Raw genomic sequence first — 71,397 nt, 5'->3', positions numbered from 1 at the left:
GACCCCTCTCCTCAGCTCACCTCCAAGACCTAATAGCTTGAGACAGATAACTTAGTATTCTTTTTTTTTTTTAATGCGTGTACCGTCAAATTGGATCTGACTGGTACAGGAGGCGACTGTTCCTCCTTCTTCAGCAGAGCATCTGGTGGATTTGAACCGTGCACTTCTGGGATTGCAGTACAGTTTCCTGCCACTAAGCCACCAGAGCTCGCCACAACTTAGTATTCTTGTTTAGTTATTTTTAAGGAAGGATTTCTGAAACTGAGCTTGCTGAGTCAAAAGAATGTACATAATAAGACTTTTGAGGAATGATCAGCAAAAAACACATCATGCTGTATCCTATTTAGCAACAAAATAAAGAATTATTGATGCATCAGTAGCATGGATGCATTACAAAATAATTATGCAGGCCTTGAACCTTAATCCAAAATTATTCCCTGAAATTTTAAACCCAGCCATGTTGTTATTGTTGTTAGATGTTGCCAAGTGGGTTCTGAGTCAGTGACCGCAGGTTCAACAGAACCGAACACCACCCGATCCTGTGCCATCCTCACAATTTCTGTCACATGTGAGCATGTTGTTAAAGCGACACTATCCCTCTGTCTCTCTTTGAGAGTCGTTTCCACTGGTATGATGTCTTTCTCCAGGGTCTAACTCTTTCTGATAACAGGTCCACCCCTTTGATTTCTTGCCTAGTTGCTTCCATGGGTCTTGGCTATGGCTTTAAGGAAAAGAAAACCCTAGACAATGAAGTGCTCGCTGCAGAAGATCAAGGACTGGAGCCTTCAATATGGATTGAAGCTCAACAACAAGAAAACAAAAGGTCTCACCACTGGGCCGATTGACAGCATTATGATAGATGATGAAGAGATTGAGATTGTTAACAGCTCCACAATCAACACTCTTGGTACCAGCAGCCAGGAAATCAAGAGACAAATTGTATAGGGAAAATCAACTGTGAGGGACCTCTCCAGAGTACTGAAGAGCAACGATGTCAGTTTGGAGACTAAGATGTGCCTGATCTGGGCCATAGTCTTCGCAATTGTTTGCTATGCATCAGAGAGCTGGACAATGACTAGGGATGATTGAGAATTGATGCCTTTGAGCTGCGGTGCTGGAAAAGATTGTTGAATATACCATGGACTGCCGGGAGAACAAACAGGTTGGTCCTAGAGAGGGTGAAGCTAGGCTAATCCTTGGAGGCTAGGATCCTGAAGCTTTGTCTGACTTACTTTGGGCATGTTGCAAGGAGAGACCAGTCTTTGAAGAGGAACATCATCCTTGGAAGGATAGAGGGATGGAGAAAAAGAGGGAGACCATCAATGGTGGATTGATACAGTGACTGGGGTAATGAGAATAGGTGTGTCAGACACAGTAAAGTTGGCACAAGATTGAGTAGATTTCAGCGCTTTTGTACATAGGGTCACTATGAGTTGCAAGTGACTCAAAGACACATAACAACAAAGACAATTTCACTCTTTTCTCTTTTTCTTATGTCGTTGTTTATGAGTCCAGTTGTGAAGCAAACAATTGTTATGTATCGTCGATTCAGAACTGACTAGGTCTTAGCTGACCCTCCAGTGGGTTTTCAGAAGCAGTTAATCACATGGAAGGAGAGTGGCTGTCTTGCTCTAACAAAGCAGCTAGCAGGTGTGAACCTTATGCTTTTGGGTTGACAGTGCAATCCCTTACCGCTAGGCCAACAGAACTCCCTAGTGCCTTGAAGCCGACAGTTTCTCTTAATTACTAAGCAATGCCTGTCTTTAGTATATGTTCTCTTGAAAAACTGTCAAAAGGATCAAATTGAAGGATTATAGATTAGCTAGCAAACTAAGGGGGGGCAATGAGATTATATTCATGGAGAACTCACTAATTAAGAAAAAAGTTAGCTATTTGCATATAACCTGAAAAATGTAATCAATGTCATTGAATTGTAACTATATGAACTGTTGAATTGATGTGTACATGCTATTATATTCTTACTAACAACACCAAAGAAAATAAAATATTGAAACAAAAAATAACTATAGGGTGAGAGAAAAAAGCTGAAGAAAGATTTTCTATTTTATCTCTTAATTCATATGAAACTATGGAAAACGTAAAACAGACCAGTGGTTGCTTGAGGAAAAGAAGACAAGGAGTAGGGTAGGAAAGACAGATTTAGAAGGGCATGCAGAAGGAGCTCTGGTGGCCTAGTGGCAAGAAGCTGTGCTGCAATCCCAAAGGTGAGTGGTTCGAATCCACCAGATCCTACGTTGGAGAAGGAGGGGCAATCTCTTCCTGTGCCAGTTGGATCTGATTTGATGGTACACAACAAGAAAACAAAATAACAACAACAATAAACAAGAAGGCATGAAGAAAAAAAACTCACAATGTAAGTGAATGAAATATAATGTAAATGAAAGACTGTATGGAACACAAAGTGTATGAGTTTTTTTCTTTTAAAAAAGGGCATGAAGGTGAGGTAGATTTTTATTGTCTTATTTGAAGTATGGTTTTATGACTATATAGAGATTATACACACACACACACACACATATATTTCCCTGGTGGTATAATGGATAACATTAAAAGTTGGCAGCTTGGTTTCCCCAGCTGCTGTGAGGGAAATGCACAGGCAAGCACCTCTCACAAAGACTTACAGCCTCAGAAACCCAGTGGAGGGTCAACCTGGTAGGGGTGTGTGTGTGTGTGTGTGTGTGTGTGTGTGTGCAATCCTAAATGTCATACCCTGACCATAAGGAAGGGACTGATGCCCAAAATAAAATAAAACTGGCATGGCCCAGCCAGGAGGAGCACACTGGGTAGGCCGGGCCTGTTGTAATCCTGTCAGAAGCTGTGCATCCATAAGCCTCAGCCTTGGTGGCATTGCCTTGTGGATGCCAGTCACCTTGTATAGCTGAAGCTTGGTGAGTGGTTTGTCAGCATTATTGCCAATGTATGTTAAGACTGAGTCAGCCTCTAGCAAAGCAAGGAGCCAAGCCCAGATACCACCAGTGAGTCAGTCAGGCCCAGCCTGGGCACAGGAAGGAGGCCCTTTAAGTAACCACTCCAATTAGAATGGCACAACGCCCATCTTAAGGATGGGAAGATTGGCTGAAGTCCAAGAAGGAGAGAGATCCAGCATGCAGCATTCCTGTCCACCGACCTCTGCCTCCTCTCTGTTTCCTCCCAGAAGAGTATAGAATGGTTCCCAAAGGGTTAGTTCTAGTACAGAGCTTGTACACTGATTAAGTCAGCCCATTGGTATTTCATTTGGCTCACAAAGAGTTCTAAAATATTTTACAGTCCACAGACTAAATTGTCATTGGGTTGTACAAAATAATTAAGCACTTTACTGAGAGGTTGGTGGTTCAAACTCACCCAAAGGTGCCCTAAGAGAACAGCCTGGAGATCTGCTTTTGAAATATCAGGCCTGCTTTCTACAAAGAGACACCAAAAATGAAGAAGGAAGCCCATGCCCCTCCCAAAACTGAGGCCAAAACAAAGGTATTAAAATCAAGAAGGCAGTCTTGGAGGGCATCTACAGCCACACACAAAAAGAAGATCCGCACATCACCCACCTTCTAGTGGCCTAAGACATTGAGACTCTGAAGGCAGCCCCCAGGAGAAACAAGTTTGACCACTATGCCATCATCAAGTTTCCCCTGACCACTGAGTCAGCCATGAGGAAGACAGAAGATAACAACTCACTTGTATTCATTGTGGATGTCAAGGCCAATAAGTACCAAACCAAACAAGATGTAAAGAAGCTCAATGATATTGATGTGGCCAAGATCAACACCTTGATTAAGTTTGATGGAGAGAAGACCTGTGTTCAATTTGCTCCTGACTATGACACTTTGGATGTTGCCAACAAAATTGGAATAATTTAAACTGAGTCCAGCTAGCAAATTCTAAATATAATTTTTCTCACAAAAAATAAAAAAGAAAGGAAAGTCACAGAGCACAACTTGACTTAGTAACACATGGAATCACCATCATACAGGATCAATTTCATGGAAACTGGTATGGGTTGTTTTTTAAACTTTTAATGTTTAAATTGGTAGATTTCCCATAAAAACCCAGATTCCTGACTTCTTTTGTGATAGAGGGAAGTGCTGGCAGGAAGGCCCTACATTCCTGAATGTCAGGACTCCCTGGAGGTGATTCACTCTTCATCTGGTGGCTGCCTGCAGATGCAGATACAGGACGGAGTATGACCCAGGGATCAGAGGACGCCTGTGAGAATCTGCTGGTTCCCACGTGGGCCCCTCTGCCTTCACACGCTGATTACCCTGTGAGGCCAGGTTGTGCAGGACTCTCAGGCTCCCTGTCACCTGCACATCATTTATACTGTTGTTAGAAATGGTTCCGTCTCACGGTGTTTTGTTCACACTGCCTATCCTGTGCCATCCTCATAATCATGGCTTTGTTTGAGCCCATTGTTGCAGCCACTGGTTCTCTTTGTCTAGGGATTGTCCCTGGTCCAAAGTACAGGAGACAAAGTTTTACCCTCCTCACTTCTAAGGAACATTCTGACTATCTTACTTCGAAGACAGATTTGTCCTTCCTTTTGGCAGTCTGTAGTATGTAGTCAAATATTTATCACCAACACCAAAATTCAAAGGCATCAAATCTTTGATCTCCCTTATTCATTGTCCATCTTTCACATACACATGAAATGGTTAAAAATATCCTGGTTTGTGTCAGGTATACAACACACAACATTTCTCTTATACAATTTATCTCATCAGCTTGCACAGGTAGGAAAACAGTAGCCCAACAGGACTTGAAACTTGCCCAAGGTCACACAGCTCTCTGATGTGGCAGGGTGACTCAGGGTGGGGCTCTTGCTGTTCCTCACACGGGTCTAAAGTCCACGCCTCAGCTCTGGAAGGCTGTTCACACAGAGGGTCATGGGAGATTGACTCACCAAGTGGAAGGCGGCAACAGGGCCAGGCATGGCTGGGTTAGGCTCCCAAATGTGCCGCTTACAAAAGACTGTGCCATCAGGGGGATCTTAGCTTTAGTTTCCACGCCTCTTCCCTGGATGTGCTCACCGAGTTGTGCCAAGAAATCTGGAGGACAACCACCTGGCCAAGTGACTGGAAGAGAGCTATATCTGTGTTCCCATTCCAAAGAAGGGTGATCCGAGTGAGTGTGGAAATTGTTGAACAATATAATTGATATCATATGCAAGCAAGAGTCTGCTGAAAATTAACCAAAAACGACTGGAACAGCACATCAACAGAGACCTGCTAGAAGTACAGGCTGGGTTTAGAAGAGGCCATGGCACTAGGGATATTATTGTTAATGTGAGATGGATCTTGGCTGAAAGCAGAGTACCAGAGGAATGTTCGTCTGTGTTTCATTGACTATGCAAAGGCGTTTGACAGTGTGGGTCACAACAAACTGTGGCTAACTCAGAAGAGTGGGAATCCCAGAACACTTGATAATACTTACACAAAACCTATAGTTGGACCAGGAGGCAGTCATCAGAACACTGCATGGTTCAAAATTGGGAAGGGTGTACTTCCTATTTCCATATCTTTTCAATCTATATGCAGAACAGATTATCCAGGAGGTTGGGCTCTTGGAGGAGAAATGTATCATCAGGATTGGTGGAAGACTTATCAACAATCTGCATTATGAAGATGACACAAACCTACTTGCTGAGACTGAGGACCTGAAGTTCTTGCTGCAGAAGGTCAAGGACTGCAGCCTTCAATATGGATTGAAGCTCAACATCAAGAAAGCAAAGATTCTCACCACTGGGCTGATTGAAGCTGTTAACAATCTCAATCTCTTCATCTTCTATCATGATGCTCAACATAAAGAAAACAAAGATTCTCACCACTGGGCCAATTGGCAGAATCAGTATGGATGGTGAAGAGATTGAGATAGTTAACAGTTTCGGTTTGCTTGGCTCCACAATCTACACTCTTGGTAACAGCAGCCAGGAAATCAAAAGACGAATTGCATTGGGAAAGTCGGCTGTGAGGGACCTCTCAGAGTACTGAAGAGCAACAACGTCAGGCTGGAGACTAAGGTGCGCCTCATCCGAGCTATAGTCTTCGCAATTATGTGCTATGCATCAGAGAGTTGGATGGTGAATTGGGTTGATAGAAAGAGAATTGATGCCTTTGAGCTGTGGTGCTGGAGAACAGTGTTGAATATCCCGTGAACTGCTAGGAGAACAAACAGGTGTGTCCTGGAGAAGGTGAAGCTGGAATGCTCTTTGGAGTCAAGGATTCTGAAGCTTCATCTGACATACTTCGGGCATGTTGCAAGGAGGGACTGGTCCTTGGAGACGGACATCATGTTTGCCAGAGTGGAGGGGCGGCGAAGGAGAGGACGACCTTCAATGAGACGGATCGATTCTGTGACTGGAGCGGTGGGAATAAGTGCTTTTGAGATGGCTAGGTTGGCACAGGATAGAACAGCGTTTAGAGCTCTTGTACACAGGGTTGCTATGAGTCGCAAATGACTTGATGGCACATAACAACATCACAATGTTGCCTTATGGCCCAGTAGTGAGGAAATTTTTCCCATAACTATATTAGTTGCTTTATTATGTTTGTTGACTGTTACAAGTTTATATAGAACTTTGTCATTTGTTCTCAGATATGTGGTGGCAAGTGGTGAGGATTTTTGTTTTCTTAACATTGAGATGTAATCCATGTTAAAGATTGCAGTCCTCTATCCTCTGTAGCAAGCCTTCAGCTCCTTCTTGATTTCAGTTAGGTTGTGTCATCTTCATAATGCTGGTTGTTGATGAGTATTCCTCCAATCCTGAAGCCACACTCTTCTTCATAAAATCCAATTTCTATAATGATTCAACAGCATACAGAGTGAATAAGTATGACAAAAGTATACAGCTCTGACACACACCTTTCTCTATTTCAGACCATTCAGAGTCCCCTTGCTCTACTTGGACAATAGTTTCTTGATCTAGGTATAGATTTCACATAAAATGAGTGAAAGGAATGTCAATATTTAATAGGATCAATACAATGTTGTCCTGTACTGGGGAGTCGGAACTGACCCATAGCTGACCCTCTGGCAGGTTTTCAGAGGCAGTTAACCTCATGGGAAGAGATTGTCCATCCTACCAAGGAGCAACTCGTGGCCCCAAACTGTGTACCTTTGGGATTGCAGCGTAGCCCCTTGCCATTAGGCCACCAGAGCTCCCTTATCAACACAATCTCAGGGATAAACAGAAAAGACAAGGAGAGATCCATAACAGTCAACAATAATAAATACCTGCAATATAATCAGCAAATAGATATATAGGCAGTAGGAAAAGGGACAGATATGGACGACTGAAAAGGAAAATGCCCAAGACCATACACTTAAAAAACCTAAATTCAAACTCACTACCGTAGAGTCAGTCTGACTCCTATCAACCCTCCATCTAGTTTCTAAAGGTGGAAACAGTGGAGAGCCAGAGAAAGAGAGGAAGACTCTCAACCTGATGGATTGACACAATGGCTGTAACCATGGGTCCAAGCATGTCAGAGATTGTGAGGATGACACAAATCAGATCTGGTGTTAATAGGGTGGTGAAGACCAAGACTCTCACCACTGGGCCACTTGGCAGCACCATGATGTATGGAGAAGAGAATGAGGTTGTTAACAATTACCGTTTGCTCGGCTCCACATCAACACTCAGGCATCAGCAGTCAGGAAATAAAAAAATGAATTGCATTGGGGAAGTCTCCTGTCAGGGATCTCTCCAAAGTGCTAAAGAGCAATGATGCCAGTCTAGATACTAAGGTGTGCCTGATCCAGGTCATGATCTTCACAATTATTTGCTACATCAGGGAGCAATGACTAAGAATAACAGAAGAATCTATGCCTTTGAGTTGTGGTGCTGGAAAAAGAGTATTAAACATACCATGGACTATCAGGAGAACACATAGGTCTGTCTTGTTGTTGTTGTTGTTGTGTGCCATTGAGTCACCTGCAACTGATAGTGACCCTATGTACAACAGCTCCTAAGCCAGTCTCTCTGACTCTGACATGTCTACCTCCATTGCCTAAGTTATTGTATGAATCCATCTCATCCAGAGTTTTCTTCTCTTGTGCTGTCCCTCCACCTTTCCAAGCATGAAGTCCTTCTCCAGGGACCAATCTCTCCTGCCCACGTTCCCAAAGTATGTGAGACAGAGCTTCAAAATCCTAGCCTCCAAGGAGAAACTTGTTTTCATCCTCTAGAAGATGGACCTATTTGTTTTCTTGGTAGTCCATGGTATGTTCAAGACTCCTCCAGTACGACAACTGAAAGGCAACAATTCATCTTCTATTATCCTTAGTCATTGTCCAGCTCTCTGAATCATAGCAAGTAATTGTGAAGACCATGGCCTGGATCAGACGTACCTTAATTTCTAGACTGACATTGTTGCTTCTCAGTATTCTGGAAAGGTCCCTGACAGCAGAATTATTTTTTTCTTATATCATTGAGTTGGATCTGCCTGGCACAGGATATTGCCCCTCCTTCTCCAGTGGAGCATCTGGTGGATTTGAACTGCGTGCCTTTGGAATTGCAGTGCAGCTTCTTGCCACTAGGCCACCAGAGCTCCACTCTGACTGTAGATTTTACCAATGAAATTCATCTTTTCATTTTCTGACTGCTGGTGCCAGGAGTGTTTATTATGGAACCAAGCAAGCTGTAATTGTTAACAACCTCAATCTCTTCTCCATCTATCATTGTGCTGCCAATTGGCCCAGTGGTAAGAACATTTGTCTTCTTGGTTTTTTGTTTTTGTTTTTGTTTTTTTTTATCTTCTTGATGTTGAACTTCAATCCATATTGAAGACTATAGTCCTTGACCTTCTGCAGCAAGTGATTCAGGTCCTCCTCAGTTTCAGCAAGCAAGGTTGTATCATCTGAGTAACGTAGGCTGTTGTTGAGTCTTCCTCCAATCCTGATGCCACACTCCTCCTCATAAAGCCCAGCCTCCCAAATGATCTGTTCTACATATAGATTGAAAAGGTGTGAAGACAGCACGCCTCCCTGATGTACTTTTTTCCTGATTTTGAACCGGGCAGTGTTTTCTTGCTCTATTCTGAGGACTGCTTCCTGGTCCAAGTATAGGTTTTTTATGTTGTTGTTACTTGCTGTCAAGTAGCCTGGGACTTATAGTGATCCTATATACAACAGCCCTAAACCCTGCTCTATCCTGTGCCAATCTCACTGTCTCTAACACACTTAGCCCCATTACCCTAGTCACTGAGTCACTCCATCTCATCGAGGGTCTTCCTCTCTTGCACTGTCTCTCCACACTCCCAAGCATGACATCCGTCTCCAACAATTGATCCCTCCTTGCAAAATGTCCAAAGTGTGTCAGGTGAAGCTTCAGAATCCTTGCCTCCAAGCAGCAGCCTGGTTTCACTCTCTCTAGGATGAGCCTGTTTGTTCTCTTAGTAGTCCATGGTATATTCAACACTCTTCTCCAACACCACAGCTCAAAAGCATCAATTCTCCTTTTATCATCTCATGTCTTTGTCCAGTTGTCTGATGCATAACAAGTGATTGCAAAGACTATGCCTGTATCAGGTGCACCTTAGTTTCCAGACTGATATCATTGCTCTTCAGTACTTTGGAGAGATCTCTGACACTGCTGACACTTTCCCAATGCAATACATCTTTAAATTTCCTAGCTGCTGGTGCCAAGAGTGTTGATTGTGGAGCCAAGAAAATGAAAACTGTTAACTATCTTAATTTCTTCACCACCTATCATGATGCTGCCAGTCAGCCCATAAGCACAATCAAATGTTCTGGGATTCCCATTCTATTCAAGTTAGCCACAATTTGTTGTGATCCACACAGCCAAATGCTTTGCATAGTCAATGAAACACAGATAGACATTCTGGTATTCTTTGCTTTCTGCCAAGATTCATTTGACATTGATGATAATGTCTCTAGTGCCACAACTTCTTCTAAACCCAGCTTATATTTCTGGTAATTCTCTGTCAATGTACTGTTCCCGTTGTTTTGGGGTAATCTTCAGCATGATTTTGCTTGCGTGTGATTTTAGCAATATTGTTTGATAATTTCCACACTCTGTCAGGTCACCTTTTCTTGGAATTGGAACAAATATGGATCTCTTGCAGAAGTTCTTGTCAGGGAGATTCCCAGTTGATCTGCACAGACAAGGCCTTCCTGGACTCTGGGATTCTTTGCAGTGTGCAAAAAATTTCCAGCATGAAAGGGATCCATGCAATTCCTGTTCTGCCAAAGATTTTTCTGAGTCAAAAGCTATAGGAAATGGAAAGTATCCTCAATAGGTTCCCTCAAAATTTGGGGAACCGAGAATATGAGGCTGAATTCTCCACTGCACCTTGATTGGTAAACTTTCAGGGAGTCATTATTTCCCTCAAAATTGGGGGAAGAGTCTGTCTTGATGAGTCCATTTATGATAAAAGCAGCATCAAAAGATGGCTACCATAAAGTCCTTCCCTCTCTATGAATGCCAGGCCCTCATCTAGAGGTGGAGCCTCTCCCTCCATCTCCTTGAATCTGGCCTGACCTGAATTTGCAAGATCATCAACTTTATTCAACTCATTGCTGTCAAGTCAATTTGGAACCAACTCAAAGTTGAATCTCCAGGGGTTTTTCACAGGCTATAAATCAAACAACAAAGACTACCCATTTTTCTGCCTTAAAGTAGCTGATGGATTTGATTCCACCCGCCTTTGGGTTGGCAGTGCAACTCCTTACCACTAGGTCACCAAAAAGGACCTGGCAATTGATTCCCATAAGCATTACAAGCTGGGGAAAGTGTTTCATGCTCTTTAACTATCCTATGGCTCTGGTCAGGAAAACCTAAGTCCTTAAAATGACATCTTTGTTTTTTAATACTTTGAAGAAGTCTTCTGCAACAGACTTATCCGATGCAATACATCTTTACTTTTTATTACCATCTTTCTTTATTTCTTGATGGCTTCCATGGGCATTGATTTGGACCCAAGTAAAATTAAATTCTTGACAACTTGCTTTAGTGCCATTTATCAGGTCCCAACTCATAGCAGCCCTACATGCATCAGAACAAAACAACCCAGTCCTGTGCCATTCTCACAGTGTGTACTGTGCTTGGACTCATTGGGGTTTTTTGGCGGGTTTTTTTTTTGTACGAGAGAAAAATTTGAGTTTAGAATTAGCCAGCTAGACTCAGTTTAGATGATTCCAATTTTGTTGGCAACATCCAAAGCATCATAGTCAGGAGCAAGTTGAACATGGACCTTCCTCTTTCTATCAGGCCTACTGAAGGTGTTGACCTTGGCACATCAGTGTCGTAGAGCTTCTTTACATCTTGAGTTTGATTTGGTACTTGTTGGCCTTGACATCCACAATGAACACAAGTGTGTTGTTATCTCTGTCTTCTTCATGGCTGACTCAGTGGTCAGGGGAAACTTGATGATGCCTTAGTGTTTCTCCAGGAGGCACTCTTCTGGTGTTATTTGGGCTGCCTTTGGAATCTCAGCATCTTAGGCCACCAGAAGGTGGGGGACATGTGGATCTTCTTTTTATATGTGGCTGTGGGTGCCCTTCAGGACTGCCTTCTTGGTCTTTAACACTTTTGTTTTGGCTTCAGTTTTGGGAGGGGCAAGGTCTTCCTTCTTCATTTTTGGTGTCATATCATTGTTGTTGTTTTTTTAATACTGATTTATTTACAAAGTTTGAATACATTGTTTTTCACACAAGATCTTTCTCATTTCCTTCATCCACCCACACATCAAATTGTGCGACCCTATGATTAACACCTCCCCTCTGCTTCCACCCTCCCCCCACTTGGATCTTCATACTCATTCTACAATAATGGTTTTATACAGTATTTGCCCTTATGGGACTGAGTTAGTTCACTCAGCAAAATGCTCTCCAGTCCCTCTCAAGTTAGGTAGTAAGTTACAAAACTATTGCTCTTGCGTGTCACATAGTATTCCATTGTGTGAATGTACCACAACTTTTCAATCCATTTGTTTGTGGTTGGACATCTGGGTTGTTTCCATGTTCTTGCGGTGGTGAATAACGCTGTTATGAACATTAGTGTACAAGGGCTCATTGGTGAAGCTATAACATCAACTAAAAATTTTGTTGCCATTTCGAGCCCTGACTGGATTCATAGCTGACCCTCCAGTAGGTTTCTGATGTAAATCACATGGAAGATTGCCCATCTTTCTCCTGCAGTACCTCTGGTGGATTCAAACTGCCAGAGGCGTGCAGCCTTTGGGTTAGCAGGGCAACTCCCTATGGACTAGGCCACCAGACACATATTTCTTGTGTCAACTAGTGGAGTTTAACTCTTCCAATCTAACCTGCTAGTCTTCAGGAAGCATCAAAATCACTCAAAGAGCTTATATACAATGTGTATTCTTAGAGCTCTCTGAAGTCTATTCTAGATTTTGGGTGAGGCTTGGGGCTGGGTGGATTTAATAAACAACCCAGGTAATTCACACTCAGTGTTTGAAATACTGCTTTCAACTAGGGAGATCCATCATCAGCTACTGCCAAGTCAGGTCTAACTCATGACAGCTTCATGTAGTCATGACTGCTCCATGGGATTGTCAATAGCTGGTATTTTTTAGAAATAGACTGCCAGGTCTTTCTTCTGAGGTACCTGTGGATGGACTCTTAACTACCAGTCTTTCAGTTAACAGCAAAACATGCTAACCATTTGTGTGCCTCCCAGGGACTTCAAACCAGAGATTGGTAAACTTTTTCTATAAATTGTCAGACAGTAAATATTTTCAGTTTCCATGGCAGATGTAAGGAAAGACTTAACATTATTGTTAGTTCAAAAGTTGTCATAGACAGTAAGTAAACAACTGGGTGTGGCTGTTCTAACAAAGTTTTATTCACAAAAATAAGCAGTGTGATGGATTCAGCCTGCAGGCCATAGCCTGTAGCCCTTAATTCTTGTTAGCCCACATCTCTTCTGTATAATAAAGACACACACACATGTGCATAAAAAAGTGACAGCTCTTTAATTTAAAATGATGTCCTGGAAGGAACTAGTGGGTTCATATGCTCCAGGCATCCTCTTCTATTAGAACAGGCACAATATTGGCTCAGATTTTTCAACCCCGAAGAAAAAACAAATCAAGCTGCAAATCAGCAGGAAGTTCCTGCAGCTACCATGCTAGGACCATCAGGCTCCACAGGGAGCAAAGGACCCAGCTGCCAGGGCTGTCACTTTAAAGCCACACTGAGAAGTGTTGTTCTTGCCGCTGAAAGCTCTCACCAGGCCAGACTCAGCTCCACCTCTGACACTACGTGTCTGCCTCCACAGAGAAGCTGTGGGCACGGTGGTCACCTCCCAAACCATCCTGGAGGGCGTGTCCACACAGTGAAGGTGGGAGTCTCAATGCACATGTCTAGACATGCGGTGTCTCACGCTTGTTTACCTGCCATCTAGAGCCTCGAGTTGTACTCATCAGTCATGTATGGCCAAGGCACTGGCAGTAAAATGGCAAATTTGGGAAACAATCTGGGGAGACACAAGGCCTCCATGCTAAATGGCGGTTCTGAAAAGGAAACAAGCAAAGGCCATCTGGATAAAATCCTTAACAGATGTCATTAGTTTCATCTCAGAGGAGAAAATGGAAAGATGGAATGGAAAATGCTACTTTCCTCCATATTTCAGGTCTTTCTGCTTTTGCCCAAGCAAAGGGTGAAGGAGAGTGAAGAAGGGACCTCACCTCTCAGGTTCACTTCAGCTTCCCCACCTCTTCTCTACAGGGTCAGTCCAGACTTTGGATTAATTTTTGCCATGAGGTGAAGCATATTATGTCAAGGGAGAAGAGTCCAGAATGGGATTCTGAACAGACTTTTTTTTTTTACACTGTATTTTGGGAACACAGAGAGTCTGTGAGAGGAAAGGAAGGAGGGTGTGGCCTCCTAAAAGGTGCTCATGGACAGAGCAGATACTACTGCTTTGCAGCAAACCTGGACCCACTGCAGCAGAACAAGCTTCCACTACTCAGTTCTCTAGATTAGACTGCACTCCAAAGTCTGATACTTGACCTGAGTCAAAAGATATTAGGACAAGCCACCAAAGGTCTGCCCAGGACTCTGGAAGGCCAGATGACAGCCAAGCCCACCCCTCTGCACTGAGCATCCCTGAGCCTGGCTAGCTACTCCAGGTGAGTTTCTGAGCCATTGCTGGTGGCAATCTGGATGTATTGCAGGACAACCCAGGGCACTAACAAAGATCTTGTTGTGACCAGTGGTGGAGGATGAGAACAGAGCAGTAACAAAAGTCCCCTGAGAACTGAGGCATGGTTAGGAGAGTGGCCATTTTCTCCAGCACACTGCCTCTCAGAGAGATAGATATTAATTCACTACTCCAGCACCACTGACGAGATCTTACTTAAAATGATGGCACCTGGGGGAGAAGGCTCAGTGAAAGCCTCTACAGCTGTCTTCAACCAAGTCTGGGTCCTGTCACAGGCTCGTGGCAACACACATCCCTTCATCAGGGCCTGGACTTCCAGCCAACTAACTTGCCAGGGTCTTTAGCAATGATGCTCAAGTGTTGGAGGGGTTGAAGAGTTTGGGTCCTAGGAGCCCAACAGTTCCTCTTCCCCATCTTCCACATGTCACAGAAACACTCTAGGCCTCTAAATTTCTATTAGAGTGAGCTGTCCCTGTAGCTGCCTTTAGCCCAAGGCCAATCACAGATCTCACTTACAGAGCCTAGAGGTTTCATTCAGTCACAGCAGAGGGTTGACTTAACCCTTGAGCTCATTGGATGATGCCATCTGGCTGCCCATTCTGGGCCACCTGTCCAGGGTCAGAGGCTGGCATGGGGTTTGGTGTGTTGCTCTGCAGGTAGCGGCGGAAATCTTTGATCATGGGCCGAAGGACCTGTATGAGCACGCTCAGGGCTGCCTGGGTGCCCTCCATGGCCTGGGCCTGACGCTCCTGGGCACAGGCTTGCACCTCCTGAGAGCGGCGGATCATCTGCAGAAGGTCATTCTGCTGCTCCAGGTGCTGGGCAATCTCCTTCACGTGAAGATTGGTAACCCGCTGCTCCTGGATCAGCTTGGCCGAGTTGAGGGCAATGCGGCTCTTGAGTGCCTGTGGCTTGACTGATGTGTCTGCATGCTGGGTCATCATCTCCACAGGCGCCTCCGCTGGCAGGGGCTGAGCGGTCTCAGTTGTGCAGTACTCCACCACTCCCTCCTCCAAGGTGTGGTAGGTAGTCTCTGTGGGGACTGCAGGGGAGAAGGAGTACAGGCAGAGGAAGGTCATTTCCTAGAAGGAATGAAGCAGGCTGCATGGGGTGCCATTAAGCTCTGCCCTAGACAGAGACAAAGGGGAATTCAGGCTTCCCCTCACTTTACAGCTATTCATGTGTAAATCTAGAATCTAAGGGATTTAGACTTAGAATCTTAAACAGCTTGGTAACCAAAGCTCAGTTCTGTGTCTGGCAAAAGCAAATACACTAACAGTGATGTTGTAATGTGCCATAGAGCCTGAACTGAATTATCACTGGCTCTCCAGTGAATTTTCAGAGGTTATATATCACACTGGAGTAGACTGCCCATCTTTCTACCAAGAAGCAGCTGTTGTATTTGAACTATGTGCTTTTGGACTGGCAGTGTAACTCCTTGCCCATTAGGCCATCAGAGCTACCTCACTAATGATAGAAATTATGTGAGAACATTTACTATGTGACAAGCAATGGGCTAAGCCATTTACACCCAACTCAAAGATGTTTAATAATGATTCCAAAAGGTAGGTACTGTCACTCCATTTTCAGAAAGGAGCAAACAGATTCAGAAGCATGACAGTGACTTGCATAAAATCACACAGCTAATTCAGCAGTGCCAAGATGTGAACCCAAGTCTCTCTGATATTAGTCTAATGTGCTCCTTACCACACCACTGATCTGCTTCAAGCTAAACAAGGCACCTTAGAGGCAAGCCAAGGACACGCTCTATATAGTGCCAGACAGACAGATCTCCATATAAACTGCGGCCAGACTTCCCTTGCCACCTTCAATGCTTTCTTGGCCTCTATATTCCCTGCAAACAGAAAAGGAATAGCAGCAAAAGAGCCCAAGACGTGCTTCACTGTCTCCTTGATCACCTTGATCAACAGGTAACATGAAAGTCCTCCTGTTGCAGAAAAAGTGATTTGGAAGATGATTTAGGCCATTTCTCAATACACCTGAGAAACAACACCTTTCTATGAGAAACTGTGGGGGTGACAACTCTCATAGACATCCAATTTTCCCAAACCCCACAGAGAATCAATGATTGATATAGTTCATAGACTCATAGTCTCAAATGGATAGTCAAAGGTCACACATATAAATGGTGCTCTGGAATTTAAAAAATTCCACCAGATGAAGTTCTGCTGTTCACAGCAGAGAATGTTTGAAAGGATTCTAGGTGCACGGTTTTGGGCCTCTGTGCATGTACATGTGAATCAAGTGCCTCCATCTTCCAAGCCAATTATCAACTCTATGGCTCCCAGCCCTGCTGGAATTCTCCCTACCAGAATACCTCTTCTTCTGAGGCCTTGGGTTTTCCCAGCTGACCATACAGTTATTCATACTATGTGTCTTATCAATCCTACTAGAATATAACTGGCCTCTAGTCCTTTAGTCCTCTGCACCTTTAGATGCTGTGGTAATCCTAGGATCCAGCAGAAGGTTTAGCACAGAATAAGTGCTAATGTTTGATGAATGAATGAGTAGATTACCAACAGGAAACCATGAGGTTCACAGGGACATAGCCTGATGAAGGCTCACACACTGAAAAGACTGTCTTTGTCTGTCAAGAATGAATGTCCATTTGGGCATTACTATTTCCATTTAATCATTTGGCAAATATCCTGACTGCCTACTATGTGCCAGGCCTTTGGCAACTATCCTCACAGCCTACTATGTGCCAGGCCTTGTGATAAGTCCTGTGGGAATAAATGGCCTAAAATCATTGTCCTCAGTCATCAGGGATAACAGAGTGTAACAACCAAGGATAAGTGATAGACATAAATGGTGGCAGGCACAGTAGAAGGCTATCCAGCTCATTAGCACTTCCGACTATGTACAGAGGAAATCCCAAAGAGAATAGGGCACTTATTTCTGGGAAGCTCTTAAAAGGACCGCTGGTGTTCCAAAACCACCATATGACCTTTGACCCTTGGCAGACAACACTACCCAGGCTGCTCCAGCTTTTGCTGACCCTTCCCCTTTATATATGCCAGACTGGGCAGGAGAGGTCACTCACTCTGTGTCAGGGTGACCGTGGTTGCAGCTGCAGTGGCTGTAGGTCCAATGGCTACAGGATGAATCTCTGTGGTCGTGGGCAGGCTGATGATGGTAGCCTCACCCAGAAGGTTGCAGATGCGTTGCTGCATGGGGGACAGCAGTACTGGGGCTACAGTTGGGCCACCACTGCCACTGCCACCACCTGTCCCAGGCCCACCAGATCCGTCCTCCTCAGTGGGTCCAGGGGCCTCACCACCTTCAACAGCTGCCCGGACCTGGGCAACCTTGCGACGGACCTCAGTCTTGAGATCAGACCATTTCTTTTTGACCTCGGGCAGCTCCCTTCGGCAGGTGGCCACGGCGTTGACCCTTCGTAAGATGCCGTGCCAGGCCGCACTCTTGGCGGCCAAAGGAACCCCTGCATTGAAGTGGTTCACCAGCAGGTGCTTCTTCAGCTCCAGCTCCTCCACGATGATCTCCACTTCCCGCTCAGAGAAGTTCATCTTCCTCTTCTTGGCTGGCACAGCCATGGCCTCTTCCCCTCCCTTCTTTTAAAATAAAGTATAATCCTTTCAACTGCCTAAATTCTCCTTCTAGTATTTTTTAGCCTCGCTTCTCACTTACCCCCCCTACAGGGGATAAGCTGGGCTTCCCCAAGGCCAAGTACCAGGCCTTTGGTAACCCCTCTCACTACGCAAAATGCGTAGGGCCCAGCCCGGACAGGCTTAGCCGCTGGCAGCCAGCTGCGTAATGGCTTCCTGAATCTGCCTCTTCCGCCGGGTATGCGGTGATCCGCCCACTTCCCCTCTTTCCCGCCTCCCTTTGCTTCTTTAGGGGAATCCGCCCTACCAAGTGGCCGCGGCAAAAGGATCGGAACGATCACTGGTTCTTTTCTTCTGTCTTTCAGCCGCGAAATCCCGCCTATTTAATGGAAATAGCCTATGCATTGGCTTAAGGGCGGGTCTGTCGATACAGATAGCTCCGCCTATCCAGCGTTTGTTCACTTCTATTGGAAAGTCATTCTGTCATTCACTTAACAGTACTATCACCAATAGTAGTCATTCACTAATCAGTAATACGAATATAATACAAATTTAACTTCAGCGTTTTCCTTTGTCGTTTAAGGAGTTATATAAGCAAAACGCAGCCTCCTGAGAATGTCTGGTGCTTTCGGCTTTGAGTCATTGTCATTTAATTTTTACAATTAATTTTAATTACACCAATGGAAGCAAATCCTACAGCTCACAACTAAAGTTCACATAAATCCTGCTCCCCATCAAAGACTGCGATCCTTTTATATCTAGTCTCTCCCAGCTTTACGACTCCGCAATATATATAGCATTTTTCAATGGAAATGGGACACGGGGCCTTCCGTCTGCCAATCATTGTCTTCTGCCTTTCGCTGCGTGGTTTCCTCTCCGGCCCGGTTCAGCCAATCCTGGACTACTTCAATTTGAATCAGCGCCTCACTTAGCTGGGATCGCCCCGCCCTCCCCATTGATGTTGAGGGTTTAAGGGATGTGGGCCGTCCCTTAAATAGGCTCCGCCCATTGCTAACCCCGCCCTAGTCGCCGTCTTGATTTGTGAGTGGTCGGCGCCGAGCCTGGGGCGTAGTGAGTGAGAGGGCGCGCGGTGGGGCGGGGCTCCCGGAAGCGGCCCCTCCCGCCCGCTTGCCGGCAGCTCTGAGCCCGCGAGCGTACCCGGCGTGTCTCCTGAGCTCGGCCCGCCAGCCCGCCGCCCCCGCTCGCGCCCGACGCCCCCTGCCTCGCGCCCGATGGTGAGCAGTGTGTTGTGCCGCTGCGTGGCTTCCCCGCCGCCGGACGCCGCCGCCACCGCTTCATCATCGTCTACCTCGTCGTCTGCATCCATCGGGGACCCGTGCGGCGGCGCCGTCTGCGGGGGCCCAGACCACCGGTTGCGCCTGTGGAGCCTCTTCCAGACACTCGACGTTAACCGCGACGGAGGCCTGTGTGTCAACGACCTGGCGGTGGGGCTGCGGCGCCTGGGACTGCACCGCACCGAGGGCGAGCTCCAAGTAGGTGACACGCAGTGTCCACGCGGGCGGACAGGGACCCCCTCTGCTGCTCCCCAGCACCCCTAAGGAGGGCCTTAGTGTCAGGTTTGAACGACGGGACTTGTTGGACTGCACCTATGTATGAGCTTGGCAGGTCTTGGTCGACCACCCCTTGATCCGAGCGGAACCCATAATGTTCGAAAGGGTAGTGCCCCCTGACTTACAGAAGGACCCTTTTGTGCCGTGGTTTGAGTGGAGACCTTTCCTGACTGTTGTGGCCACTAAATGAGCGTAGGTGTACACACTCTCTGGGCTTTCTGTTGGGTGATCAACCTCTTCCTGTCTGGGCTTCCCCCACAGTAGGACAAATCCCAGGTGCCTACAAGGCCAGGCTCGGTGCTCCCCACCTCCACCAGCAACCCCCTTTCCTCTGTTTCCATGTCACTCACCTCCACCAGCAACCCCCTTTCCTCTGTTTCCATGTCACTCACCTCCATCAGCAACCCCCTTTCCTCTGTTTCCATGTCACTCGTGGGCTGTGAGCTTGTTCCTCTCAGAAGCATGTGGGAATGGGAAAACGGGAACTGGGGTTTCTGGCAGATCTGTGATGATGTGGGTGGTGAGGACTGACAGTTTTCATGATTTCAGGCTCATTCGAGGGGAAAGGCATTCCCCAAAGTGAAAGTGGTGTAAAGAGGAGAGGAAGGAGGAGAGATTTGTTTTGTTCTCGAAGAGACCTTTTGTCAAGGGGTGTGTTTGGGGGTGTGTGTAGAAATAATCATCTCTAGGACTGTCCGAAAGAGAAATGATGTCCTTTCTCTTTGTAAGAACCAGGAGCTTGGGCTGTATTTTCCCCTTCTGTCTCTCTTGATATGTATTTTGATCTGATTTTGTAGCTGTACCTACCTTCTTCCCAGTATTTAATTTGATTACAGCCTGAAATAGAACTGCCAAGAGCTAATAACCTGTTTCTCTTCTAAGTGAGTTCCTTTGGCCCATTTGTATACACATCAGTAAACAACAGTAAGAGAGTCACTTAAAGCTAAGTATGAAAAATATCTGGTAAGAACACCAGTGAATTAAACCAGTTTGTTTTGGGTGAGTGTACACAGGTGCTTTTAAATTATGTTCTAGTTCAACAACCAAGTTCTTTATCTTTCATAGCATCAACCTAGGAAGGACCAAGGGTAATACTGTTCAAAATAGAATTACTGTATGAAGTCCAACAAATTAGAGAGCTTTAATAATATGTAAAGAGAAAAAAGCTAGTTTTAAACAAAATTATATAGTTGAGTGGTTCCACATACATAGCTATTTGGAAAGACAGCATGACTAAATTTAGAATTTGTACTTTAGGGGCTCAGGGAAGTGTGGGTCCCAATTTTTGCTTTTACGCACCTACCCACTTAGCATATGTCACCATTTGCATTGAGAGTATCTTAGATGTTTACACCACGTTTTGTGCCATAAATAGAGTCACAGTGTTCTTACAATTCATGGCACATCTGATAGTGATCCTAATCTTTTTTTTTTGGCAGTAAATGTCTAAGGGCAAATAAGGAGTGTGATGATTTTTCTCTCCAGTGTTGAAAGAAAGCTTTTTTGATTAACCAAAAGGAACATAGGCTGTTGTGGAATCACCTTAACCCTAAATTTTTTTTACTGTAAAAAAAGATAGTAGCATGTGGATATCTGACCTCTAACTTCATAAAGAGAGAGGAGAATGAAGAACATCAGCCTAAAGTTGATTCTTGTGAGACAGAGGTCAGATATAGATAGATACCTCCTTTCTCCAACCTTTTTACCAGTTCTTTAACCAGCTGTTCCTTCTCCAACTTCTTAAAGTCTACTTTTTTCTGAGTTCAGAAGTTAGTTTCAGTGACCACACAGAACTCAGAGACTTAGTTATAGGATTTACTTGGGAAGTTGTTATGGGCTGTCAAGTTGGAACCAATACATAGCAGATCCTCCAGCAGGTTTTTCAGAGGCCATGAATCACCCAAAAGGAGATTGCCCATCTTTCTCTCTAGGAGCAGCTGGTGGATTTGAACCATTTGCCTTTGTGTTGGCGGCATAGCCATAGCTCCTTAGCCACTCAGCAGAGAAGTAACAGGTTACAATTCCAAATCAGCAACAACTCTGGATACGGTTCTTTGGTCAGGACAGCTGCTTATCAGCTGCTTATCTTAGGCTGACCTTTCTAGGCTATAGGCCCCAAAGCTCAGCCTCTGCCCTGCTAATGCAATTGATAAAAAGCTCTTTAGTCTCTCGGGGCACCCTACTCAACCAGCAGCAATCAGGCCCAGAAGCAATCAGTTCCCTTGTGTGGGTCAGCATACCCACTGTAAGCACCGTACTCTGTGGGCCAGGAGGTCCACTGCATCATCTCACTGTCTTGACTGTGTCTGGTATTAAAACTCTGTCTCTATTTCATAGGTGTGGGAAATTCTGAGTGCAGGGACCCTGAATTTAAAGAAAATGCTCTCCAGTCTCAATGGTCCCCTCACCTACCTCTGAGATGACTCATTTTAAGCTTAGTGGGATGGTAGAACTGGTCAGTCCCCTTTTTAGGATTCCATGCACCTTATTTGTATGAGAGTAAGCTGTCCAATTTGCTTGGTAGGTACAAGCATTTCATTTGCCCATTTGGTGGGAGTTGCAAGACCATGATGAGAAAGGCCATGTAAGAGTGGTCTGTCTTGTCACCACAGACTTGGAATCTTTTTGATAGTAAACATCTTTTTGTTCTAATGTGTATTCTGTTTCTACAACTCTTCCTGTTTGGGAGTGGGCTGAATTGTTATACTGCTACAGGAGAGATTAGGAATGATCTCTTATCAATTTATTATACCTGTATAGGAGCACAAGCTAGTCCTGCAGTGAATTTTTAAAAAAAACACCAAAAAACTAGAGAAAGAATCTGCCAAAAGAAAGACACCCTACTTCTTGTACCGTATCTCACTTCTTGTTGAAGTAGTATCAATATTAATGACCTGCAGACAAAGCAGAGAGCCTCAATCCTCAATCCATACTGGACCAATTGGCAGCATCAAGATGGATGGTGAAGAGATTGAGATTGTCCACAGCTTTAGTTTGCTTGGCTCCACAGTCAACACTCTTGGCACCAGTAGCCAGGAAATTAAAAGATGTATTGCGATGGGAAAGTCTGCTGTTAGGGACCTCTCCAGAGTACTGAAGAGCAATGTTGTCTCTCTGGAGACTAAGGTGCATCTGATACAGGCCATGGTCTATGCTATCACTTGTTATACTTCAGAGAGTTGGACAATGACTAAGGAGGTTAGAAGGAGAATTGATGCCTTTGAGCTGTGGTGCTGGAGAAGAGTATTGAGGGTACCATGGACTGCTAGGAAAACAAACAAATTCATCCTGGAAAGGGTTAAACCAGGCAGCTCCCTGGAGGCAAGGATTTTGAGGCTCCGTCTAACATACTTTGGACATGTTGTAGGAGAGACCGGTCCTTGGAGAGGGACAGCGCAGGAGGGGAAGGCCCTCTATGAGGTGGATTGATTCAGTGACTGGGGTAATCAGGATGGGTGTGTCGGAGACGGTGTGATTGGCACAGGACAGAGCAGAGTTTAGGGCTGTTGTACATAGGGTCGCTATGAGTCGCAAGCGACTCGACAGCACATAACAACAACAGACAAAGCAGTGCTTCAGTTTTGAGGACTTACCAGTTGCCTTCTGGTTGATTTTAAAATCATGTTAACTTGTGTGTCAGAGCAGAACCATGCTCCATAGGATGCCACTTAAAGTGGCTGATTTTTTCAGAAGTAGATTACCATGCATCTCAGAGTGATCTTGAACCTCTAGCCTTTCATGTAACAGCAAAGTGTATTAACTGTTTACACCACCCAACGGTTCCTTTGCACAGCTTGTTGTGTACTATCAAGGCAGAAACCATTCGTAGCCGGCCCTCCAGCAGGTTTTCAAAGGCAGTAAATCATTGCTCATTTTTCTTCTGTGGAGCAGCTGGTACTGTGCTCGAACTGTGTCCCTTTGGGTTGGCAGCACAATTTAGCACTAAGGGCCACCAGAGCTCCTTTTGCATAGCTAGCAAGAGCTGAATATGAGGACCTTTCAGTTCAAAATGTGTTGGTCATCTTTCCTGGGAATAGGTGCTAAAGAAAAACCACACCAAACTTTGGAAGTGGCCTCCTCTGAATTAGAGGACCGATCTGAGATGCTCAGGTTCACACAGGAATCCATCATGAGTGCTTACCAGGGGGTGGTAGGGGAATTCTGGCCTCGTGACTAAGCAAATCCTCCTGCTTGCTTCCAACAGCATGGATCAAGTTTTCTTTAAAAACAAACTAGCAAGTTTTGGCATCTGCCTTTGTTGTAAAAGAGCTTGAAACAATCAAAGAAAAATTACTTAAAATGGAAGTGGGCAGAGAAACCCATGGCAGCCCGCCAGGGATATTTTTCTTTGTAAAGGGCTTGTGAGCAAGAAGCCTGTCCTGGGACAAAAGAAAAGGGGTTATAAAAGACAGACAAAAGATGAAGGCAATGGTAGTGACTTTGGGAGATGAAACTTTAGCCAGAGCTAATTATAGCAATGCCTATTTAAGGCATTTCGATGTGACCAAACAAAATCTTTGTCTTAAAACAAATTAAAAGCATAGGCTAGAATTCTGCAAGCCAATCAAAAGACGGCCAACTGTGTTACATGAGACAGTTGTCCCTTTATTGCGGCTTGTGGAGGGTGGGCTCTTTTACTGCCCTGGTGTTTGATGCAGGCGAGGCTGGCAGTGTTAGATGACAGATTACTGATGTCGATACTGCTGTAGGGTGACTTGAATTTGAGCCTCATGGTAAATTAGGCATTTTCCCATTTATAGGTGAAACAAAGATTAAAAAATAGAACAATCTCAAAAATTATTTGACTGCAAAGAGGCAGACTAAAGGAGCCCTGGTGGCAATATATGTAGCAGATTGGCTAATGGAAAGGTCTACAGTTTGAATCCACTGACCACACTAAGACAGAAAGATGGGGAGTCAAGATTTATACACACAGCTTACTCCCCTTTTCTGCTGGTGGCATGCCATAAGGTCTGCTTTCACCCCATCTTTCCAGGGTCCTTCCCCCTTTTCCTTCTTTTCACTTTAACTCTTTTGCATGGCCCACCTTACACTAGCTAGGCTTCATATTGCCTTAATAAACTTTTCCCCCTTGTTTTGTTAAATAAATAAATCAATAATTAAAAAAATTCTATACCCAGTACAGGGTCACTTTGAGTCAGAATCAACTCCCAAGGCAGTGGGCTTGGGGTTTCTTATTAAGAGGTACATAAGGAATTAGAACCAGTGTCTGATTCTTGGCCCATTCTTTTAGTTATATTCTGAGGAACATAAAAGAATTCTAAACCTAAATATTTTTGAGAAGTTGAGGAGGGTAAGAGATCTGTGTAGGACCATATCAGTTTTGCATCAGAGGATATGGTTTAAGAGTATCTAGAGATTATTTTGTGAAAAAATGAAGGTCACCCTCCCCTAATTCTCTCCTTGACCTGAGGGTTACAAACCAAAAACCTCACCCACTGCTCTTGTTCTATTATGAGTCAGAATAAATTCATAGCTGATCCTCCAGTGGAATTTCAGAGATAGTAAATCTCATGAGAAGAGATTGTTCCTCCTTTTCCTGGAGTAACTAGTGGTTTTGAACTGCTTGCCTTTCGGTTGGCAGCAAAACTCCTTACCCACTAGGCTACCAGAGCTGCCTGTACTGCCTTTGAGTAGATTACAGTGCAAAGGGAATGGGTACCCTAGAGAGTTTCCAAGGCTGTAAATCGCTAGAAGCAGGCCTGGTAGGTTCAGATCCTAGAACTTTTGCTTAGCAGCTCAGTGCTTTAATCACTGCACCAAGCAGTCACTGTTGACGTGAAAGAATTTAGTCAAAGATCATTAATATCAAGTTGGTGCTGACAATACTTAATCAAATAGGACTGCTGAATTGTCTACTGTTTATGGGATGCATAGTTATCAAAATAGACTAGATTCAATACAAAGATTAAATAGATTAAATACAAAGAAGATAAAACCTTTGCCATAGAAAAGAGATGGATGTTATTTAGTGTAATATAGTTGACTAGAAAAAGAAACTAATGTTTTGCAGACTGGATTTAATCCATGTATTAAGCTAATTGTGTTAGTTCCAGAATCAAAATCATTGTAATCAGATCAATTGGAAGATAGCTTCTAAAAATAAATTAATATAAACAGTGAACTGTTGCAGACCGAGGGTCCCAAAGAATAGAATAATTTTATAATTATTAATAAAGAGACAAACAGCCAGGAATGAGATAGAGCAGAGAGCCTAAAACAGGGGGTCAGCAGTTCTCGACTGAAGACCTCAAGCCATGCTTCTCTGAGTATTTATTTAGAATCATAAGATAAAAAAGTAAAATCACAAGGAAGTACAAAACAAAGGATAATGGTGAAGTCTTTTACATATAAGGCCAAGTTCCTCTTTATGCTAATCTTAAGAGGGAGGGGTTCATTTGACACAAACTAAGAACAATGTTAACTCCTAGGGAATGCCCCATTTCCCCGAAACAGCATTTGGTCTACTATTATTAAATTTGATATTCGACTTCCCTCAGTGAACAATAAAAATATTTTAAAAAAGAATTAATACAGAGGAAGGTGGATACAGATACCCTGATTCTAAGACCAAATATAGAAATAAGAATATACCCAGTCAGCCTGATCTGGAGCTTCAGTTCCATGAATCCCTTTTATGTTCAATGAATCTTTAGTTACTCAAGTCTCAGAAACCACAGGGGCATGAGGGGAACAAATATTCTGCTGATCTTTATCTGGTGCTGCTGAGAACAGCTGTGAGAGGAATCTAGTGAACAAAAGTATACTTACGTAGGACTTGTTATGGACTGTCAGTTGGAACTGACTTACAGCTGACCAGTTGTTTTCAGAGGCAATAAATCACAGAGGAGGAGATTGCCCATCTCTCCTATGGAGCAGCTGATGGCTTTGAACCATGCGCCTTTGAGTTTACAGTGAACTTGTTACCTCTAGGCCACCAGAGCTTCCTATAAGACTAGTATCTAAATTAAATAGATGCAGCATCTGCTTCCTAAATAACATGCCTCCAGAATCTCTGTGAACTTTGATAAATGCCCATAGTTGTAGAGGGACTTCAGGCCTTTTGTTCAGAGGGTCGCTATGAGTCGTGCTCAACTCGAAGGCAATCAACAACAACTGGTAATTTAAATATAATCTGAAAAAAATTTCTTTTTCACTGTATTACTACACTTCAGCAAAACCACAGGATTTACACTTAAAAGGTCACTCACTGGTCATCATGAGCCAGCGTCCCCACCCCAAAAGGGGCTCCTTCCTGTGGTATTCTTGCAAAATGGTCATCTAGCCCTGCCATTGTGGACCTAATGGTGGTCACTGATAGTCTTTGTCATTTCAGACTGAGATCTGTCTTTGTCTCAAGAATACCTTCTGGAACAACACAGGAGAGCAGTCCAAAGGAGCTTCATGCATCTGAAAACGGTGGTCTTCCTACAAACCCTGCTGCTTGTAAAAACAAGTGTCTTCACTCTTTTGTCACTTGCTATCCATACCTTTCAGAGTCCCTTCATTTGAGGAGTATATCCTGGGGCCTAAGAGTGCACTAGGTTCAAATACTGGTTCTGCTGCTTGCTCGCTTTATGACTAAGAGCAATTTACTCAGCCTTTCCAAGTCTGTTTCCTCCCAGGAATATTGATAGTATGAATATGGTCTCTGGCTGGGTGCTCTAGAGAAGCAAAACCAGAGGGTGTGTGCGTGCGTGCGTGTGTGTGTGTGTGTGTGTGTGTGTGTGTGTCATTGCCCGTCGAATTGGAACCAACTCATAGCTGACCCTCCATCAGGTTTTCAGAGGCTGTAAATCACAGAGATTGCCCACCTTTCTCCCAAGGAGCCACTGTTGGATTTGAACCACCAGAAAGGTGCCACGTTTAGGTTAGCAGCACAACTTTCTATAAACTGTGCCACCATAATGTGTGTATACATATAGACACATAAAGAAGTTTATCTAAAAGAAATGAGCCACCCATAGAGAGGCTGGCAAGTCCTAGATTTGTGGCATGTTGCTGTGGAAATTGACAGATCCAACGTCAGCAGGTAAGGCAGAACCAGAGGTGATGAGTAGATACAAGGTCAAGAGCAAGCAGAAAGCAAGCTAGGTCCATCAGACTTTCTTATATCCTTCATGCAGGCCACAGCCTCAGTGAAAATCCCCTTCAGCTGACTGGCAAATCCCATCAAGGGAATGTTTAGACTACATCAAAGCCTGTCAAAGGAATGACTACATCAGAACTGCCAAACCAGAAAATCAGTAGGCAGCCAAGTTAACACACAGACAACTATCACAAATGCCTACATCATAAATTGTGGAGGTTAAATATATAAAGAGCTTAGTACAGTGCTTAGAACACAGCTGTTTAGTACATGGTAAAATTTTTTTCTGATTCTTTGAAAATAAGATGCTCAGGATTGTGCATACTCATTTACATTTCTCCCAGATTTCAGTGGTAAAAAGCAAAATTTATAGGAAGACAAAGCCCAGGGAAGTCAGTGTTTACGGATGTTTAGCACCCAGGTAGAGGAGAGCAGTCTCCCATCAGTAACTTGGCACATTTGGAGGCAAGAATGTGAGCTGTGGAAAGCCCAGTAGATGCTGTTAGCGACCATTGATTGATGGTGACTTGCAGCGAGCTCATGTTTTGCAGAGTTGAATCGCACTCATTGAGTTGTGAGGTTTGTGACTTTTCAGAAGCAGATCACCAGGCTTGTCTTCTGAGGTACCTCTGGGTAGGTTCAAATTGCGAACCTTTTGGCTTAATTAAGCCCTTAACCATTTCAGTTGGGTACTTAACCCAGTGCCACTTAGGAACTGTAGACATTAGGGAGATTCAAACTAATCAAAGAAGCGTATATGGCAGATTTCTAAAGAAAAAGAAAAAATAAATTGTTGAAGAATCAGAAGCACTCTATTTACAAAAGTAAAAATTCTCTGCTTTCAAGTTGGTTCCAACCCAAGCAACCCCCCCATCGGGTTTCCAAGATAGGAGGAGACTGCTCATCTTTCTCCCTCAGAGCCACTGGTTGAGTTGAACTGCCAGAGATTGAACCCACCCTTGGGTTGCTGGTGCAACTGTCTGCGGCCTTTGTCACCAGAGCTGCCTACTCTGTTTGCACAAAGGTTGTAACTGGCTGAAATGTTTAACAGTTTATGACTGTGACACATCTGTGTTTAACGGCAGCTTAGCATTGGAAAGAAACTATACTGAAGACCTGAAGGCATGCAGTTGAAGGCCACCAGCCACTCCAAGGGAGAAAGATGGGCTGTCTCCTCCTGTACAGTTATCTGCCTCTGAAAACCCACCTGAGGGTGAGCTATGGGTTGGTTCCAAATCTATGGTACATAACAAAAACAATAGTGATGGTCAGGCACCTAACAACAGTGGTGCTTAAGAAGCAGAGGCTGAAGTGTTAGACACAATATTCCCAACTATGAGAGAGAAAAGACTCTAAACTCCTACTCATTGCAAAGCTGATTCTCCAGTGGGTTTTCAGGAGGCTATAAATCAAACGGGAGGAGATTGCCTATCTTTCTACCTTGGGGCTACTGGTGGATTCAACTTTTTAAAGAAAAAGGTAGGACCCTAGGCCGTAAAGAACATCTGGTTGGCTTCAGATTCTTAGCTGGGTTTTTCTTTTCCTTTTTTAATTTTATTGGGAAAAACATATGGGGGGTACAGGGAGGTGAGGGTTGGGGGCAGAGGGTAAGGATGGGTAGGGATAAAAATTGCAGGGGTGCAGTTGCAGAGCTGCACAATTTGGTTGGTGTGGGGAGCAGGTGAAGGAAATGAAAAGGATCCAGTGGGGACCAGATGCTACAGGGGAATGGTAAGCATATTCCAATGGTGATTAAACCAACTGTCTTATTGATTTGGGAACTGGATGCAGACTCTCTGGCTTGTTCATGCTGAACAGGGACGTTGATGTGAAGGGGGAAAGGGAGGACACTTTACCACCTTACTGGTGGGCTTGGGTTAAAGCTGCTTGCCTTCTTGTTCTGTTAGAAGATACTTTCCTATCATTTGCTCCCCTCTGGACTGCAAAGTGTTTTCCCAGGTGGGTCCAGTGGGGATGGCTGGTTGAACCCATAGGCTCCATCCTCCTTTGCTTCCTTAGCTGGCAGTTGTAGTTCCTTTTTGTCACTGGCACTGGGTTCAGGCTTAGGTCTGGAGTAAAACTCAGTGTTAAGGTTGCCTATAGGAAAGGGAGCAAACCCATTCCTCCTTGGGAATCCTTGAATTCCTGTTGTTGAGCTTTGATCTTCACTGAAGACCAATCATCAACTGTTTAACTCTTCAATTATCAATAAGCAGAGGTCTGTAGAATACCACAGTGGCCCTCCTCCAAGCGGACCGCTGCTCCTGCAGCTCACCACGTTGTCTCCTCCTCCGCTGCCATCTTGGATCCCCTTAGTTGGGTTTTCCAGGAAGCTTGAAAAGGAGGTGAGTTACAGGCTATATCCTCAGGGTCAGTCAGGAAAACTGGCGATGCCACTGCCCTTGTTCTTGCTGTTGCTTTTATGATGCTTCCAGGCTGCTCCATCAGCTCCTAACCTAACACCTTTACTCCAGTCCTCCTGGGTCTGATACGGCCCCTCCTTACCAAAATACAAAAGAAACTGCATACATTTTGAGAAAACTCAAAAACCATTTAGGTGCCAATGTTATAAAAAGGAAAAAGTAGGGAGAGGATAGTTAAGATCTTCAGGTGTAAGGAAAAAAAAACACTTGATAGCCCTAACACAATTTGAAAACCCTGTGCTTGATAACCACAGTGTCCAGCATTGTTAACACCCTTCTTTTTTTTTAAAAAAAAAAAAAAAAGAATTTTTTGTTTACTAGCATCTCATCCTTACTGATCATTTTTCTTATTTCTAAAAGCTGGCTTTGTTATAAGCCAGTATATTCTTAGAGTGATTTTCCTCCACCCTTCACACCCTGGTTCACTCAAGGTAGCTGCTGGGTGGCTCTCACACCCCCATCCGGGCTCTTCATCCTGTGGTCCTCCACAGCACATAGCAAGCAACTGGGACAGGCCATGTTTGCACTGAGTCAGATGATCAGCTGTAGAGTGAGATCCAGAAGTCAGTCATAATAAAACCAAAAACAGCTCGTGTGTTTTAATAGTCTGGTTGTGTGCCTTTTCATGGGTAGAGGGTGACAAGGTGACAGCAACAAGTAAGGACAACATGTGAGAATTATTTGATCAGTGTCAGATTAATTTGGACATTTTGATCCTTGTAGGTGAGGGGTTTTTATAAGCTCACCTCAATATTGCACTCCCTCCTTCCCCTTTACAGCTGGCACATATCTAGTCTGAAGAAGGAAGAGAAATGACGCTTTCTGCACAGACTCACAGAACTTCACGTATTAAATCTTAAAATCTTACTGTAAAAAGAGCTAAGGCAGCCCAGAGATGGCCAAATCTGTCCTCTACTTACTCCACAGGGGAGAACTGTCTCAGTAGAACACCCACAATATAGAGCAAGTTCCCACAGTTAGACATGCATTACTTCCCCATGCCCACAATCCTCCACCTAATTCCAAATCCAACAGCTGCCCTACTGCTCTACTGGGTCTGAAAGCCATTGCAACAGCTGCACAAACCTCACAGAACCATACTATAGCCAGACTCCTTAAATGTCACCAAGAAAATGTCTCTGGTTCATTTTTTTAATTTGGGTTCTAACACCTTTTATGTATGCATAGCAAAATAAGAGTCCATGCTTTTCTTCACAAGCAAAAAGAGATTAGAGAAAATACTTTGCAAGGACAGAAAGAGAACCAAGGTATCACTAGGCCATGTGTCAGCTAACATAAGAAGGTGAGATCCTTTTATAGGAAGAGGTGAGGAAAGGGTATGTTTATTTATTGAGAGGGTGGCATTTTGAGTTAACATATCAAAAGGACAAGAGTGTTCTTGTTTATTCATGAAGGAGGAGTCGTCTGAGATTGGTTCCTGTGGGAAGGATTAGGATAATTAAGCACATGAAGTTTTTCTTTCAGTATGGCTGCCACCAGGGTCTTACAGAACATTTGAGGAGCATGTGCAAATGATCAGGTTGGCCTGAGTACACATGACTCAGGAACACTGTGGCTCTATAGATGGCCACATGGTCGTCACAGAACATGCCCTTTCAAGATAGTTTCTCTCAAGATCATAGAAGAGTCACTGGCATGGCACTTGAAATATCTTAATCAGATTTAAAGGTTAAGAGGGAACACCTGTGGGTTCACACTGACGTATTTCAGGGTCTTGTTGCAGGGTGGTAGCAGACTGCAACAGGCAAAGGATTTAAATTTGACAAAGAGATTTTCTTAAAAAGTTTTTTCCTCAAAACTATCCCCTAAAAGGACACTTCTTAAAATATTTTTTAAATTACTTTCTTACCTGTTGCATTACAGATTGTGGGGTTTCATAGGATGTTAATAAGTTATAATTCAAGTTGGCAACATTTTTTCAGAGTACAGGTTTGTTTGTATTTTTGTCAGGGCAACTTCTTAGACTTTTCAGGCATTTCAGACTTAAGCCTTAACTTTAGGTTAGTGTTTAGAAACTCTCAGTCCTGCTGGTAAAGTCATCTCCTCCTCTTCCCCAGTCCTCCAGCAAGTTTGGGTGAGGGTCCCTGGCTCTGTCTGCACAGGGCAGCAGTCCCAGGTCAGCTCTGTCTCACATCATGAAGGAGGTCTCTGGTTCTGCCCTGAGGCTACTGGTGCTATCCAATAGGCTCCAGTCGCCTGGCACAGGAATCCCTGGCCCTGAGGACGTGTGCTGCATTCTCTGCCTCTTCCTGCTGCTGAAACTGCTCAGTTTAAACCTGGTGGAATGTCAAAACTATCCAGTCCACTACTCATAGCTGACCCTCCAGCGGGTTTTCAGAGCCTTGCATCAGAGGACATTTATACTACTAGAGTTCCCTTGTGGATAGACTAGCACACCTTGTTTTTATCTTCCTGCCCAGCCATGTGATAAAGTCAAGGGACATGGCCTAAAAAAGCCCATTTTGAACAGTAGACCCACTGACCCCATACTTAAACTTGTTGTATGCTGTTGAATTGGAACCAACCCATAGCTGACCTTGCAGTGGGTTTTCATAAGCAGTATATCACATGAGAGAAGATTACCCATTCTTCTCCCATACTTAGGGTTGTGTTGATTTTGTATGCACTTAACTTTCTTCTAGGAGTAACAAAGACATCTTTGTTAATAAGCATTTACCTTGAACTTGGGCTCTCAAGAACTAGGACTTTAGGTTCTTGCTCTGCAGTGCACTTCTCGCTTCTACAGTTAGAGGAGTTTCCTTCAAGGAGTTTCTGCTAAAGCTCCTTGTTTAACTTCCTAAAATGAAAATAGATTAGGGGATTTCCCCTTTTTCATCACTGCCGTTTTGTCATCTTTTAATACACCAGTTTTATTTGTGCCAAACCAGATAAGTGCCTGGCTCCTCTGCATTGTCTAATTGTGGACTGAGTCATGGCAGGGGGTGTTTAATAGCCCTGCTTCACCTCCTGAAACTCTGCACCCATAGATGGCACATAGGATCAAAGCATTTCAGTTAGCCAGTTGATTCATTTCCATGGAGACATATATACTGATTGTCACCTGCTAAAGATACGTCTCTAAAATAGCATATTGCTGATATAGATATAGATAGATAGATATGTTTTTTAAACTTCATTGCTCCTATCCTACCCTAAAAGACTTTTTAAAATAATGTACATCCTTGCAGAGTTTTAAGTCAATATCTCAAAATGTCTACCCTGAGGTCAATAGTGGCAGAGGATCAAGTCTGGTATATGTGTAAACATTTTTGCCCATTTGTTTTGGTCAAAACCTTAGAACTGCAGATTTAACATCTTCAGTAAGGGGAAATGCCTTCCATATAGCCTAATTGGCCAAGCTGATCCTCATAATCAAACCCAGCAGCCAAAACTGGCTGGCTTTCTGTCAAATAAAATCTGGCTCAATCTGTTAAAAAATAATAAGATGACATTAATAGTCTTCCCTCTGACAACACCTCTTTTGAATGTTAATAATAATTCTAAGACAGAAAGGTAGTTGGCAGTTAAATCAGTAGACGATGAGCCATGATGCCTCATGTGAGCTGGCATTCGTATAAGAGTCCCTTGGAAACCTCCAGTTGTCCTGTGTAATGTGATGCCCACGGTTAGATTTGGAGTGGGTCCAGTGTCAGTCATTTGACTGCTTCTCACTGAGGGTCCACGCTCATCGCCATCCTGGCAGAACTGACTCATGGCAGACCCTTCAGAGGGATTTCTGAGGCTGTGAATCACACAGAAGGAGATTGCTTGTCTTTCTCCTGCTTGAGCGGATCCAAACTGCTGAGAGAGGATCCATCTCTGAGTTAGCAGTGCAGTTTCCTGAGGACTGCGCCACCAGAGGGTTCACAAGAAGCTTGCTTTCTCTCTGCCATATTTTTAACTTTCACATTTCTGTTTTCTAGATAATTAGAGAAGCAAGTTACTTCTGCAAGTGATTACTAACCTCATCTTCTCCAAGTTCTTTTAGCTATGATTACAGGAAGGTTACACTAAGCAACCATGTTCCTGAACTCGTGGTCCTTGATGCCAGGGAAACAAATTGTAGTTAGGACTGTATTGTATTAATGGTCGTGTAACCCAAAATAAACTCCTGGTCTACCAGATGCTGCTGGTTTACATAATATTGTGGTACAAAAAGAAAGGCATGCACTGTATTATCCCACAAAAAAAAAATATCAAAGTCACAAGACAGAGACCATCAAAAGAAAAATTTGAGCAAGATGTAATCAAACATTTTCACTGAACTTTGCCTTATGTTTTGGTTAAGGGATATTTGAAGGTAAATAAAGAATAACTTGTCTCAGATTATTTCTTTTGCTTACTTGGGTTTAATTTGGTTTTTTCCTGTTGTTTTTTTAAATTTTTTATTATTATTTTTTATGTGTGTACTGTCAAATCAGATCTGACTGGTACAGGAGGCGATTGTTCCTCCTTCTTCAGCAGAGCAGCTGGTGGATTTGAACTGCGCATCTCTGTGGTTGCAGTGCAGCTTCTTGCCAGTAGGCCACCAGAGCTCGGCCCTGGTTTGTTTTTTTTTAAGGTTGAAGTAAAGGCCATTGATTTAAGTCTTTTCTAATCACAATATTGCGTGCTAAATTCTGCTTTTGCTTCATCGCATTTTGTTAGGTTCTGCTTTCCTACCTTTCAAAATAGATTCTCGTTTCCCTTTTGATTTTTTTTTCTTTAACTTGTAGATTATTTCTAATTGTACTATTTACTTTGCAAATATTTGGGGCTTTCCCACGTATCTTTGTTCCTGCTTTCTATTTTAATTCCTTTGTAGTCAGAGAACATACATACCTTGTATGCATTGAATCTTTTTACATTTGAGACTGATTATATGGGCCGGAGAATGTTTCTTGTACACTTGACAAGAATGTGCAGATTGTTACTTGGTAGTAGTTGTGCCATCTAGTCTAGTCAGAACTGACTCATAGCTGATCCTCCAGTGGGTTTCAGAGGCACTAAATCACCTGGGAGGAGATTGTGCAACCTTCTCCCGAGATGCAGCTGGTACATTCAAACTGCATGCCTTTGGGATTACAGTAGTTTCTTACTACTAGGCCATCGTAGAGTGTTTTAGAAATGTCATGTCAAGTTAGTTGGTTTGTTCCTTTACTGACTTGTCTACTTGTTCTATTATTTAGAGGGGAATTTTAAAATTTCTGATTATAATTGTCTATCTTTTTCTAGAGCTATTAGTTTTTGCTTAACCTATTTTGAAGCTCTGTAATTAGGGGTTGTAAAAAGAATATAAGCAGCATGGGGGTGGCCGAGTATAATTTCTACTAACTTTACAAAGGCATCCATATCCACAGTATAAGAATCAGTTTTAATTGATTCCTACAAGATCAGACGTGGTTCACCAGCCTCTACTAATTCCAACAACAGCAGTCTACTGCTCTGTTGTTGTGTGCCTTCAAGTGAGAACCAACTCAAAGTTAACCCATCAGCAGTTTTTCTGAGACAGTAAATTGCACAGGAGATTACCCACTGGCAGAGACTAGCCAATCACCTTGTGAATAGGCCAACGCACCATATTTGCATATTCACATGTGGCAAAGTCAAAAGAAAGCCATTTTGAACAATAAACTCTTGAACGCTACAGGGAAAAATGTTTAAGATAATATGTTCTCTCTTTTGTTTTGAGGTTGTTTTTATAATTAACAATATTTCTATAAAATAACACAAATAGCAGCCTAAATAGTTCTTAAATTTTATATTTTGTGTTTTAACCAACTTTATAAAAATATCTTGAGAACAGCTGCATCCACCGATTTTAATTATGTGATTATATCTTTGCCCATTCTTTTCTTTCCTTTATTTTCTGAATAACCTCTACTCTTCACATAAAATTTATCCTGCTTATATTCTGTTCACAGCTCATTAGGCAAGATTTCTTGCCTCCTGTTTGGGTGTGCTTCCTTTATGGGAAACATCCTACTGTTATAGAGGCTCTCAAGATGCTGGCTTATGGCTTCTTTTACTTCTTCATCCTCCAATAGTAGGGTTGTTGTTGTTGTTGTTGTTAAGTGTCATCCAGTCGTAGGCAACTCATAACAACCCTATGAATGGAAGTCCTCGACATTTGCATGCATGACTTTCATCCTTTCTCCAGGTTCATAGGTTTTCCGGAGGCAAGCTATTTACGGAAGTGGATGCCTCTCCTGCTTCCAAGCTTGTTTCAACCAGGGAGCACCACCAGACACTGTCCACTGTGGGTAACTGTTATCGCATTTGACACAGCGACCACAAGTTACCTCTGTACAGCAAGTGGACATACCAGGGCTATACAACCTAGAAGCCTGTTTGAACAAAAATTATGAAAAACAGGTCTTAGGGCTATAGATTAGAGTCACCCACCTTTGGCTTGGTAGCATCGCTTTTGGTCCGATAGTGTATCATCTCAAAGTAATACCAATTTATTGAATGCTGGAACATTATAATACCATTTCCAAATACCATCCTGATGCTGCCACAGTAGACTTGGCTACCAATTTCACCTGAGCAGGATTATATGTCCTCTTGATAAATGAACCCTTTCATCCTTCAGTCAACCATGTCTTTAGTTTTGGTGTGCCTATCTAGATGTTGTTGTTGTTGTTGTTGTTAGGTGCCATCAAGTCTAGTGCAACTCGTATGATCCTGTGAACAGAAGATATGAACCCTATTCTATCCTGTGCCATCCTCACAATTTCTGACATACAAGAGCCCATTGCAGCAGTCATCATGTCAATCCATGACCTTCAAATGGACAAGCTTAGAAAGAAATTGGAGCACACTATCCTCTCCTCTCTGCATTTTTTTTCATCTTCAAAACTTTTTTCCATTTTATATTGGTTTGCTTACAAAGTTCATATATATTATATTGTGCTTAATGCTATGCATCATTTTACATTGTGTTTCATATAATCATTTCCATTCATTATGTTTTGTAAAATTAATCTTCATTGAACTATGCCCAACATTACCCTGTCTTTTCAGATCCCTGATGGATCTCTCTCTGCAGTTCTTTAATTTAGCAACATTATTTTGAGGTTATTCCATTACTAAGTGTAAGACCTACATAGGGTTTTGTTGTATGAGTATACCACAATTTATGTAATCTTTCTTTTTTTTAAAAAAAAAAGGTTTTATTTTTCCAGTCTTGTGCTATTATGAACAAAGATGCAAAGCCTATCCTTGTTTTATTTCGTTGTTTATTGTTTTTTACCTTCGAGTTGGAATCGACCCAGAGTGTTGACCCTCCAGCGAGTTTTCAGAGACAGTTAATCCTAAGAGGGCAGATTGCAGTGTTTTCTCCTGTGGAGCAGCAAGTGGGTTCAAACCACAAAGTTTTGGGTTGTCAACGCAACTCCTTATACATATATAAATTCTCACATATATCACAGAATAAATTCCTAAAAGTATAATTGCTTTATCAAAGGGTTTATGCTTCGGAATTTTTTAAAAATTTCATTTATATTATTGTTAAAAATATATATAGCAAAACATACTAATTTAGCACTTTCAAAATACACAACTTAGTGATATTTATTACATTCTTTGAGTTGTAGAACCATCCTTACCCTCATTTTCTGAATTATTCCTTCCTCATTAACATAAAAGAGCTCTAGTGGCTTAGTGGTAAGGAATTTTGCTGCCAACTTAATTTTACATAGTTTTAATCCACCAGTTTCTCTGCATGAAAAAGATGGGCATTCTTCTCCACTTTGATTTACTGCCTCTAAAAACTCACTGGAGGGTCAGCTATGGGTTGGTTCTGACTTGATGGTATGCACAACAACAATAAACTATTTTTTAGTTTTAAAAAGACTTCAGAGGATATTTTTGGTTTAAAACGTCAAGATTATTTTAGGTCGTTTCATTTCACCCTCCATGCTACCAAAAAGCCTTGAGTCCATGGGAACTTTAAATTCTGTTCTCTATTTCCCCCCTTCTGATCAATATTCTTCTATGAAATATTTTACCAAAATGTTCAATATTGATAACTACGTACCATCCGGTTCTTTTTGTCTCATCATGAAGGAGGCAATTAGTCATACTTCCCATGTGTTCCTCCTATTTCTGACTCTCATTCTGTTGTTACAGATGAATAGAAACCAATTGATGAGTCTTAGATGGCTGCTTGCAGGCTTTTAAAATCTTGGGCACTACTGAACAAATTAGGAGGTGAAACAGAATCACTTAAAATCTATATGCGACCAATTAACTGGGATGCCCAATGAAACTATGACCCTGAGCTTCCAAACCAAGGAACCAAATGTTTGATTGTACACACTTGCTTTATTTTTTTCTCTCTTATTGAGATTTTAATGAAAGTTTACGGAAAACTTGGACTTCCATTCATTCATTGTTGCTCATTTTCCTCCCTACCCCTCCCCAGGTTCACTTTTCTCTTTAAGTAGATTCTTTCATGCACACCCCTGTTTATCGTGGCTTTGTTCACAATAGCAAGGAGATGGAAACAACATAAGTGCCCATCAACAAATGAATGAATAGAGAAGCTGTGGTATATTCACACAATGGAATACTAATTTGCATTGAAAAGTGAGGAACTCATGCAATGTTATTCAAAATGGGTGACTCTGGGGGACATTATGCTGAATGAAGTATCCCAGTTACAAAAAGGACAAATACTGCATGGTGCCACTGTTGTAAAACAGGACTGACCTTGGGGTTGGGGAGAGACTGAGAAAGATGGGTTCAGTAATGTATACTGCACTGAAACAGATGAGGGAGAAAACTGTTTAAAAGGGATATGTGATTAGGTATTTTTGTCAGGACGGGAGTCTAGAGCGAAGGCTACATAGTGGAGTGGACCTGGGGGAGAGTTTGTAAAACAATGAAAGAATTTTTCTTTTACTTTTCCAAGAGGGTAGTGTTCTGAGGGGGGTGGTTGGGAGGGGAGAAAAGTACAACAATGAATGAATGGAAATCCAAAGTCTCTATAAATTTTTACTGAAATTAATAATAAATTTATAAATTAAAAAAATTTAAGTTAGAGTAAGGAAGGCAATGGATTTATAACTGCTCATGCTAATAAGACTATATCATGGCATGGAGGAGGAATAGTTGAACTGTATCCATATTTACAATATTCTTCTTACCAAAACCATTTATGGAAAATAGGAACTGCACTGGAAGATGTATCTCTGAATTGGAAATGATCATATTGTTAATATTTCTAGCCTTAAACTTAAAATGTTATATTGTTCAAAATTATTTGTTTAAATTTTCCCTCTTTTAACAACTGGGATCTAGAGGGAAGAGAAAAGACCAAAATTATTGGGGCAGCTATTGCTGCCAATTTAGGGCCTGTGTCAGGAAAAGCAAGTCTTACTCATAAACAATGCCACCCAAAGGTAATAAAGGAGGTCAGAATTGCTTCCACTGTGGAAAGCTGGGCCACTTCAGTTGACAGTGTCACAGATGAGAGCCACAGATAGGCAAGGGAGTACAGAGGAAGCTCCCATTCACTTGCTTTAAGTGTGGATCTGAAAGACACATGGCCAGGAGTGGCCCACATCAGGTCCTCGTGACTGACAGGCCCCAGCTCCCAGCTGGAAACAAAGGAGGACCCTTCAACTATTCAGATTCTCCCAGAAGAGCCATGAGTGAGCATTAACATTACTGGTAAGTATATTCATTTTCTCCTGGACACAAGAGCCTCTTATTTGGTCCTAAAAGCCTTCTGAGGTCCCAACTCTTCTCACTATTTCTTAGTTGTTGGAATTGACAGAAAACCTCATAAGCAGTTCCTTACTTCACCTCTGCCTTGCATACGGACTTCCGAGCTCTAAAACAGCCCAGTGGTAGATGAAATTTGGTCCAGGACTTAAGAACAATAAATGACATAGTTGAGCCTCAAAAAAAACCTGGATTCACTATATTACATTTGAGAAGTCCATCAGACATGTAAGTGTGTTGTTGTATTGTTGATTGCCATCAAGTTGAGCACGATTTATAGTGACCCTATGAACAAAAGGTCTGAAGCCTTTCTATAACTACTGTCATTGATCAAAATTCATAGTGTTTCTAGATACATGTTGTTTAGGAAGTGGATGCCACTCCTGCTTCCAAATGTAAATGTAGATAGCTAAAATTAAATTCTGTATTTGTTTTTGAAGCTCATAGGAAATGTTTATATTGAAAAGATCATTTAGCACTTATTAAAATAAATTATTAATAATAATTTACTAATAAACTATTAACACTTTAAAAAAATATTTCATTATTGCATGATTCCCTCCATCCTTCCACCCCTAGTCCATTTTGCTGTGTACCTCTCATTCTGGAATGTTGTCATGCAGATAATACCTAATCATAAATTTCTTTTAGATAGTTCTTTCCCTTATCTGTTTCAATGCCATGTTCATTATTTGTCTCCTCTTTTCTTAGTTTTCCCTCAACCCCCATGTCAGTCCTGTTTTATAACAGTGGCATTATGCAGTATTTGTCCTTTTGTGACTGGGATACTTCATTCAGCATAATGTCCTCCAGAGTCATCCATTTTGTATAGTATTTTATGAGTTCCTTGTTTTTCAGTACTGCATAGTATTCCAATTATGTGAATATATCACAGCTTCTCTAGCCATTCATTTGTTGATAGGCATTTGGATTGCTTCCATCTCTTTGCTGTTGTGAACAATGCAGCAATAAACATGGATGTGCAAATCTGTTTGGGTGGCAGTTCTGATTTATTTAGGGTATATTCTCAGTACTGTAATTGTTGGGTCAAATGTTATTTTTATTTCCAACTTTTTTTTATTATTCAAAATTTATTGATAGAAACAGACGTCTTCAAGTACAACACTGAACAAAACAGAGAGAATGGGCTGGAATGCTGACACAGGGGACTTCACCTGCAGTTACATATCTTCACTGAGAACTAGCATCATGCGTTCTGAAATCACAGATTGGGTTATAATTGCTTCCAATATATAAAATACTTTAGAAAGATTATTGATTATTTAACTATCTACTAACAAAGCACTTCCAGAAACTTACTCTTTTTTAAAAAAATCAGAATTTACAGTTTGAAATTCAAATTGGTTTAAAAATTGATCCGATCCTGCAGTCTGACAAAGAGAAAAAAGCTGTAACTAGTGTTATGGGGAAGGAAGTACCTGCTCCCCCTTCTGACCCCCAAACAGGTGCAGAAAATACAATCTTTCTGTATGAACAAGAGCACATCTAAAACTCGTCCTAGAAAATACTTTTCCTAGACTATAAAAATACTAAGCGGAATATAAAAATTTCAGCATGTACAACAAAAGGACTATAGCAGACAAATATTTGAAAACAGATAGAAAACTATCTTGTAAATTTCCAACTTTTTGAGAAAGCACCATACTGCCTTCCATAGTGGTTGCATCATTTTACACTCCCACCAACAGTGAATAAGGATTCCAATTTCTTCATAACCTCACCAGCATTTATTGTTTGCTGCTCTGTTGAACTTTGCTATTGTTACTGGGGTGAGATGATATCTCAGAGTTGTTTTGCTTTGCGTTTCTCTTAGGACTAGGGATTTTGAACATTTCTTTATGTGTTTGTTCACCATCTGAATGTCTTTGGTGAAGTGTCTGTTCATATCCTGTACCCATTTTATGACTGGGTTATTTGTGGAGAAGACACACTTGCTTTTGAAATATTGATTACCAGATTGCTTTCCAGAAGTGGTACTGATTTACACTCTTAAAGCATTCTATGAGAGTATATATTTCTCTGTAAGTTTTTAAACATTTTTCTTGCTTGGGCTTTTGAAATAACAGTGGAAAAAATATCTTATCCACCACCCATTCTTTTCCCCCTCCCTTTCTTGTGTACCATCAAATCAGATCTGACTAGCACAGGAGGAAATTGCCCTTCTTTCTCCAGAGGATCACCTTCAAGATAGCAGCACAGGTTCTTGCCACTAGGCCAACAGAGCTCCCTAAGAATACTTCATCAGAGTCACTTTTATAAGAAATGTGTGTCACACCAGGTGGTCACTGCATCCATTTCCTAGTGAACTAAGAACAGATGACTGGATTCTCTTTTTATTCATGATTTTACTCAATTAGTCTATAGACTTAACTGTGCTTAAGTCCCCACCCTGAGAAACTCAGTCACCGAGGAAGTCACAGAAAAGAAGGAACTGTGATACAGTATGCATGGTTACACATGGTTAGAGAAAATTGAATGCTGGAACAAGGAAAAGTGTCGGCAGATGTCCTGTGAGTGTTGTCAAACAAAGACTCTGGATCTGGTTAAACTTGATGTTGAGTGGAACCCAGGAAGCTGCCCTTGTGGAAAGTAGGAAGTCGGGCTGTGCCTGGCAGCCCCGAAGCAGAATGTGAGAGATGGAAGCTTATCTGCAGGTCGAGGTCCACACCTCCTTGCAGAATCGCCGGCTGCCTGCAGGCTGTGTGCGCCTGTGATTGGAGGGATGCTGCGGCTTGGAATAATGAACACGGTAGTGTCGGCAGAGGTGATTGGCCCGGCCCTGCTGCAGTGAGAATGCAGCCTAGATGCTTGGGTTCTCGGCCTGAGTGATGATCATTAGTTGAGCGAGAACAGCTGAATAATTGGGAGATGGAAGTTGCTGCTGCTCCCGGAGAGGTCTGTTCGGCTATTGCATTTTCCTTTTTTTTTTCCCCCTGTTCTTTAAAGACAAACACCTGATCATCATCCATCTGCAAAAGTGAGTTTTTATTGAAGAGGCTGCAGCTGCTCTCTTCTTGCCAGCTCCCTGGAGAGGCTCACAGAGGGAGCTGCTTCTCGGGCATGGCACGACAGCAGTGCCAGCAGATTTGAAAGCGCAGGAACAGCCATTGTATGCAGTTTCCAGCCTTAGGACACCCCAGGCTAGCTTCCAAAAAGCTGGAGACCCTTGGTATTGTGGTCACATCCCTCCTCCCAAGTGAACAGTCACCACCGGCGGCGGTTGGAGGGAGCTGTGATGTTGCAGATGCTGTGGCATTTTCTGTCTAGCTTTCTCCCTAGGGCTGGGTGCCAGGGCTCCAGAGAGGGGACAGATAACGAAGTCAGAGGCACCCAAGCTCCTGCTCAAGGAGACCAGGTGTCAAGCTTTTTGGGAAAACAAAACGGAAGGGCTGAAGCCACAGACAAGAGACCCACCATTTTGCTAGTGGTCGGACCTGCGGAGCAGTTTCCTAAGGTAATGACATCTTCCAGAGAACCTCCTAGTTTAGGAACTGGTCTGGGATCATTTTCCTGTAAAAATCAGGGTGTGGGGAGGAAAGGAAGACTTTACAACAAATTATATTGGCATTGGACGTAGGAGAGAATTCCACATCTCTCTGTGGACACTGTAAAACTTACCTATCCTGTTATGACCAACCTAGAATGGTCAGTGAGGAATGGAGAGTTGAATCCAATAGAGGATTTTATCAGTCTGACCTCAGGAAACCACGTTAAGGGACAAACTTTAAAGTGCGGGTGACAACAGAGTGTCTGGCTCAGAGTGAAGCCAGTGGAGGAAAGCCTCTGTATGGGAGTCCAGAAGGTCAGCCTCCCCTTGTCAGGGCCTGCAGAGGACCAGCCTTATTTTTCAGTTCCAGGCGAATGAAAAAGGGAGGGGAGCTGGGTCAGAGGAGAGTGACCACAGCCACTGCAGTCACCACTGTGCTGAGGACCAGGGCCTCTGTTCATCCTTGGGCTCTGTTTTCTCATCCAGTGTTCACAAGAACCAAGGTAAGTGGTTATACTCCCATTTCACAGATGAGGAAACTGAGGCTTGGAAAAGTTAACTAAATTGCCCAGAGTAAAGCAATTAAGGAACAGAACTGAGATTTGACTCCAGATCCACCTGGTACTGCCTTGTTTTCTCTTAAGAAAGCAGTTTTTTGTGTGATAAGTGCTGGGAGTCAGAAGTGAGACAGCTGTTTGGCTGCACACTCTCTGACCTTATTCACCTCCTGCTTCTATCTCAGGATGCAGATCAACTGGGGAGAAAAAGATTCTACCTGTTTCTGACACATAGTGGATACGTAGAAATGTTTATAGACTTGAGTAGCTATATTTAGAAAAGAAATTGTCGGGTTCCTATCCCCAATAGGGAGACACTTTTGGTACAAAAACTTTTGTGGGCATTTAGTCTGTAGTGTCTCCTTCTGGTTGGCAAAGGTCTTATTAGCATCCACATGAGAACCATGGGGTGCATCTTAGTGTGCTACTTACTAGAGAGTGTCAACCTTTTGACGGTATTTTTTTAAAAAAAAAAGGCAGGAAATGGTGGTGTACCCTTTATCTTTTGATCTGCTTGCCTTGTGACCTCAACTAACAGGCTCCTTTTTAAAATCACCTACTTTTTACTTTTAATAATTAACTGTGCCATTTCCCAGGCTCTTCCTTGCACCTCTTGCCAGCTTAGGTTCCCAGGGGCTGCCTTGCATTAGGACTTGCTGTTCTCAACAGCTGATTTTCTGGACTGCAGGATCCAGAGCCCACAGAGAGGGGAGAGGATCTGAACCCAAGACCCACCATTTCTGCTTCAGCTCCCCAAGAGAGAAATGAATCAGAGGTCTGGGACTTAGGGAACCTCTGCTAATTTTAATTTAGGTTTTAGCTACTCAAGCAGGGAAGATTGGTTTGAAGCAAGAAAGAAGGCTTATTAGGGGCAGCCTGAGCTCTTTCAAAGCCAATAAACCAAAGTAGTGGTTTAGGAATGTGTGTGCAGCAGGCATCCTTGTCCAGTGCAAGATCTCTGAGGACGTTTGTAATATGTGATCATGGCTGGTCTGACTTGGCGCCACCTGGCTGTTTCTCTCAGGAAGAGGGGTCCAGAATACCCCAGGCGCCTCACCAAGAAGCTCACTCTGGTTCTCAGGCTTCTCAGTTTCCCACAAACACTACTTTGTTTTGATCTCACTTCGCCTGCTTAAATATGACTGCTAGTGAGTCCAGTTCCTGTGAGCTTTATTCTAGGAACTGTTCCAGTCCTTCCCTTTATCTTTGTTTTACAGTTAATCTGCAGTTGCAGAAGAAAGCCATTTCTCTGGAGTAGGAGGTGCCCTCAAGCCTTCAAATCCTGAGGGGCTGTCTTCTGAGAAGCACAGAGAATTTTGCTCAGTGTCTAATTGCCAAGTGTAGGCAGGTTTCAATGGAAACCGGCTCCACTGGGCTGTCATGACAACCTGATCATCAAATGGCACTGTGGCCACAACAGCAAATGAGGTTTGTGAGCCTGACAGGTGGGTGGGGCTTGAGCTGCCGGATGCTGGCAAGGTTCCTTCACATATTAATGCTGCAGGCTGGGCCTGAGTCATTGCAGAGGAGGGGGAGAATGCTTTATTACCTAATGCTACCCTCCCAGAGACACGATACCTGCCCTCTTCTTACTCATACGATTCTGGCATTTACAGGAAACACCTGGTTTTGGCATGTAACAGTGGTAGAACAAGGAACACTTACTGTTGTATTAACTAGTAGATCTGTGGGTGAAAAGATGCTTGTAAGAGAAGCTGACATCTTAGAGATTAAACGAAACCCAATACCCCTCCATTCTAAGGAACCTAGAATTGCTGTCATTTCCGAATACTAGCTGTTAGAGGGAGAGACATCAGAGGAAAGGAAACAAAAGTAGATCTGGGTCACAAATTGGAATAAAGGCAAGAGGGAGAGAGTCAGTGTATTCTGTCCAGATCTTGGAGAGCTGGTGTGAAACTTCAGGCATGGAACAGGAGCCCTGCTCTCATCATCTTCCTTACTGTATTTCTAATCTACAGCTTCAGAAGCTGTAACAGAAATATTGCTGTTTTTTTAGCTCAAGCTAAAAAGTTTGCTCAGGTTGCTCCTTTCCTACATACATACAAGTCACCTTGCAATATGAGGTATTGACTGCTTGGTGTAATTCCCAGTAGCTGGCATCCAAGCATTCTTTGGGAGCTAAGCTCTAAAGTCTCTTTGGGGGAGTGTTGGTCCTTGGTACTGATGTAAATGGATGTTGTAACAGAAGCCCTACTCTGGACAAATCAAGGTCATCCCTCCAAAGCTTGTTTGTTTATCTCAGATTTAAAATGATGATATTCAAAGCCCCTCTGGGCCCCATAGTGTCAATTCCAGAGATACAGAGAATTTGCCTTGGATACAAGCCACCTAGAGATTGGCTCACTTTGGAAAAATTCCCAGTTTCTGTGTGAAAATAGAGTTCTGAATTTCTTATAGAGCCCAGAGTGATGATTAGTGTCAATAAATGAGCAAATATTAGGTTTACATTTGTCCTCTGAAGACATTCTGTGATACTCAATTGCAGTAGCAAAATAAATTAGAAAATTTTTTGTTTTCAGTTCTTTTGTTGTTGTCAAGTTGGAACCAACTCATAGCTGACCCTCCAGCGGGTTTTTTGAAGCTGTAAATAACATGGGAGGAGATTATCCAGCTTTCTTCTTCAGATCATCTGGTGAATTTGAACCATATGCCTTTGGGTTAGCAGTCTAACTCCTTGCCACTGGGCCACCAGAGCTCCCCTAGAATCCTTTCTTTAAAATAGGAGTTTTGGTAGTGTCGACAGTTGTGCTGCTAACTCAAAGGCCACTCCTTTTTGGTGATTTGAATCCACTACCAGCTGAAGGAGGGAGCACTGGTGGTCTGGTGGCAAGAAGCTGCACTGCAGTCTTGAAGGCACGTGGTTCAAATCCAGCAGCTATTCCACAGGAGAAGGATAGACAGTCTTGTGCGATTAACTGCCTCTGAAAACCCACTGGAGGGTCAGCTATGGATCATTTCTGACTCTATGGTACACAACAACAACCACCAGCTCAAGGAGAGAAAGATGGGCAAGCTTCTCCCATGTGATTTACAGCTTTGGAAACTCCATGAAGAGCCAGATATGAGATGGTCCCAAGTCATCAGCAAGGAGTTGAGTTTGAATGTTAAAATTAATGAATGTATCATTGTGAAATAATGGCTTGACAGGTATGTGCTGAACCTTCCAGAGAGCTTTTCCTGACCCTGTGATACCGTAGGGAACTTATAGGGGCTTATTCTTGTTAGATGCCATCAGATTGAGTATGACTTACAGTGACCCCATGAATAAGATCTGAACCCTGTCCTGCCGTGTGCTATCCTTACAATGTCACTCACTTGAGCCCGTTGCAGCAATGTCAGTCCATCCGGTTAAGGGTCTTCCTCTCTTTTGCCAACCTTACTTTCCCAAGCATGGGAATATTCCTCTTCAAGCAGTAGCCTCGCATATATGTCCAAAGTATGTGAGACGAAACTTTGCCATCTTTGCCACCAACGAGTTCTAAAGCTGCACCTTCTCCAAGACCTATCTGTTTGGTCTTTTGGGAGTCCATGGGATATTCAGTATTCTTCTCCAACACCACAGCTCAAAGGCTTTGATTCTTCTTGTGACTTAGTGGTAAGGAATTATGCTGCCAACCCAAAGGTATACGGTTTGAATCCACCAGCTGCTCTGCCCAAAAAAAAAATAATGCGTAATTTCCTCCCATGTGATTTACTCTCTGTGAAAACCTGCTGAAGGTCAGCTCTAGATTGGTTACAACTCAGTGGTATACAATAACAACAATAATAATGCCACTGGTCTGAGTAATGAGTTTTGTTCTAATACAAGAGGTTCCTGTCTACTTCTAGAAAAGACAGTTATCATTTTGGGGTGTTTTCCCCCCCATAGTTAAGAGCAAGTTTTTATTAACAAGAAAAGTTTCCCTTATTCGCATAACTTAAATTTTTAATATTAAATAGGATAAGATGCTCAGTAAGCCATGTGTTTATTAATTAATCTATAGTCTAGTCCGGTTTTGGCCTCTGAATGCAAATGCTTGCATTTACATATTATTATATTTTTTTAAAAAAGACAGTTGTCTTTTGATGCTTGAATAAATTTTCCTTACAAGACAAAGTATAGGTTTCCTTTTCCCCTTGGTCATAATTTTCAATTCTTTTCTCAGATTTGTTTTGTAACTGCATAATTAATACCAAATGGTATAGTTACAGTTACCAAAATATTTGGAAAATTAACATCTCTAATCCAGTAACTGACTTGTTCAGTCAAGATGTTTGCCATTTTATGTTGATATAATTACCTTCATCACTAAAAACTAGATACCTCTACCAATCTGTGCAACATTTTCATTCAGAAACAAACATGAATACGTTAGCAGAGGAAGACCAGCATTTTAAATGTGAGTGAACCCCCTTTTAAATGAAAAAATAATTAATGGTTGAATTAAATGACAGAAATTTGAGGTCTTTGTGAAGAGTCGTCATATGTTTGTTCTTGAGATCTTAGTTCCAGACAGGGAGGTAAAAAGGTTTGAGACAGTATCTCTCTTCCTTCAAGAAACTTCCTCTTCTTTCATGGACCTCACCAGTAGCAATACATATGTATGAAAATAGCTCAAATCAGAACATTCTGAATTGGGCAGTTTAAGAGATTGCTGAGTGTCATGGATTTAAGTTGAGGTTGCTGGACAACTCATTAGATCAAGCCAATAGTACAGTCCAAGATCTGTTTCATTGAGTCATCAAATCTCTTAGAAAAGCCCAGATGTCATATAATTTACTATAACCTGTTTCCTAATATTGTATATACCAATGTCAGCATCTTATTCTAAAATCTCCCTTGGGTTCTGAACAAAAAAGCTTTTGAGGAAATCAAGAGATTACTTTTAAATTTGTTGATCCCAATATTATAACCAACCATACGCTTTCTCCATCCTAGGAATGAGAAAACTTAAGTCTGTATTTGGAAGTGGTGTTCTGTAGACGAGCAAAAGCGAGGCTGATTCCTTTTTCATCTCCATGACGCGATCTCTTCCTCCTCAGCCAGTTCAGTGACGCTCTCCTGGGAAGGAATGAGGTGGGGAATGCAGGCTGGGCTGGAGAGCATCGTCTTCAATAATGACAGGATCTTGAATTTCCGTTCATGTGAGAGAAGAGGACCTGAGGTTTGCTCTCCTCTCTGTAAAAGGATGTTCCAAAGCAATCCTGTCCTGTAGAACTTTCAGTTCACCACATGTGACCATTGAACACCTGAAATGTGGCTAAGTGTGACCTTGGATCTGAATTTTCATTTTGTTTTCACTAATTTAAATTTAAATTTGTATTTGATAACATAGTTCTAAATCAAAAAGCCATGTTGTTGTTTTACCATGGAATCAGAACTGATCCATGGCAGACCCTCCAGTTTTCAGAGGCAGTAAATCGCATGAGAAGAGATTGCCCATCCTTCTCCCATGGAGCATTTAGTGGATTCCAACCATATGCTTTTGTGATTGTAGCACAGCTTCTTAGCGCTAGGCCACCAGAGTACACAAAATGTTCAGACATCCTGAGTGAAAGTGGACTTTAAAGACTAAAGATGTGTGTCTTGTACAAGTCTCACATAAGGTCACCATGAATCAGAAGCAACTCACGATTTGATTTGAGTGTTTTGTGTGAAGCCCTACTTGACCCCAGGTTGGTGTTTCTGAGGACTCTCTTGGTACAGAGACCTTTAGACTCTACACTGTATCCTCCTGTGCTCCTGTCATAGTGATTCTGACTCCTTCAGTGAGTCCTTCCATGGAATAGATTGGCTGTGAGGTACTCAGACTGCAGAGAGGGCTGGAAAGATGGCCAGGGATCTGGAAAAGATCATCTGGGAAGATGATCCACGTGATCCGCGAGAGGCTGGGGACTTCTGCCTGGAAGGCCCGGCAGCTACAGTGATGAGCCCTGGGCTCAGCCAGCTCTGGAACCTCACCCTGCTAGATGATGCCTCCCACAGAGGCCCCCACTTTCCAGGAGCCTGTGGTCCAGACTCTCAGGTGCCCCCACTGACTTACGTCCTCACAGCTAAACTGGGCCTATCCTCAGGGGCTATTGATTTTCTCAGCAGCCACATATTTTCTTTCTTGCAAATGATTTACTAGGGAAAGAAAACAATTCTATTATGTGACGTGTTTGGGGACCTTGTGTGAAAAATATGTTGGTTAATTTGGAGCAGTTGGCCTGGTAGCGAGATGGTGAAGGTTGTTGGGCCACAGTATCCAGGCCTTTGAAGAGTTAACTGCAGGAGCGGGTGACGTCAGCCCTGGCCTTTGCACACTGCTTGAGCAGTCTGCCGCCATTCTCGTCCCGGCTCTGTGCTCATTGGTGGTTGGCAAGGAGTACAGTGGGCGGATTTTCTTTTCAATTAAGTAAAAGGGCAGGGCCTGGGCAGCCAATGACAACCAAGCTGCCACATAATCTTGTCCTAGTTTCCCTGCACCGGCGGCATTTCCCTCCAGATCCTTCACTCTGCTACATCCTGCTCCCCGGTGGCGGCCAAGCGCCCAGCTTCCCCATCAGCATGCTGTGCCTGTGTCTGTATGTGCCGCTCATCGGGGAGGCCCAGACTGAGTTCCAGTACTTTGAATCCAAGGGGCTGCCTGCCGAGCTGAAGTCCATCTTCAAACTCAGTGTTTTTATCCCCTCGCAGGAGTTTTCCACTTATCGCCAGTGGAAGCAGGTCTGTACTGGGCGCTGTGTCAGGAACGCAAGGGCACCCACCGGCTGCCTAATCGATGTTTGCGGAATGAATGGATGAATGCTGTTAGAGGGTATGCATGTGTGAAAGAGTCCTGCCGAGAGAAAGGAATGTCTAAAATGTGGGAGGATTGATTTCCACCCTCACTATGGCTGTCCCATGGCTACAGCCAGCAGACGCTGTGAGTCACAGAAATGACTGGCTTTCACACGACAGCAAGGAAAGCTGGAATTATAAGAGAGGGATGCACTTGTGCAAGATGGAATCTCCCAAAGGAATCCCTGGGGTGAGGTAGAGACTTCCTAAGAAATGCACAGATCGGGAAGGGGCCTGGGGCAAGGGGCAGTCCAGTTGCTGCCAGGCCACTGCTCTGAACTTGGGGCCAGGGGCCAGGAGAGCTTGTGAGGACAGAGCAGCACCTCTTTGGAGACCCAGGAGCTCAGGACCACAGAGTAAAGATGCTCATGTCTCTGGGAGGGCTGGAACTGACAGTACTGTGCCCAGGGTGTAACCATGATGTGTAAGGGGGAGAGGAGCCTTCACATGTTCTAGACATGTGGCTCTTGGATGTACATCCCTTTACAGCAGGGAAGCAGCAGCCGTCTTTATTATTTTAAAGATGGGGAGATGGAGCCATCTAGATGCCTGCCTCTGTGGGAGTTATCTGCTCCTCTTTGCTGATCAAATTGCATGGTGTTCAAGGTGGCAGGAGAGGTTGGACACTCAGGAGACAGAAAGTAGGACTTTTTGAGGGACGAACATTCTGGAAAGAGCTCTACCGAATATCGCTGGGTGGTCTGTAACCTTAGCACACCCCTGCAGTAAGGCTCATAGGGTGAGTCGGGGGCAGAGCAGCCCAAAGACCAAGAGCTTCACACAGCCTCACCTCTTATCCAAGCGGAATGTGGATTCTATTTCCGCCCTGCCATAAATCTGGAGTGACCATTTCTATCACTTTTGGCTGCAAGTGTCTGCTGGATGTTAATGTCATTCCAGATAGCAGATACTCTACCAGCATCTCTCCATCCTTCCAGCCACATCCCATGCAGTGGGCTTTTTGGTCATGATAGGTCACAGGGTATCATCTGTCCCAGCCTCACTCCTCTCAGCACATCTGGTGACTGAGCAGTCACAAAGAATGTTGCCTGACCCAGGGATCATGGTTGTAATCTTTTGAGAGTGTGAGCTAGCCAGTGACCTATCAATACACATGGCCCCGGATGGCTTTGAAGACATTAAAGTGCATGTTGATTTGTGGATAATGAATGTATTCCTGTGAGAGTATCAAGGACACTGGAAGACTACACCCATTTTCAAGTTGTGGAGTGTCTCAGTTCTAGGATTGACAAGATCCAGGATGTTGCTAGGTTGGATTAACACACTTGTGACCCTCCGCCCTTACCCTTGTGTTCTTGTGACTAAACTTCAGGATGGCAGCATTATGTCTAGAGAGGCAACTTTGGGTTCTGACCAGCCCAGTCCCACCCACCACTTCACTAGCTGTGTAACTTTGACTAAATGACTTAACCTCTTCTCTGCATCTGTGCTATGTTAAATGGCAGAATGGTAGTATTGCCCAGAACTGTTTGAGAAGGTTTACTGACTTCTTAAAAGGAAAGCACTTAGCATGGCCTGCAGTACCTGATAAGTGCTTGGAGAGTATAGACTCCTGTGCAGAGAAATCCCAGTCGCTAAGCATCCAGACTGATTATAGCTGCTGAGCAAAACTCACTTCCTAAGAAGACAAAAATATAAGCCCTCTTAAAGAACACAGAATTATTATTATTAAATAGAGCTACTACACTTGGTTTTAGATGCTGGTTTGGGGATGCTGGTAGTTGCTTCTGTCACCTGCTTCCCTGAGATTCAGGACTGGCAGTGCCATCCTGGTAGCAGGTGTTCTCCAGCCTCCAGAGTTCTTGGTAGTATTTCTGCCAGGCAGGCATTTGTAGGGGCCAGCTCAGTCTTTTGCCTTCACCCTAGACACTAGCTTTTGGTTTTTATTTTTTCGTGAGCCATTGCTATTTTAGGGATAAAAAGAGCAAGCTGCAGAGTTTCTGATAGGATCTGGAGTTGCAAGACCCTCCCATGTTTGGGCTGGGGCATGGGAGGTTGAGGCCTGGCAAGCAGGGACAGCCCTGTGGAGGGACCAAGCAGCTGATCCTGGCTGAGCCCCAAGCTAGTCTTGAGGACACTTGTGCTCAGAAGGTGCCAAGCCCTCCAGTGTTGGCCTTTATCCAAGGGCTCTTCCCAAGGGCTCCCTCTTTCTTTTTGCTGGTAAGGGAAGCCAGGTGAGCTCTTGCCTGGGTTCTGTCCAAGACTTGGAGACATGAATGAAAGCTCTGGAATGTCGATGAAAACCGTGGTTGCTCTGGGGAGCCGTAACAACTTATGTTGTCAGGGCCACCTCTGTTCATGGATTAGCACTGTCATTTCCTTGGGTGGAACCCTATGAGGGACAAGGAAGAGCCGCTGTGTGAGCTAAAGGACAGAACCTTGTGTTTTCTAGAAAATTGTACAAGCTGGAGATAAGGACCTCGATGGGCAGCTGGACTTTGAAGAGTTTGTCCATTATCTCCAAGACCATGAGAAGAAGCTGAGGCTGGTGTTTAAAAGTTTGGACAAAAAGAATGATGGTGAGTGTTGCCTTCTGGAGCTTCCAGCATGCAGGGTCACAGGATTCCTGGGGAAACCACTTCTTCACTCTCTCCACTTGTTACAGGACGTATTGACGCTCAGGAGATCATGCAGTCTCTGCGGGACCTGGGCGTCAAGATATCTGAGCAACAGGCTGAAAAAATTCTCAAGAGGTAAGTGTTTATTTAGTCAGCCTCTGTTCTGATTTAACAAAAGAAAGCTTCCTGGACTAACTCTTGGTGTACTCATAGTATCAGTGTTTCTCTGAACTTTGGCTTCTCGTGGCTTGCGAGGATGAATAAGTAACCCCTTTTCAGACCTGGAGCTCAGCTCTCCTTTGAAGATTCACAAATCACTGGGTTTTGTGCCTGTTCCAAAGTGACCCATGAAGAGGAGTAACTAGTTGGGAAGATTTCAAGTAGGTGAAAGGGACTCACCTCACAGCACTTGATTTAAGGTGGATTTCTCCTGTAAAGCTGGTAGCTTTATTTTAATGCCATAATCCAGCCAGCACATTTCCCTGAAGTTGCTCTCTGGTGAGCTGGGCCCTTCAGGGCAGTAATTGCTGCTGTGTCTGAGAATCATAAAGAATAGTCCTGGATCTCACTGGTCCTCAGGGCCAGCAGCCTCGTGTCCACCTTCAAGGGGTCAGATCTCTGTGGAGGGACAATGTCCTTGTGCTGTGCCTGGTGTCTTTGGGTGTGTGCTTGCTTCACTAACATCTGCTCTGAGCACTTATTTGTATTGTTTTTCCTCTCTCCTCTGCATCCTCCTTTGTCTGTCTGTCAGAATACGAACGGGCCATTTCTGGGGCCCTGTCACTTAGTAAGTATTTGTGTCACCCTGGTGATTGCCTCCCTCCTAACTAGAACGGGGGTCCAGTATTACCAGTTTTATGCAAAGTAGGGTGTGGAGCCCCCTTGCCTTCCCTCATTAGGGACGGGAGAGGCATTGTCTCCTCAGTTTTCCTAGAGGTAGGAAGTGCAGCTTACAGGTGGGGATATTGACCAAGGACACCTGGTGTGTCTGCATGAGTGACTGTGTATTTGTCTTGCAGCATGGATAAAAATGGCACGATGACAATCGACTGGAACGAGTGGCGAGACTACCACCTTTTGCACCCGGTGGAGAATATCCCCGAGATCATCTTGTACTGGAAGCATTCTACGGTGAGGCCTCACTCATGAAGCCCCATCATGATTCCCCCATCATACCGTCAGCTGGCCTCAGTCCCCTATACCTGCCCTGAGGAGCCTTCCATTGCCCCTGCCCTTTCCCCTAATGCTGACCATGCAGAACTGGCAAAATGTTAACCCACCCGCAAGCTCTCTTTCCTTCAAGGTCCATTTCCCTCCCTTTTTTCCAAGGTCCAGTTCAGACACCCTTCTCCTCTCACCCGCATCCCACCTGTACTTCTTGTTCTCAGAGCTGTTAGCAGGAGTTGAGCCAAAAGAAACTACTCTTTAATGACAGATCTGTAAAGCCATTAGGTTTCTCCCTCCACCACCTGGTTTTTGGTGTCATTTATCTATCTGTCCCCACGATGGTGCCATGCTGCACTTTCACCCCAAATCAGATAACTTATTCTGTGTTGACCTCCCTGCCTTTAAGTCCCTTTCTTTGTCCTGGTCGGTCCACATGTGGTCCTTGCTGACCACACACACACACACACACACACGTGTACACATATATGTGCATTCACATGCATATGTATACATGCACATACATTCTCACACGCCACCTCAGCAGTCAGCCGTGTGTCTGGCTCATCCTCCCTGGGCTGCCAGCTCTCAGAGACCAGAAGGTTCATCCTCCCCTGTCTCTGCCATTCCTGACCCAGAGCCTCACCCAGGGGACCTTTGGCATCTTTGTTGGGTTAAATGAAGCAGCTTCTGCAAGGGTCATGTTTCTGGGCAGCAGCCTTAGGTCAGAGCAGGCGGGTGGCCTTGCTGGGAGGCTATCCAAAAGAGCAAGTATTACGCAGGCACTGTAGCCCTAACATATTTGCCTGGACTTACACGGTGTTCTGCCAGTATGATCTGGTTACACATCAGATTTCAGAGGACTTTTTCCCTGGACTTGATCCTTCCAACGCAGCCTGCTGATTGCCAGCCGAAATGCTTCTGTAAGCTGTTTCTGCAAATATCCCTTCAAATATCCTTGGCGATATTTGAAAGGGGTGTCAGGTAGTTTTGTAACAACAGATAGAGCTTTCTGCTCTCTTCAGATTCTACACCCAGGCTTCTTAAAGGCCACAAACAGGGATGAAAGGTTAGCCCACCTTTACGGAGTGAAGGGAGGGGCCTAAGTCAGCTTCCTGCCCGGAAGCCTTGCCATGCTAACCATGTCTGATCCCTTGGAACACACAGACCATTCTAGAAGATAGAAGGATCCAGATCAAGCCACCCCACTATACCTTCCTCAGAGTATCTGGGGTCTGTTCCTGAGTTAGGTGCTTTACCTTTGTTGGTCTTCCTTACAGATCTTTGATGTGGGGGAGAACCTGACCGTCCCCGATGAGTTCACAGTGGAGGAAAGACAGACAGGCATGTGGTGGAGACACCTCGTGGCAGGAGGCGGGGCAGGGGCCGTATCCAGAACCTGCACGGCCCCATTGGACAGACTCAAGGTGCTCATGCAGGTAAGCAGGGGGCTGAGTCTCAGACCACCCCCTCCCTCAGCTGCACTGCTCCTTTGGACCCAGTGCTTTCCTAACCCAGTGAATGAGACCAGAATTCTTGCAGGGACATGAGTAATGTTAGATCCAGGCCTAGGTGACCTTTTGCACATGCCCATCTAACTTGGGCCAGGTGTCAGGTTACAGCCTAGGACAGGTGAATCCAATAATAATGGAGGTGTGGCTGGAACCTCTTTCCTTAAGCATATCTTACAAGCCTCCACAGTCAGGGCCAGGTGGGGAGTGTGAGCGCGTCCTCACCTAACCCAGCTGCCGGTTGGAAATGTCCCTCTTACCTTGGCTGGGCATTCGGCTCCACGTCCACAGGGCATCGATAAGCCAGGCTGACGTCAGGGCAGAATTGTGAAATTGGCCTACATGAAGAAGCTCTGCTGTACTTTGGCCTCTGTCTGAGTAGTGGCCAGTCATCCCCACCCCATCCCTGTGTCCTAGCACTTCGTGTGCCAAGAGCTCTCTTGAGAAAGGCGTTTCCTTCTGTCCTCCTTTACCCTCCATGGCCTCATTTAATCTAAAAAGCCTATTGATATATGGCTGGATGTGACCACGAACACACATTGTACTGAAGCAAGGAAGGCCACCCCAGTTCCTACCCCGTTCCCCCAATCTCCATCTGTGTGACCTTGGACAAGTTGCTTCACCTCCAAGACTTCGATTCCTCTCCGAAATGAGGGAATTTAGAAAATATTGCCATATCAGCTTATTTTTTAAATCAAATTCCTGGGGATGTTGTAGGGATTAAATGCAATCCTTGGACAAAATGCTTCGATGCCTGAGACTTGTTTTCCAGTATTCAGCAGGGGATTTAGAGTGGCTGTGGTATGGTGGAGGCTCATTGTAGAATTCCCTTAGCCTTTGTGTAAACTTTCCCATAATGAAAAGCTCTTTTAAAAAATATTTTAAAACCATCCTTATGGAGATGTTTGGTACAGTACTGGCATTGTGGCACTGTGGTAAAAGCTACTTGAACCCCAGTTGGTTTATATTTGAGTCCCACAGTCTGACTTGGTCTTAAGAACACCAAGTGTATAACATCTTCCTGCTGCCCATGATCTCTGGGTCTGTGAGAGGAGCTGATGACAGAAGCTGTGGGCCCCAAGTTATTCTGACCCTGCCTTCCCTCCCTTCCCAGGTCCATGCCTCACGCAGCAACAACATGTGCATCATTGGTGGATTCACCCAGATGATTCGAGAGGGAGGGGCTAAGTCACTCTGGCGGGGCAACGGCATCAACGTCCTCAAAATCGCCCCCGAGTCAGCCATCAAGTTCATGGCGTATGAACAGGTGAGGACTCGGCCCCTCACAAAGATCCCCATTGACTGCTGTTTACTGAGCATCCCGTGGGTGAAGTCCCCACGCTGCTGATTCTCTGAAACCCATCTAGTCATCGTCGCCCAGGGATGAGGGAAATGAGGTGCCTAGTTCTGATCCCTTCCCACCACCAGGTCACAGCTCAGGTCCTTCTAGCTTTCCACTTGCCTGCCTTGTGGGTAGGAGGTAGGTGTTATAGTCCCCGGATGCATTGGTTTTGTTTGCTCTCTGTTCTAGATCAAGCGTCTAGTTGGGAGTGACCAGGAGACTCTGAGGATCCACGAAAGGCTGGTGGCCGGGTCCTTGGCAGGTGCCATCGCCCAGAGCAGCATCTACCCCATGGAGGTAAGGTGTCTCTGTGTACAGGAGTATACAGTGGCTGTGGGAGCAGAAAAGGGGGTGACGAGCTGGCTGTGTTCATGCTTCATGTCCTCCCATCTGGCCCGGCAGGTTCTAAAGACCAGAATGGCCCTGAGGAAGACAGGCCAGTACTCGGGCATGCTGGACTGTGCCAGGAAGATCTTGGCCAAGGAGGGTATGGCCGCCTTCTACAAAGGCTACATCCCCAACATGCTGGGGATCATCCCCTATGCTGGAATAGACCTAGCTGTCTACGAGGTGAGGCCCTCGAGGGCTCAAGAACCTTGAACAAGCCGAAGAACTTCAGAACCCTTCCCTGCCCATGACCCAACTTTGTATCTCCCAACAGTCTTGCTCCCCCTGTGTTTAGAACAAGTCACCTACCAAAAAGTAGGTCACTTGCAAACTGCAGAGTTCTGGCAGACAGGCTCCTGGCATGCTGCCTTCTTCTGTAGCCCCTATCCTAGCTCTTTGAGCTCTGCTCTGGGTTCTTCACCTCCAGGACCCAGTGACAGTGACAGATGTCCAGAACACAGTGGCTGACGAGGTTCCCTGAGCCAACTCTAGACCCATAAGTCAGACTTTATGCCTGGAGAAAGAAGGTGCTTCCTTTACCTCGTGCCAGTCCCTGGCCTTTTCAGGAGTCCCTACTGATAACAAAAACAAAGACCAGGCAAGCCAAATGAGTGAGCTCACTTTAGAGCCCATGTGGCCAGGAAACAGCTACCTCTGTGGATCCAGTACCCTACTCCAGGCACCCACTATTTTATGCTCTCCCTGTGGGTCTTCCTGGCACCATAGCTTATCCCTCCTTCCTTCTTCCAGACACTCAAGAATGCCTGGCTGCAGCGCTATGCAGTAAACAGCGCAGACCCCGGCGTGTTCGTGCTGCTGGCCTGTGGTACCATGTCCAGCACCTGTGGACAACTGGCCAGTTACCCTCTAGCTCTTGTCAGGACTCGGATGCAGGCGCAAGGTAAGGCTGGTCCTCGGCCTCTCCCCGGGCCCATCACACCAGGGAGGTGCTGAGGAGAGGCACTTGATGAACAGAAGGGTGGCCTCTCGTTGCAGCTTCCATTGAGGGTGCGCCGGAGGTAACCATGAGCAGCCTCTTCAAACAGATTCTGCGGACCGAGGGGGCCTTTGGCCTCTACCGAGGGCTGGCCCCCAACTTCATGAAGGTGATCCCCGCTGTGAGCATCAGCTACGTGGTGTATGAGAATCTGAAGATCACCCTGGGCGTGCAGTCACGATGACGGGATGGAAGGCGGCCCTCTCAGTGGACTCGCTGATCCTGGGCCTGCAGCCCTGGGACATGTAGCCATCTCATTCTGTGAATGTGCCAACACTAAGCTGACAGAAGCCAAGCTGTGAAACCTTAGGATGTACCCACAGGGGACCGGGGCCAGCATGCCCACCGGGTTTGCCCTGCTGATCCTAGCCAATCCTCGTATGGATTCCAGGGGAGACCCGTGGGCATTCCTTAGGGTCCAAGGGTCAGCAGGATCCAGGCTCTGGCACACCGGGACAGGGATCTTTCCTTCAGTGCCTGCCAAACAGCAGAGCTTGGAGACTGGCTTAGTTCTTCCACATCACCCTAGCAGCCATCAATGCAGGCCCTTTGCCCTCTGGCCCATGAGCGTGTTCTCCAGGTCTGTGTAGCTTCCTTCCTCTCTGCTGTTTTAATGTGGTAAGAGGAGGGCTCCCTGCCTCCTCTCACCTCTCTTTAGCCCCCTCCCACAACACTGTAGTGAAAGGGGATTTCACTTGACTTGACTGCACCTACTTGACTTCCCTATCCTGCAGTGTCGTCATTGACCTGATCACACAGGGAAGGGGGCTGTCTAGCATTTGTGCTTGCCCTCAACTGAGCTCACACGGCCCCGGGCGTTCTGTGCATGGGGAGAGGTGGCCAGGCCAAGTCCTGCCTCATTGCTGCCTGCCATCATGGTGCATGGCTTCATGGAAGGCTGGTGCCAGGGCTGGAACCCAGAGGCTCTGCACCCTGCTTGGGGTCTTATGGTGCTCTGAGCTGGCCTCAACCTCTGTAAGGACTGGCACCAGCTCAGAACCAAACTCTGTCCCTGTTCTGTGGCATGAGGTTAATGGGGGACAGATTTTAGGGAAAAGGCATGACATTCCATGTCTTCATCCCTCAATGAGAAGGAAAAAGGTGTTAAAGCCTTAATTATGTATGGTTGGGAAAAGGGTTTTGTTCAGAAAGAGAAACTGGACAAATGTGCAGGTTTACGTCCAGAGAGAGGACAAAGGGAGTAGACAGTATGGCTGACTGCATTAAAGTCTAATTCTGACGCCCCGGGGGATTTATGTTCAATCCTGAGTCGGGCAAAGTGGGACCAGCCTCACATTCCACTGATGCAACCTCTCTCACTGCTTGGAGCCTATTTATTTTGTATTTATTTGAAGAGTTATGCCCTAACTATTTTTATAGATGTGTTTAATTAATAGTCTGTCATTTTCAAGTTCTTTTTGTATTCATATTTATGTTCTTGGTTGATTGTATTTTCTCGACACCACGTGGTGGGATGAGGTAGGGAGAGGAAAGGACTGAGGGGCCACAGATGCTTGCCTGCCTACTGCCCATAGTAGTGTCATGTTTGTCCAAAGAAATCTGAGAAATTCCTCTTGAAACTGCAGGCAGAGAAGAAAGGAAAGAAGGACGGGGAGAAGTGTTCTTTGGCATTTAGGCCTGAGCCTACCCTGCCTGAGAGCTTCCCGTTATGTGTGTCTGGAAGGAATGAGCCTAGCAAAGTTCTGTATCTGAGGGCCTGAAAAGCCTGTTTGTTGGTGATGAGAAGATTGGGAGAAATCCCAAGGATGTTGAAGATGGAAATCCTAATCATTTCCTGGCCTGGGAGGATCTTGATGTTTCACCCTTTTTGACTCAAAAAGGCATCGAGGTATTCCTCACTGTGGGTTTGTGGTGAATGGATGGGGTACTTGAAGGGAGGATGACCAGTCTCCAGTCTCTATTGGTAACATGGGCTCATCCCTCCCTTCCCTCTGCTGTCCCCTCAGTAATGCTGGTCAGCTCGCAGCTCAACAATTGTATTCCATTCCACCAGAATGGCCTAATGAGGAAACCTTAACTAGGATTGCAAAGTTCAATGCAAAAATTGTTATATATATAAAACAGTTATAACTGGAATTTGTCAAAGAGCAAATTAAGAAAGAATTGGAAGTTGTCATTTATAACGGCCTTCTAATAAAGTCATTTTAGTGCTGACAAAGGCATGTGGTTTCTCTAGTTTGGGCTCAGGTGTTATGGGGGTGGTCATGGGTAGACGCCTCAGCAGCTACTACTTCTCAGCTTGGTGCTTCCTCTGAAGGTCTGGGGGAGTGTTCGATTTGAGGTGCTCAGGACAAGCTCACTAGTGCCCACTGAGTTGCCGAGTCTGGTGATGACTCCTCAGGCCTCATTCTCGTGGGCACAAACTCTAGAAATCACTCTTGCTCCCTCTTAATAACATGCTTGGTCTCTGCTCGTCCTTCTGAGTCACAAGTTGGAGGATAGCCTTAAGCGTCTCTTCACACTCCCATAGGACTTCTCGTAATAGTGTCATCACGTTAAATGTTTAGATGGGCCCTCATTATATCCTTGAACTAACTATGGGTCCATAATCAACTCTAAGCTCAGTGTCTTCACTTGATTGACTAATATTCATGTCTAAAATAACACATAATTTTCCTCTCAAACTGCCTCTCCTATAATTTTCCTCTTCCCTAAAAAAAAATGGCAACACCCTGGTTCATTAACTTAAGCCAAACCCAGAGTCTTCCTTGGTGTCCGGTTTCTCTCATTCTAGGTCAAATCCATCAGCAAATCCTGTGAGCGGTACATTCAGAGTGCGTCTGGAATCTTTCCACTTTGTCCTTTACCCCTGCTGCCTTACCTTAACCAGTGCTATTTCTTACCTGAACTATGACAGAACCTCCTACCTTGTCTCCCCAGCTTCTCTCTACTCTTCACTCTGAGCCAGTGATCTTTCCAGAGCCTAAGTCTGCTTCCTGTCACTCCCTGCTCAAAACCTTCCAATGACCAGGCCAGTTGAAGACTGGGAAATAATATTTGTACTACATATAATCTGACGAAGGGATTTGTTTCCAGAATATATTGATTTATGCCTTATTTTAAGACAGCCCATTTTAAGAATTGGTGCTCCACATTTGTTGTTGTTAAGTGCTGCTGTTAATAATTCATAACAACAGATCTGAACCCTGTCTTTTCCTGTGCCATCCTGATCTCTTTTATACTTGATCCTATTGCTCCAGCCATTGTGTCAATCCATCTTACCAATGGTCTTCCTCTCTTTCACTAACCCTCCACCTTCCAAAGCACAGTATCCTTTTCTAAAGAATAGCCTTTCCTAACAACTTTTTCACCATTGGGCCAATTGGCAGCATCATGATAGACGGTGAAGAGATTGAGATGGTTAATAGCTTTAGTTTGCTTGGCTCTACAGTCCATACCCTTGGCACCAGCAGCCAGGAAATCAAAAGATGAATTGCATTGGGAAAATCTGCTGTCAGGGACATCTCCAGAGTACCAAAGAGCAATGACATCAGTCTGGAGACTAAGGTGCACCTGATCTGGACATGGTCTTCGCATTTAAATGTTTTGCATCAGAAAGCTAGACAATGACTAGGGATGACAAGAGAGTTGATGCCTTTGAACAGGGGTGCTGGAGAAGAGTATCAGACTGCAAGAGAACTAGTAGTTTCTTCCTAGAGAGGGTGAAACCAGGCTGATCCTTGGAGGCAAGGAGTCTGAAGCTTCATCTGACATACTTAGGGCATGTTGAAAGGAGGGACCAGTCCTTGAAGAGGGACATCAAGCTTGGGAGGGTGGAGAGTCAGCACAAGAGAGGAAGACCCTCAGTGGAATGGATTGACTCAGTGTCTGGGGTAATGGGGGCAGGTGTGCCAGACGATAAGGTTGGCTCAGGATAGAGCAGGGTTCAGAGCTGTTGTACATAGGGTTGCTATGAGTCACAGGCGACTCGACAGCACTTAATAACAACGTGCCCAAAGTATTCCACACAGGGCACCAAAAAAACAAAGTTGTCAAGAGAAAAGAAACCATCCTGAGATACCACTATCCACACACAAAAATAAAGACTGACCGACTGTGAAGTCAAGTGATACTAGCAAGCAGAACAACTCATCTACTGTTAGTGGAGAGGAAAATAATACATTTTTTTAGAACTAGCTAGTACTCCTGAAACCCTACGAACTTGGAGAAACAATGAAAGTTATACAAGTGTTCAAGTCTTTCCTTCATAGGGTCTCTATGAGTCGTCTACGACTCGACGGCACTTAACAACAGCTAGTATTTACCGAGTGACCTACCAGGGAGCTCTGGTAGCCTAGTCCTAAGAAGCTGCAGTGCAATCCCAAAGGCACACGGTTCGAATCCATCAGCTACTCCACAGGAGAAGGATGGGCAGTCCTCTTCCATGTGATTAACTGCCTCTGAAAACCCTCCAGAGGGTCAGGTATGGGTCAGTTCTGACTCGATGGTAGCCAACAACAGTGAGCTACCAATTGTACTCCTAAATAGTTAATCCCCCGCTTCAGAATGAAAACATGTTCATGAAAAGAGTTGTACGTGGTTCATAGCAGCTTCATTCACAATAGCCAAAATCTGAAACCACTCAGATACCCAGCAAAGTAAGTGGATCAACATGCTGATCCCTTACTGCATGGGAATGGGGAAAGCCAAGCCCGTTGCCCCAGAAGGCTGCCTTGCCTTTCCCCTTGGAGTTGTTGAGGTTAGCATTTCAGTTAGCAGCCAGATGCCATGATTTCACCAGAACCCTACTGAACCATCAAAAGGACTGAATTGCTGAAACAATGAGCAAAAATGTGGGTGAATCTAGAACACACTTTGGAGCAAAAGAAAACCAAACACGAAGAAGGGAGGGAAGCCACTGATTGCCCATCTTTCTCCCTCAGAGTAGCCAGTGCACTTGAATCCCTGACCCATTACCCACCACCCCACGGGGCCTCATGTCCGGGATAGTTTTACCTATAACAAGCCAAATTACAGTGAGAGAGGAGTGACTGGGGGGCTGTGGAAATTGGGAAGAAAAGTAGTATACATTTATCAGAACTCACTAAATGACATGCTTCAGACACTGTATAATTCATGGCATGCAAATTATGTAGTGAATAAAAAAAAATAATAAGGGGCTTAAAACATCCCTGCATATTGCTTAAGGGGTTTGTATTACTAGATTTGTATTTAAGGTGATGAGAAAATTTTGGAAATAGGAATAATTATAGCACAACATGATGAACCTAATGTCCCTGAATTGTATACCTAAAAAGAGCTTAAAAGGCAATACTTTTGTTATAAAAATATGTTTTTGGTTTTGTTAAAAATTTCCAGGCTTGCCCTTTTCACTTAGAGGCAAAGCTCAAGTCCCCACCGTGGCCCCCACATGCCACATGATCTGCCCACTTCCCCTGGCAGAGGCGGGTTTACCAGGAAGTGGATGAAGCTTGTTCTGAGCCTGTGGGGCCCCAGAGCTGAGGGGAAGCCGCCTTGGTAAATTGCTGAAAGTGACTAGAGAGAGAGGTGGGGGAAAGAGCCAATGTTTCCAAAGCTGCAAAGTGGATCAAATTTCTTTTCTCATTTAAATAAATATTCATTTTCCCTCCTCATTGTGTGTCCCTGTTCTATTAATGAGTTTTTGGGTTTTTAAAGAAGACCTCCCAGCTACTATAACCTTCAGACCCCACAAAACCTGAATCTGCCTTGCATGGCCTCTTCTCCAGCCCTTTCCTGCCTCCAATGGTGACTCCACGGTGCTGCCCAACCCCAGCCTCCTCCCCTGCAAGCAAGCTCTGTTCTAACTCACTTTAGTACCCGCTCAGATGTCATCCCCTCAAAGCAGAACTTCCCAGCAGGCCCCTCCTTCTGCCCCTAGGCCTTGCCTAATCTGTAGGACACATCAAGCCCTGACATTGTGAGTTTGTCTCAGCCTGTCTCTTCCGGGAGAAAGGCATGTCCACAAGAACAGAGAAGTATCCCCTGATACAAAATTCTCATAAAATAGTTGTTGAATCACTGAAGAATGGCTGTCCACACCTCAGTGCTCATAGGGCCCTGGATGCCATGGGGCCTGGCCTGGCAGGGGACTGTGTGGAGCAGCGTAATGAACCTGCCAGGGCCTCTGACACAGAGGCTGTAGGGGAGGGTTAGGTGTATGCCCACGGGGGCAGCTGACACTCACCCCTTGCTTCCATTGTGTGTTACCAGGGAGTGAGTATAAATAAGTTCCTAACCACTGGGCCTTGGCAAATTGGTGACCCTCCAACCCTACCTTCTCACCCAGTTCAAGCCTACCCATTGGGACGGAGGTCTGGGTGCCCAGCTCAAGTCATTAAGCCCACCTACACCCTCAATCTCTTTGGACTAAGAGGAAAGTCTGTTAACGAAGAGCGAGGGAGGGGGGTGCTTTGAGGTGGACTTCTGTGAGTCCTCCCTAAGCTCCCTATTCAGATTTACAATGTCCAGCCCGACCTGCTTGCCTGTCTTCTCCCTTGAACTTATCAACCATTAACTACACTACTTAGTTATTCTTTAGTTTACTGTCTGTTGTCCCGACAATTTCAACAGGACTCTGTTGACTGCTGTCCTCTAGTGTCTGGAGCAGTGCTTGACACTTCATGACTGCTTCTTGTTGTTGTTGTGTGCCATCAAGTCGGAACTAACCCACAGCTGACCCTCCAGCAGGTTTTCAGAGGCAATAAATTGCACAGGAGGAGACTGCACCTCTTTCTCCCACAGAGCAGCTGGTGGATTCAAACCACATACCTTTGCTTTGGCTGTGCAAATCCCTCGTGAGTAGCAGTTACTGGTTGAATAAAAGGCTTCCAGATGTTTCTCAGAATGGTTAGTAAAGTAATGGCCCCCAACAACGTCAGCATCTCAATCCCCAGAGCCTGTGAAGAAGTTAGGTTTCATGGTAAAAAAGGAATTACAGTGCTAGCCAGCCAGCTTTAAAATAGGGAGATAATCTCGGCTTATCCTTAGAGCTCATTGCAGGCATGAGGGCCAGAGATGGAGGGGTGAGAAGGGCTCAGCCTTCTATTGCTGCTCCTTTGAGGACAGAAGGGGCCACGAGCTAAAGAATGCGGGCAGCCTCGAAGCTGGAAGAGGCAAAGAGAGGGTTCTCCCCAAGAGCCTGCAGATTAAAACAGCCCTGCCAACTCCTGGGTGTCAGCCCAGTGGTACCCTTTTGGACTTTAAACATCCAAGAATATAAAAGAGTAAATATTATTTCAATGGCACACGATTTGAGGTACACTCACTACTCACTTGTGGACATGGTTAGGTTCGAAATGCCAGATTTTTTTGTAAAAATGGCATCGTGTCAATGGAAGATGATGCCATCAGATGATAGATTGTAATGTGGAGGGTGACTACATTGATATATGACTGCCCAATTTCATCATTGCATAATTACCACACCATCGAGAATCATAGCCAAGCCGGAACATGTTACCACATCATAGCCACGGTTAACTCCTCCCTCGTACCTCAGCATTCATCACAGCCTGACATGCTTTTATTAATGTGAAAAATTGTCAATAGATTTTTTGTTGTTGTTGTTCTGGTGGCCAAGTGGCAAAACTGCAATCCCAAAGGCAGCTGCCCTATGGGAGAAGGATGGGCAATCTCCTCCCATGCAATTAAATGCCTCGGAAACCCACTAGAGACTCAGCTACGGGTTGGTTCCAATTCTACTTTACACAACAACAGTACATGAAAAATCTCATATGACAAGCGAGTCAGTAAGTGAGGAGTGTGTGTAATTTGTTGCAGCAGCCCTAAGAATCTAATACATGTGAGAGCTTGTCTGGAGGTTCTAGCAGGGGAGTGCAGTTACTTGTATACCCTTGACTCAAGGACAGTCTTCTTCTATCAGGGGTGGTCATTCTCTTCAACAGAGCATGCAGCTTTGGGAGGGTTGCACGTGGATCAGTGAAGGAGGAAAGGGACCCTGCCTAGCCGGCCAGATCAACCAAATCAACCCTGGAGATCAATGGGATGACTGATGTCGCAGCCAGATCACCCTCCATCGGAAACTAATACATTTGATTAGCTCCAAAAGTCCTTCTTTATCTTGGCTGGGAAGGGCCCTTACCACCCCCCCATCCCCTGACAGAAAAAATTCTCCTTGGCTGAGGTTTTGTGACTAGTCCGCAATTTCCTGAAGTAGTCGTAGGAAGGCACAGACGGCACTCTTCAAGGTTCGCTTTGGTGCACTGTGCCTGGGGTTGTTCAAGTATCCACAATCCAACAGTCTGGCTGACCTGGTGGTAGTTCCAGTACGGGATGGGCCTGGCCTCCTCTCCCCACGCCCAGTACTCCCTACCCCCTACCACGTCATTTCCAGTCTACAGCAACTGTACAGGGCAGAACTGTCCGTGGAATTTCCAAGGCTGTAAATCTTTCTGAAGAACAAATGCCACATCTTTTACCCTCTGAGAAGCTTGGGGATTCCAACTGCCAACCTTTCAGTTAGCAATAAAGGGCTAACCACTACACCACCAGGGTTCCTCACATACACACAGACACTTCCTCTTGAAATTCTTTTCATGCCAGTCTTCTGGGTGAGAAGGGCCTGGGATATCAGGCATCTCACAGGAACTCTGAAGGCGGTCTTTGGGCCTGCTCCTGTGTGTATCTCATTCTAGAAGCTTGGCCTTCCACCTCTTAATCTTGGAAGCACCATTTACTGAGTGGCACCTGGGCACTGCATGGGCAGGAACTTCATTAACCCCCTGGTGACTCTAAGATGTGGTGTGACCTCGCATCTTGACTCTACAGAAGAAGAAGCTGAGGTTCCGGAAGGGAAAGGGACTCCCCTCATTAAGTAAGTGAAGTCAGGACGTTGGGTTGCATGGAGGTGACCATAACACAGGCCCACAGGGGCTGCCTCATGCTTGGTCCCATGCCATCCATGGCCTACTCATGGGATTCTTTACCAGGTTAGAATGTGCCAAGGGATAGGCCCTCTTTTCATCTCAGGGCCATGGCTGCCCCCTTACTCCTCAGACATGGGAGTCCTGAGAACCTGAGAAAGGCAGGCAGGCTAGGGTTTGAACCTCAGCTCCTGACACTGTGATCTTTGACACATCTGCCCCTCTGAGCCTCCGTTTCTTCACGCGCACATTTTCCTTAGAGCTCAGAGGAAGAGGGGCCTGTGCTGAAATGTCCAGTAGTGATTCAAACCAGCAACTCTGCAAACCTGCTCTCAATTGCTCTGGATGGTCCACAATCCAGATCTCACTAGTCTGAGCTGGTTGAATGTAGGGGAAAGGTGAAGAGAGGAGGAAGCAGGTGTGCTGGGCCCAGCTGTCCAACGGTGGACTTTGGTCCCGCCCTGATAGGCCCTGGAAGAAGCAGGAGCAGCCAGCTGGCCCAGCCCCAGGAAGCATGTGGCTGGAGAGGCTGGCCAGCAGGAGGTGGGTGGCAAAGCAGGGAGGAGCCAGAAGTCCTGCAGGTGAATAAGGCCCAGGCAGGCAAAACTAGACCAGGCCTCCTGCCAGGGCTTCTTGGAACTTGAGGGCTGCCCTGGAGAAAAGGCTGTCCGAGGAACTCAGGTCTGGCCAGAAAGGGGTAATCTCTCTTGGTCATTTGCTGTGGCCTCCACCACAGGCCGTGAGAGCCTGCTGTGGCCTCCACCACAGGCCGTGAGAGCCAGAAGCAATACTATCTCCCCAGACCAGTTGTCAAAGCTGATAAGACAGATCTGGCCCATCACACCAGCCAGGGTGAGGTGCCCCTGCCTGAACCAAAGCGCATTCTCTATCCCCTCATTTTACAAAAAGGAACTGAGGTCCTCACAGACATGGAAGGAACTTTCCTCAAGTCCCTAAACTCCCCTCCAGCCATTTCTCTCCTAACCACATTTCACAAAGCACTGTTGGCATTGGGAGTTGCACTACTAACCCAAAGGCTGACCCCTCTGCTGGTTCAAATCCACCAGCAGGTCTCAGGGAGAAAGATGGCCAAGCTCCTCCCTGCAATTTACAGCCTTCTGAAAACCCACAGGTGGGTCGGCTCTGGACCGGTTTTGAGTCAATAGCAATGAATGATGAGCTACATTTCACTTGTATGTTTTGTATTTATTCCCTATGACTGCTGTTACAAACCACCACAAACTTAAGAACTTACAAATGAATTCTTTAAATTGTTGATGTGTGTGGTTGAGTCAAAGCTGACTCTTAGCTGACTCTCCAGTGGGTTGTGAAAGGCAGAAAATGGCATGGGTGGAAATTTCCCATCCTTTCTTTAACTTACAAATGTATAAACTTCTAGAGGCCAGAAGGTTGAACTCCATTTCCCTGAGCTAAAGTCACGATATCAGTGGGTTTCCTTCTATAACCTCCAGAGGAGAATCCGTTTTCTAACTTCCGGGAGCATCCTGCATTGCTGGGCTCCCTTCTTCCCATCTTCACTGCATATCACTCCAACCTTGCTATCGCTTTTGTCGCTTTACCCCTCCTGTAGTTAAATCCCCTTCTCTCTTAAGGACACTTGTAACTACATTTCTGACCCATCCAAATAGTGCAGGATAACCTGCCCCCTTCAAAACCATTCATTTAATCACATCTGCAAGGTCCCCTTCATCATATAAGGTAACATTTACAAATTCCAGGGATTAAGACATAGACATATTTGGGAGCCATTATTCAACCACCATCTTATTAATCTGATTTGGAGAGGGTGAAACCAAGTTTCTCCTTGGAGGCAAAGATTTTGAAGCTCCATCTCACACACTTTGGGCCAGGAGGGACCAGTTCTTGGAGAAGGACATCATGCTTAAAAGGATGACAGCACAGGAGAGGAAAATCCCAGAGGAGATGGACTTACACAGTAACAGAGGCAATGGGATCAGGTGTGTCGGAGTCAGTGAGACTGGCTCAGGACAGGGCAGAGTTTAGAGGTATTGTACATAGGATGGTTATAAGTCGTGGGTGACTCGATGTCATATAACAACAACACATACAATTAATCTGTTGATGGTTGTTGTTTAGTGTCATTAGAACCGATCCACAGCTGTTCACTCCAGTGGGGTTTCAGAAGCAGTAAATTGCACGGGAGGAGATTGCTCCTCCTGCAGATCAGCTGGAAGGTCCAAAACGTGTGACCTTGGGATTGAAGTGCAGTTTCTTACCATTAGGTCACCAGGATCAAAGACTATAGTCTTCAATATGGATTGCATCTCAGTGTCAGGAAAACAAAAATTCTCACCACTGGACCATGATAGAAAAGACTGAAACTGTCAATGATTTCATCTTACTTGGATCAATACACTTGGTACCAGCAATCAGGAAATTAGAAGATGTATTGCACTGGGCAAGTCTGCAGTTAGGGACCTCTCCAAATTTTTTTTTTGGTAGTGGTGGTGGTGGTGAAAATTATTGAGGATCAATAATGTTAGTTTGAGCACTCAGGTGTGCCTTATTCAAGCCAAGATCTCTATTACTTGTGGTGCTGCTGACAGTCTCTCTGTTACTTGCTGTGCTGCTGACAGCTGAATGAGTAAGGATGAAAGAAGGATTGATGCCTTTGAGCTGCAGTGTTGGAGAAGAGTGCTGAATATCCCATGGACTGCCAAAAGAATATTATAGAGGGTTCAGCCATTGTGCTCCATGGAGGCAAAGATGATAAACTTCATCTCACATACTTTGGGCATGTTGCTAGAAGAGGTATTCATTGAAGAGGGATATCATGCTTGGGAAGGTAAAGGGTCTATAAAAGAGAGGAAGACCTTCAATGAGGTTAGAAAGTAACTACATCAATGGGCTCAAGTACGTCAGAGATGATGATGATGACACAGGACAGGACAGGGTTCAGTATCATGGTCCAGCCTCAATACATCGAAACAGTTCCACGAGAGAAGGGATGAGGATTGAATGAAGACTCAGACTACCCGTTGATGACAAATAGCGAATTTACTGATTTTAGAAAAGCATAAGACAGTGGAAATATGAAAAAAAAGCATATATAGGTTTTAGAAAACTGTCTGCAGTAGCAATCTCATTATCTCTTTCCATCGGAGATGTTGACTATCAGGTCAAACATTAACTCCAACAGACCTCAGCACAATATAAAGATGTTTTCCAGCATGTCTTATTGAGTGCTCTAAGAAACAAAGAGTTTTGGTAGATAACCTTCCCTAAGGTCTGAGACCTTTGGTCACTCTTATTAACATCCTACTTCCTTGAGTTGTAAATTGCCAAGCAGTTTTTCTAGCCAAGATGGAGTTAGTCTTGCTGGTTTTACAGTACAGGGATAATCTTGCTTTGCAAGTTAGCCAGGCCTCTGACAATTCAGATCTGTTTATAGGGTCTCTATGAGTCATGTGTAACCTGACGGCACCTAACGACAACAGCCACTATTCATTACTACATACACAGCTTCCTCTACACATACACCCCCACAAACATACACAGCCCCATTACCATCTAGGTGAATGACCCCATAGGGGCCATAATATTTAGGGGTGCAGACTGCTATATCTTTTGCCTTCAGAGCAGCCTGTGGAAGGTGGTGTTATGTGCTCTGAATTTACTATGATAGTGACTCTATGAACAAGAGAACTGAACCTTACTCATACCTCCACTTTCCCAGCATGATGTCTTTTTTTTTTTTAGAAAATGTAAAGTTTGTTATTAATAGGTTTAAACATATTCTTTTTTTTTTATTTCCATTCATTCATTGTTAAACATTTTCCTCCCTATTCCCCCTCCTCCCAGTTCGCTTTTTTTATTGGGGGAAAATTTTTCCTTCATTGTTATACAGTCTTTCCCCACCTCCCTGGACCACTTTACTATGCAACTCCTATTCTGGAGTCTTGTCATGCCAATAATACTTATTCATATGTTCTTTTTATATAGTTCTCTCCCTCGTCTGTTTCAATGTAGTGTGCATTATTTATCCCCTTTTTTTCTTTGTTTCCCCCCAACTCCCATATCA

At 44.5% G+C, this 71,397-nt stretch overlaps 2 protein-coding genes across 6 annotated transcripts; one reads left to right on the top strand and one right to left on the bottom strand.

The window, feature by feature from the left end:
* Positions 1-14,727: 14,727 nt before the first annotated feature.
* On the bottom strand, positions 14,728-17,733 carry NAIF1 (nuclear apoptosis inducing factor 1). Its single transcript, XM_006892519.1, has 2 exons — positions 17,223-17,733; positions 14,728-15,200 (listed from the first exon to the last, which is right to left on the bottom strand). The coding sequence occupies exons 1-2, from the start codon at positions 17,731-17,733 to the stop codon at positions 14,728-14,730; spliced, it is 984 nt and encodes a 327-aa protein (XP_006892581.1).
* Positions 17,734-18,879: 1,146 nt separating this feature from the next.
* Positions 18,880-58,771, top strand: SLC25A25 (solute carrier family 25 (mitochondrial carrier; phosphate carrier), member 25). Of its 5 annotated transcripts, none has more exons than XM_006892514.1 (11): positions 18,978-19,238; positions 52,883-53,009; positions 53,096-53,183; positions 53,800-53,835; positions 54,068-54,179; positions 55,493-55,651; positions 56,838-56,990; positions 57,255-57,362; positions 57,468-57,635; positions 58,203-58,353; positions 58,449-58,633. In XM_006892514.1, the coding sequence occupies exons 1-11, from the start codon at positions 18,978-18,980 to the stop codon at positions 58,631-58,633; spliced, it is 1,548 nt and encodes a 515-aa protein (XP_006892576.1). The 5 variants fall into 5 exon arrangements, with proteins under 5 accessions (XP_006892577.1, XP_006892576.1, XP_006892578.1 ...); XM_006892516.1 differs by lacking the exon at positions 18,978-19,238 and adding an exon at positions 42,446-43,056; XM_006892515.1 differs by lacking the exon at positions 53,800-53,835 and having other exon boundaries at positions 18,880-19,238.
* The last annotated feature ends 12,626 nt before the right edge of the window (positions 58,772-71,397 follow it).

The sequence above is a fragment of the Elephantulus edwardii genome, unplaced genomic scaffold (assembly GCF_000299155.1).
Source record: "Elephantulus edwardii isolate Elephantulus edwardi_28Jun2011 unplaced genomic scaffold, EleEdw1.0 scaffold00116, whole genome shotgun sequence".
Classification (NCBI taxonomy): domain Eukaryota; kingdom Metazoa; phylum Chordata; class Mammalia; order Macroscelidea; family Macroscelididae; genus Elephantulus; species Elephantulus edwardii.
The sequence above is the reverse complement of the archived record's forward strand: the minus strand, read 5'-3'. Positions and strand labels throughout refer to the sequence as shown.

Coding starts and splice junctions, on each gene's coding strand:
- SLC25A25 (XM_006892514.1), top strand. CDS start 18,978: ATGGTGAGCAGTGTGTTGTGCCGCTGCGTGGCTTCCCCGCCGCCGGAC. Junction 57,363..57,467: donor GCAGCATCTACCCCATGGAG/GTAAGGTGTCTC, acceptor CTGGCCCGGCAG/GTTCTAAAGACCAGAATGGC. Junction 58,354..58,448: donor GACTCGGATGCAGGCGCAAG/GTAAGGCTGGTC, acceptor CTCTCGTTGCAG/CTTCCATTGAGGGTGCGCCG.
- NAIF1 (XM_006892519.1), bottom strand. CDS start 17,733: ATGGCTGTGCCAGCCAAGAAGAGGAAGATGAACTTCTCTGAGCGGGAA. Junction 15,201..17,222: donor CACGGTCACCCTGACACAGA/GTGAGTGACCTC, acceptor TCTCCCCTGCAG/TCCCCACAGAGACTACCTAC.